At 42.0% G+C, this 70,765-nt stretch overlaps 3 protein-coding genes and 1 long non-coding RNA gene across 7 annotated transcripts in view; 1 reads left to right on the top strand and 3 right to left on the bottom strand.

Annotated features, from left to right (window-relative positions):
• Window positions 1-1,276: 1,276 nt before the first annotated feature.
• TMEM50B (transmembrane protein 50B) lies at window positions 1,277-15,864 on the top strand. 3 transcript variants are annotated; one of them, XM_052794090.1, is made up of 8 exons: window positions 1,277-1,373; window positions 8,431-8,606; window positions 9,216-9,328; window positions 10,378-10,445; window positions 11,507-11,599; window positions 11,806-11,863; window positions 14,266-14,359; window positions 15,410-15,864. In XM_052794090.1, exons 2-7 carry the CDS (start codon window positions 8,508-8,510, stop codon window positions 14,309-14,311), a joined length of 477 nt encoding a protein of 158 aa, XP_052650050.1. In that variant the 5' UTR covers window positions 1,277-1,373; window positions 8,431-8,507; the 3' UTR covers window positions 14,312-14,359; window positions 15,410-15,864. The 3 variants fall into 3 exon arrangements, with proteins under 3 accessions (XP_052650050.1, XP_052650048.1, XP_052650049.1); XM_052794088.1 differs by having other exon boundaries at window positions 14,266-15,864; XM_052794089.1 differs by lacking the exon at window positions 1,277-1,373 and adding an exon at window positions 8,249-8,269 and having other exon boundaries at window positions 14,266-15,864.
• On the bottom strand, window positions 12,753-14,242 carry LOC128144809 (uncharacterized). The gene is made up of 2 exons (XR_008236219.1): window positions 14,196-14,242; window positions 12,753-13,661 (listed from the first exon to the last, which is right to left on the bottom strand). It is a non-coding gene; the product is annotated as an uncharacterized LOC128144809 (long non-coding RNA).
• A 1,275-nt stretch (window positions 15,865-17,139) lies between the features above and the next one.
• On the bottom strand, window positions 17,140-30,968 carry IFNGR2 (interferon gamma receptor 2). The gene is made up of 7 exons (XM_052794087.1): window positions 30,717-30,968; window positions 26,314-26,440; window positions 25,672-25,847; window positions 23,575-23,720; window positions 22,011-22,164; window positions 20,764-20,918; window positions 17,140-18,268 (listed from the first exon to the last, which is right to left on the bottom strand). The coding sequence occupies exons 1-7, from the start codon at window positions 30,790-30,792 to the stop codon at window positions 18,095-18,097; spliced, it is 1,008 nt and encodes a 335-aa protein (XP_052650047.1). The 5' UTR covers window positions 30,793-30,968; the 3' UTR covers window positions 17,140-18,094.
• A 19,260-nt stretch (window positions 30,969-50,228) lies between these two features.
• The window catches only part of IFNAR1 (interferon alpha and beta receptor subunit 1), a 27,341-nt gene continuing 6,804 nt past the window's right edge, over window positions 50,229-70,765 (bottom strand). The window contains exons 1-11 of one of the 2 annotated variants that reach the window (XM_052794799.1): window positions 69,208-69,701; window positions 68,603-68,723; window positions 66,947-67,140; window positions 66,088-66,245; window positions 64,764-64,911; window positions 63,703-63,817; window positions 62,642-62,844; window positions 56,999-57,153; window positions 56,014-56,167; window positions 52,846-53,000; window positions 50,229-51,413 (exon numbers count right to left, since the gene is read on the bottom strand). In XM_052794799.1, coding sequence (XP_052650759.1) covers window positions 51,189-51,413; window positions 52,846-53,000; window positions 56,014-56,167; window positions 56,999-57,153; window positions 62,642-62,844; window positions 63,703-63,817; window positions 64,764-64,911; window positions 66,088-66,245; window positions 66,947-67,073 — 1,440 coding nt within the window. In that variant the 5' untranslated portion in view covers window positions 67,074-67,140; window positions 68,603-68,723; window positions 69,208-69,701 and the 3' untranslated portion in view covers window positions 50,229-51,188. Of the gene's footprint in view, window positions 51,414-52,845; window positions 53,001-56,013; window positions 56,168-56,998; window positions 57,154-62,641; window positions 62,845-63,702; window positions 63,818-64,763; window positions 64,912-66,087; window positions 66,246-66,946; window positions 67,141-68,602; window positions 68,724-69,207; window positions 69,702-70,765 lie in introns of those variants that run through there. The other variant, XM_052794798.1, reaches the window with a different exon arrangement.

A 70,765-nucleotide genomic window follows, 5' to 3' on the forward strand; every position in this document is an offset into this window, starting at 1 on the left:
TTTTAACAGGAAACTGAATATTCTGTTGCCATTCGGTTGCATCTTTATAGGCCTTTCTCACAGTGCTCCTTTTCTTGCTTAGTGCCCCATATTGCTCGTCATTGTTCTTGAGCAATATCCTTGAAATGCCTTCCTCTTTTCTTGTTTATGCTGTTCCACTCTTAAATTTCTACTTCTTGCTTTTCAGATTGATTCTGTGCCAGAGTGCAAATTTTCAAGACTAATCACTTCCCTAACTTCAGTACTTAAATTAATTCAATTGCAGTGTTCTCCCTTAGTATCTCTAAAATCTTGCTATCAAATCTTTTATAATAGGCATCAGTCTGTATTTTACGAGACGATTGTTCTTCCTTAAGGTACCTGTGGTGCTGGTATGGCTTTCTTCCCAATGCTTTGGCAAGAAACAGGCCAGAAAGCCAGAAAAAGAGAACTGAATCCTGTGTGTGGGAAGTATGAAGGGAATTCACCGAGAGTCAAAAATTGGGGGTCTGTTGGTACGTTTTGGGCACGTTCAACACCATGTTGCAAGCAGACAGCCATTCACGTCCGTTGTCCAACCGCAATGTGTAGAAACCCTCTCGGCTCTCTAGGGAGAGGTCCCGGGGCGAGTCGTGCCGGGCAGGGCTTGCCGTTGGCTCGGCCCCGGCCCCTGCTCGCTCACCGCGGCCGGGAAAGGGGGACGCGAGGAGCAAGAAGGCGAACGTCGGCAGGCTGCTGACGAGGGCGGCGGGCGGGCGGTGCAAGTGCTGCTTGGGGCACGTTGAAGCCGGCTGGGAAACGGGGTGAAGTCGGGAAGAAGCAGCGCGGATGCTTCTTCCTGGACAGCTGGAAGAGGAACGCGGAATGGCTTATGGGCTCTCTCTGGTTTCATCCAGCCAGGCGTAGGGCTGCGGGGGGACAGCGTCCTGTGGCGAGGCTCCTCCGCTGCGACAGGGAGCGGCTTGGCGGCCGTGGAGGCTCGCGCCTTGTGCTGGGCTCGCGGGACAGCGCCCGCCGGCATGCGTCACACGCGCTCTGGGAGGTGACGGCAGGCGTCTCACGCGGCGCCAGCTCCGCCGGCCGGGGGGGGGGGGTCGCTCCCCCGGCGGGGGCAAGGCGGGCGGCGGGGGCGGGGCGAGCCGGGCCCCCGCCGGCAGCGGCCTCCCCCGCCCAGGAAGAAAAGGGGCGGGGCTTGCGCCGGCAACCTCCTGCCGCCGGTCGCTGCTGTCGCTGGCGTGGGCCGCCGCGTCGGCCAATCGTGGCGCCCCGTCCTCACCCAGCCTCCGGTGACGTGCAGCGCTAGCTTCCGATTGGCGGGCGGCCGCGTCGCTCGCGGGTCTCTCTGCCCCCCACCCCCGCTCCCCGCAGGCGGAAGAGTCTCGCCCAGGACGAGGGTACGTGCGGCCGTTGTTTTCCTGCCGCCCCGCGGGCGCCGAGGGGCGGCGGGGCGCGTGAGCGACCGAGCCGGGGGCGGCGGCGGCGGCGGGGCGGGCGTTGGCGGGAGGGTAGCGCGGGACACCGTGTCCGGCCGCAAGCGCGCGCGGCCGCTTGCTTGCCTCCCCCCCCCCCCCGCCCCGGCCAGCGGCCGTCGCGCGCCCCGGTGCGCGGAGCCGCCCGCCTCTCCCCGCCCCGCCCCGCCGCCAGGGACCCTCCGCCGCCCACTCTGCCGCGGGGAGCAGCGCCTCTTCCCTCCGCCTGCGCTCGGAGCCCGGGGCGGCCCCGCCGGTCCCGGCCCGGTGCCCGGGGCTCCCGCGCGCCCCTCGGTGCTGCCCGGGGGCGGGCGGCGTCCGGCCGCGCTTCCCTGACCCCCACGCCGGAGCCCGTGACCTTTTGCCGTAGCGCGGCCTCAGCCGCGGGAGGTCACGAGCCTGTCCCCGGGGGCCGGGGTCGTCGCGGGGGGGGCAGCAGGGCCCGTCCCGTCCCGTCCCGTCCCCGTTCCCCCCTTGCCGCTGCAGGGCCACGGTCAGGTCTTCCTCCGGTCGCCATCGTCGGCATCTGGGAAAGGGAGCGGTGGTACTTTAGCAGAAAGTTTGAGGTCCGTAGATGAAATTTCAAAACAAGTGACTTATTTCTTCTATGTAGCGCTGCCCTCAGTGTAACAATTGCTGCCGGGACTTTGACTGCAGCTTTGGGGTTCTGCCTTGTATTGCCCTGTCATGGCTTCAGCCCATTAAATAAATATTGATGCACATAGGATACTCTTATGAGCAAAATTAGGCCTGTGGATAATTGCAGAATTGATCTTTTTTCTGCCTCTCTCCAGTCTTCAAACTTTAATAGCACTCTTAAAGAATACTTGCTGGAGACAGCAGTCACGTTGCTCTAGGTCTGAGCATCACACAGGCTCGTGTAAGGCGATTACCTGTTTAATAATTTTGCTACATTCATTTAAAAGTTCAATTAAAAGTTCCTTTGTTTCCTCCTTCTAGCATAGTGCTATGGTGTATGGGAAACTGAAAGTGAAACTGCATGTAATTACTGAAATGAGTGAGTGGTCTAAAGGTCCCCCTTTAAAAAAATTACAGTGGACTTAACAGAAATGTTCCCGTAAGCTCCTTACGGTGGCCATGCCAAAATATCTTTTCATAGGATACGCATATGAGAAAAGTATGTGGCTTAAAGCATATTCTGATTGGTTGCTTGTGGAGGACGCTGTCTTCTTTAAGGAAAACAGGGTTTTCTTTTTCACTTTATTCTCATCCTGCTCTCCATCTTTTACTTTCTTCTTTGGAAATAGGAGGTTCCATTCTTCACTAACCTGACAGTATTTCAGGGCCCTTGCACAGCTTAAGACAGTTTTCTTTTTGCAGACTTTTTGTATTTTCTTGCAACTGCTTTTAATATTTTGTTCAAGTGAAATCAATTCATTTTAAAAGAAGGAAACTGATTTTCAGATGAAAATTCCAATTCTTGTGTTTTCATTTCACTTCATTTGTCTAAATAGTATACCAGTTGTTTTAACCTGAGTGCTGATGTCTACCAAGTATTATTTTAACAGTGAGTGTAACTGTCTTCAGTCACCAGTTTGTTCTTGCAGGTGTTCTTGTGTTTCTGTTTATTGGACATGAGTGAGAAATGTTTCCAGAGAACAGTGGGAGAACCTGTCTGCCCTTGGAAAAGGGGAGGAGACAAATTGTAGGAAGGGCGTTGAAGGACAGCTAACGCAAGGGAGTTTTCCTGTTTCCTTGCTGTGAAGTATGTGGATGTAAAAGTTAAAACCAAGAGAGTGAGTTTTGTACTTTTATTCAGGTAAGAAAGTCCAGCTGAAAGCATCTTTGTCAGAGTTTTCTGTCCATGTAGAAGGATATAATTGGGCTAAAACCTATGTATGTGTCCATATTAACTCATATGAGGATAAACTGTAGCCTAGCTCTTGTGGTCTTGATGCAGTCTCAGCTTCACAATGTCACTGGTCTTTCACAGTTGAAATATAGCTTATTATTTTCTTCCTTTTTTGCTAGCGTGGTTGAGAACTACATACATATGGAACATTATTACAGAATCATAGAATGGTTTGGGTTGGAAGGGACCTTCAAAGATCATCTAGTCCAACCCCCTGCCATGGGCAGGGACACCTTCCACTAGACCAGGTTGCTCAAAGCCTCATCCAACCTGGCCTTGAACACTTCCAGGGAGGGGGCATCCACAACTTCTCTGGGCAACCTGTTCCAGTGCCTCACCACCCTCACAGTAAAGAAATTCTTCCTTACATCTAATCTAAATCTACCCTCTTTCAGTTTAAAACCATTGCCCCTTGTCCTGTCACTACAGGCCATGGTAAAAAGTCTCTCTCCATCTTTCTTATAAGCCCCTTTTATATATTGAAAGGCTGTAGTAAGGTCTCCCTGGAGCATTCTGTTCTCCAGGATGAACAACCCCAACTGTCTCTCACCTGTCTTTGCAGGAGAGGTGTTCCAGCCATCCCAAATGGGAGGCACCCATTTTTGTGGCCCTCCTCTGGACCACTCTAACAGGTCCATGTCTGTCTTGTGCTGGGGACTGCAGAGCTGGATGCAGTACTCCAGGTGGGGTCTCATGAGAGCAGAGCAGGAGAATTGCCTCCCTCAACCTGCTTCTTGTTATGCAGCCCAGGATACAATTGGCTTTCTGGACTGCAAGTGCGCATTGCCGGCTCCCATCCTTTTTTTCCACAGGGCTGCTCTCATTCCATTCATCCCCAAGTCTGTATTAATATTGAGGATTGTCCCAGCCCATGTGCAGGACCTTGCACTTGGCCTTGTTGAACTTCATGAGGTTTGCACAGGCCCATTCCTCAAGCTTGTCAAGGTTCCTCTGGATGACATCCCTTCCCTCCAGCGTATCAGTGTATCCCTTCTCTCTAGCATATTAAAACCTGTATTGTATAATAGCTGGGTGTTTATTTAACAGCTTGTGAGAGGGTGGCCAACCTGTTGCTTTTGGGTTGGCTCTGTACAGTCCATCCTTCTAGGAGATCTGATCGGCACCATGCTTACCTTTTAAATGAGAGCACAGGAAAGTGGTTGGTTGGACTTCAGGCTGGATGAATTGTTCTGGCATCCTACAGTCTGCTTCCTGCCGTCCTTTTTTATGGAAACCCCACAGCCCTTATTTGTCATGCCCTCCACATGTGGGTGCCCTCCATCAGATGTGCATTTGATCAGAGATGGCATTGTCCTCTCACAAAGAGAGGAATATCCACACGTTTGTGACAGAATGTAGGCACATTCAGTAATGCTGGAAGAAATGGTGCATCACCGCTTTTCAGTTGTGTATCTCTGAAGTCTGCACCCATATGGAGCTATGTCAGTAGTGAGAGAAATGTTTAATTATTTTTACTGTTAAGTGGAGCTCGCTTGAAATATCTCTATGAAAGACTCCTTTGCAGAATTCTGAATGGCATCAGTTAATGTTTAGATCATCTTAGAAAAAGGGCAGCTGCATTAGCACCTCTGTTTCCTTTTACTGCCGATCGTATTCTTGCATGCCTGCTCTAGCACTAAGCTTTCTTTGTGAAATCAAAGCTGGTTTCTGGCATTAGACACGTGTAGAAATAATTCTAGACTTCTTGTCTGTGTTCTGTTGCAAATTCTCTGCACCTTGTTTCTCCATGTTTTTCATCTTATTCCAGTGAAACAGAATTGTGTTGTCAGTTACTAGTCTGCTGTAGAAAGACTGCCAGCAGGCAGTGTTTATTTCACCTATTCGCATTATGTAGGGTGCTTCTCTCCTGAGCACAAAGATAAGGTTAAAGCAAAGTGCAGGTTTGTGAGCCAGTATCAAGCACCAAAAATACAATTTCTGATAAAATAATATGCTTTCGTGGAAGGTTGCCCTGTATCTTAGAAGATATTAAAAAAAAAAAAAAAAAGCAACTTTTTCTAGTCTCCCTAGCTTCACTCGTTTGTCACTAATGCAGTTGTGAAAACTCCATTTGACATCCAATACAATTAAGTATTGAGAGAGGTTTTGTCTCAGATTTCTGAAGGGAGCCAAATGCCTGTGGTTTGTCACCTGATGTTTAAAAAATGCTTAATAATTAAGACAGGGTTTTGTGCAATGTATGGTAGCCGTAACGTTTATCATTACTGACTTTGCAAAGTTGAAAGGGTTTTGCTGGGATAAATGCTAGTCAGTTTTTGGATTGGAAGTTGGCTTAATTATATTAGCTGACAAAACAAACTATATATCCCCTTTAAATCATAGAAGGGAATGAATTTTTTCATTTTGTTTCAGCCTTTTGAACTAGAGCAATTTTTGTAGAAGTAAGAAGATTTCTTTCATTAAGTCATCCAAGAATTTAACAGGCTATTTCTTAAGTACCACAGCATGGCTGAGGTTGGAAGGCACCTCTGGAGGGCATCTGGTCCAATGCCCCTGCTCAGGCAGGGCCACCCAGAGCCAGTTGCTCAGCACTGTGTCCAGACAGCTTTTGAATTATCTCCAAGGATGGAGACTCCGACAACCTCCCTGGGCAGCCTGTGCCAGTGCTCGGTCACCGTCACAGTGAAAAAGTGTTTCCTGATGTTCAGAGAGAACCTCCTGTGTTTCAGTGCGTGCCCATTGCCTCTGGTCCTGTCACTGGGCACCACTGAAAAGAGCCTGGCTGCGTCCTCTTTGCACCCTCCCTTCGGGTATTTATATACGTGGATGAGATCCCCCTGAGCCTTCTCTTCTCCAGGCTGAACAGTCCCAGCTCTCCCAGCCTTTCCTCACAGGACAGATGCTCCAGTCCCTTCACCATCTTCGTGGCCCTTCACTGGGCTCTCTGCAGTGTGTCCATGTCTCTCTTGTACTGGGGAGCCCAGAACTGGACACAGCACTCCAGGTGTGGCCTCACCAACACTGAGTAGAGGGGAAGGATCACCTCCCTCGACCTGCTGGCAACACTCCTCCTAATGCAGCCCAGGATACCATTCACCCTCTGCAGCAAGGGCACGTTGCTGGCTCATGTTCAACTTGGTGTCCACCAGGACCCCCAGGTCCTTTTCTGCCAAGCTGCTTTCCAGCTGGGTGGCCCCCAGCACATACTGGTGCATGGGGTTGTTCTAGGTGCAAGACTGGGCGCTTCCCCTTGCTGAACTTCATGAGGTTCTTGGCAGCACATTTCTCCAGCCTGTTGAGGTACCTCTGGATGGCATCCAAGTAGAGGGTGAAGAATAATTTCTGTTGTTGTTGTTGACATATCTGAAATAATTTTTTCCAGTGGCTTTTCTTGACCTGCTTTCTGAATTGCAGTAGAACTTTATGTTTGAAGGAGGTGGTTTTATTTAGATGTGTTAATACTATTTAAGTGGTCCATTGTAGGAAAAAAATTACAGAGGAAAATACAGCTTTGAAGAAATACAGCTTCAGTCATTCTGAAAATGACTGAAAGTGTATTTACAGGCAAGGTAATAACTTTGGTAGATTGGGTTCAGTGGGGAGAAGAAGTAGCACAGCACGTTTGTCTATTTACTCCTGCCTGTGGCCAGCTGCACCGCAGGGTGAGGAGAACAGTGCAGTCTGTAGTGGCAAAAGCAATGGGAACCATGAGCTGTGTTCCAGTGTGGGTGGGCAAGGAGCTGGGAGGGGAGGGATTACTGCGGGGTGAGGAAGAGACACATTCATGGTTTGAAGAGGAACAAATAAAGTACAGGTGGAGCCATTTTAAGGGTGGAAGAGAAGGAAGGGCTGTAGGAGCAGTCGTAAATCTAATAGCACAGTGCAGCAATTTTGTGTGAAAGTTGTAGAAAGAATAGGGATCTGAAAATTGCTAGGTAAAAGTGTAATCTAGGAAAATAACTATATGGTGTAGTCCAGATACTGTACAAAAGTAAAATAATTTTGGAATTGAGTGATTGATTTTAATGCTTTAAGTTAGCATCATAACTATGGATTGACTTCTGGAACTAGACTCAGGAGAACAAACTTTTTATCTTATTCGTAGGATGTGGCCTGTGTTTGTAGTGCAGGCAAACTCTATTTATTTTTATTTAATTTCTTAGCGTAGACTTCTAATTACCATTATTAAGCAGAAAAATGTTCTACATCAGTCTGCCCTGTAACATAATCACAACAGACATTTGTCTGTTGTTAGCCTTTAACTAGTATCTGGAAATTATTTATGGCAGGTTGGGAAAATAGAGAAGTTGACAATACTAAAACAAAATAGAATGGCATTAAGAGTGGTTGTGAGTCACTGCTAAACAGAAAACTGGTAAATATTCTAACTTCTGACACTCAAACTATATATGCTAATCATTTTAGTGTGAGAATAGATTGTCAGAATCCTTTATAGCTACTGTCTCACCAAATTGAGAACTGTGTTGTTTCAGTAGTTGCTTTGTAACACTAATTAACTTTACTTTCCTCTTCCTGTATTTAAAGTTCTGTGTGATCCTCTCTCTGTGAAGTGGGACATTCTTTACCCTTGGTATTAGTTGATTCATTGAGTTGATTCCTTTTCCCCTATATTAGAAGGGCACTATATTATCTAGCTTATTTGGAGACTGGAAATATGGGTATCTTATGCAAGATTCCTTGGCCTGACTCAAAGACCAAGTTCTGATCTGCGTATGAAGCCCTGTTGTATGTATCGTACTTTTTTTAACTGCTAATGTGAGGGAGAACATTATGGTTTGAAGATGAAACTTAGATTGAAATATTTGCTTTTTTGCTCCTGTTTTTTGCTTGCTTTTATTTTTGTGTTTCATACATTTGAACAAATAGTATATTCTATTTAATTTCTTTTCTGTTTCGGATGATTTATATATAATACATGAGGGGTTTGGGTTGTTTGATGATTTTATTTTGCAATTCTGTTTGTGAGGTAGGTTGTTTTTTCAAATATAGCTCAATATAGAATCCATAGAGTATCTGGAGTACTTAATTCTGTAAAAAACCCCATATTATAAAAATTGCTCATCAGAGTTGTCAAACGTCTCAAGATTTTGCTACTTTGTATAAAATGCATCTTTGACTGTGTTTCAGGTATTTAGGACACAGTTGTTAATGGAAAAATTAATGTATAAGTACCAAATAAGAAGGGCAATCTAATCTTTGAGAAGATGGCAGGATTCCTAGACAACTTCCGGTGGCCAGAATGTGAGTGTATTGACTGGAGTGAAAGAAGAAATGCCATCGCTTCAATAGTTGCGGGTGTATTGGTAAGTTTTGAGAGGATGTGAATCGTAACTCTCTTGAGAAATTTGGAAGTACGACAGTTACACTTTTGTGTCAAATTTGTGAAGTTTCACTCTTAACTGCACATCAGTCCAGTAGATTTCTTTAAAATTTTTTTAAGTGTAATTGTTAGACAGCTTTTTTACGAGTCACATAACTTTGCATTTTGTCTGATAATGATGTACCATTTCTGCTATCTCTTCTTTGAAAAAGATTGAAATTCCTAGTGGATTTTTTTCATAATTAGATATGTTAGAACACCTATGTTATACATAGTTTGTATCTCATGTGTTTAGAATCTGAATTCTTGTTCTTAAAGCTGTACAGGGAATTTAACCATACACTGGTACTTAATTTGAATAGAAAATGTGACCGATTCCCAAATACTCCTCTGAAAACATCAACATTAAGGTTTGTGCAGAACTTGCATATCAGACAGATTTAGAGTCCAACTTAAAGCTAATAACTTTCTAGAATAGTTTGTATGTGTTAAAAGACAATCAAACCAATGGTATGCATGAATATTTGCCATGTTTTGTCTGCCTGTCTCTGTACCCTTCCAGCCTCGTAATACTGGCCTATTTCATTTTTAGTTTTTCACAGGTTGGTGGATAATGATAGATGCTGCAGTAGTTTACCCTAAGCCAGAACAAATGAACCATGCGTTCCATACCTGTGGGGTGTTTTCAACACTAGCTTTTTTCATGTAAGTGTATATAAAGGGAGTTCTTATAAAATAAACATGAGCTGTTAAACACAGTTTTTACTAGACAATATGGTATATGATAAATCTTTGAATCACTTGGTTATAAATTACGTATGACTAATCTTGTACCTTTTTGCATGGCAATGTAAAGGCCTTTTTTCTTTTACCTGTGGCCTTTGTTTCTGATCATAGTCTGTTTATTCATTGTCCTGTTTAGGGTAAATTGCTTTTCCTATGCACTTTGGCTGAACGTAAGAAAGCAGACCTTCATTTATGCAAGTGGCTTTCTATAACAAGTGTTTAGATTCCTAGATCAAAATTCGTTTAATGCTGCCCAGTTGCTTACCTCAATATAAACCATTTGACGGCATTTTCCCCTGCATTTTTACAGCTGTCTGTGGCCCAAAACTTCCTCAAGTGGGAGAGGTAGTAGTATTATAGCTATTGTTATAAAGATGCAAATGTGGCAAGCTTGAAGGAGAAATAATAGCTTTTATTGAATCATACAATATTGGTGAGAAAAAAGGATTCATTTGGATATGCAAGACCTTCTTAACACTTGGTATCTGAAAGTTTCTGTTTTTTTCCTCAGCAGTGTAACTCATTTTAAGAAAATGTATTGTCCCTCCTTACAGGGTATCTCTCACTTGAATACTTACGGTATTCATTGTGAAGGAAAGCAACTTGTATCATAATCCTGAGAGCACTGTGTTACTGGCTGTTATTATTCCTGTGAAGTGGCTTTAGATATTTTAAAAACCTAAACAGCCAGAAAGTGACCAGGAATATTTTAATCACTAAAAAGGGCAATTCTTTCATCTTACAGATCTGTTAATGTAAAAATTTAAAACTTAGGAACAAATACGAGGTTTGCTTGAAATCCAGTTGGAATCCTTCCATTAAGGGGCATGTAATAATACGTGACTATACAGAATGCCAAGTAATTTTCCCAGAACTTGTTGCATCTTAAAAAAAAAAGCTAGGTTTTTACTTAAAACTTTAAATTGATTTTCTAATAATCTGAAGTGTATACACTTTTTTCTTCCTAGGATAAATGCTGTATCAAACGCACAGGTGAGAGGAGACAGCTACAGTGACGGATGTTTAGGAAGAACAGGTAAATTAACTCTAAAAATCATGTTCAGTTGAAAGACTGATTATTTAGGTGTTGGTTTTTTTTTTTCCTAAGTGGTGGTTAAACAAAAAATCAGAAGTCAAGGAGTAAGAGAGAACTTCTGTGAAGTTAATTTCTTTACAAAATTAACACTTGGAGATAAGTACTGTCTTTGCTAAAAAGGTGAACTTAGAAAAATTTGACTTCTGTATAACTTGAATACCTAAACTTTCCTCTGCAAATCCTGTATAGCTGCTGGGAGAAATAAATTTTTGCCTTGTGGTAGGCTATGGAGCAGACACTACTTAAGAATGTCTTATTTTAGAATGTATCACAAACATTCTGTTTCCTCTGTATGTCACCTACTGTGTGGTGTCTGTGGACCTGCTGTCCCCTCTCTGCTTTCATTCATAATTCCCTTACTATTTCCTATGTGGATCCCAGCATCTGTTTTCACGTGATCTGTAGAATGCCTCACTGGAAATCCAGTAGGGTTTACTGATTTTTGAACTAGCGTATGACGCTTTTTTGTGTGTCATTCATAAATCAGCTCGAGAGAATCTTTATGAGAAGTATTTTCCTTTCCTATGAGTGAGCAAGTTGATTATTTTCAATGGCATCATCTTCCTTTTTCAGCAGGTAATATCTGGTTATGGTAGATGTTGCCCATGTGAAAATATCTTTCTGAAGTAAACACAGCAAGCGTTTGTTTTACATACCCCATTGGAAGGCCATCTTTACCTCAGAAACACTATAGCTTTGACAAAGTACCTCATTATTAGTCCACTCCAAGTTGTGTTAAATGATGTTATAGGTGTTGCCTACAAGTGAGGGGAAATTTCTGGTAGTTGTGTCTGTTCACTAAAATAAGGGGAATCCAGACACTGTGCTTTACTGGAGAAGGCAAATTTTGGTTTATCTTGTCCTTGATACAAGGTTTAACACTTTCCCTTTGTGCCTTCAGCAAGATAAAATATTGTGTCATAATAGAGTAGTAGCTGGGATCATTTGTCACTATGGATAATAGTCTACATGGTTCTCAGAGGTTTTAATATTTCCTGCAGGTGCTCGTGTCTGGCTCTTCATTGGCTTTATGTTGATGTTTGGTTCCCTTATTGCTTCAATGTGGATTCTCTTTGGAGCGTATGTTACACAGAGTAAGTTTGTCTATTTTCACATATAGACAAGTACTTTTGCTGTCAGCCAGAAGGCAGAAAATCCAGAAGAATGGAAATGTGTGGTCTGTTCTTGTCAGAGCCATACCATCTAGTTTTGTAATCACAGAATGACACTATGGATAGTGTTTTAAATACACCTTCCAATACAAAAGAACTTAATATTTCCTTTGTTATTTGCTTTGCAGACACTAATGTTTACCCTGGATTAGCAGTGTTTTTCCAAAATGCATTGATATTTTTCAGGTAAGTTATCTGGGCAAATTTCCCTCCTTCCCAAGGGGTATCTGACTTGCCTGCTTCCATGCACATTGATACTCCTGGAAAATAAGTTCTGAAAGCTGGAGGCTGACTCCAGGCTTGGACCTTCCACAATATGGAGTTTGCTGCTGCCAATGCAGGACCCTCCGTATTTCAATTTATTACCCACCCTGACCTTTACTTGAGGAGGGTGGCATGTAAGCCAAAGGGACCTCTTGGGTCACTGAGTAAACTGACATTGTACAGAGAATTGATGTGATATTATTCAATGCATAAACTGATCAAACGATTTCTTAAAAACTTTTTTTTACTCTGCTACTTTTTTCTACTCCCTTTGCTCCCGTGCTTAGAAACAATGTTTTATTTGCCCCTTCTTAGCCCATGAGAGGCTCTTTGTTCCCCTCATGTTCCTGTTAGTCCAGCTCTTCCTGGTTTCACTGAATTTACAGCTCTAGAATGTGGATGACCAAGAACATAGACAGTATTCTGGGTGAGATATTGTCAGTGTCTTTGGATAATGGCAATAATGCTTTCATCTCTGAACTACAAATACCTTGGCATATATCCTAACAGCACTAGGTGGGAGATCCTATTGCCCTTTTCCTGACTGTTTCATACCAATGGCTTGATATCTGATAATTGATACACCTAGATTTGTTTCTACTGGATGAGCTTTCAGTTGAGAGTGATATTTTTTTTTTCCTAAGAGCATGATGGTATGTTTTGTAATATTACACTTAAATCAATTTCTTTTATTTCGCTTAATATCATGAAGTATATCATGACACTTTGAAACTATCTGTATCTGTAATAATTCTTTTTATATGTATAATGCATTCTGCAATCCATGAATTTTATTAATAAAAGACAATGAAAGCATTAAATAGTGTAATTTCTGAGATCAGTCACTGAAAAAGTTTACATAACCTCCTCTTTTGCAAGTTCTTACTCACTTAAATTACTGTGCTAACAATTTTCCTTCCAGTACCTTATCAAATGCTTTGCAGTGAGCTAGATCGACTGGCTCCACTGCACTTCCCTGTTCAGAAAATCAGTTATGTTCTTGCAGAAAATAGCAGTTCCTAAATCTCTCTGTAGTCTTGCACATGGTTGAAATGGGATGCTGATGAAGGCAGACTTTTGAGAATAGTTTCACTATGCCTGAAATCTTTATTCTCATTTCAGTAGTTTGATGAACTTACTTCTGAAGCTTTTTGTTTCTGAAAGTGTCTTTCCACAGTTTCTATTGTATTCTGTGTGTAGATATATTTTAGTTTATTTGTTTTCTTTTGTCTTTTAAAATTTGTTTTCTAGGTATGAACAACCTTTTTATTTAAAAAAAAAAAAGTCTTTGTTTTTTATCCCACCACACACTTTAGGCAGTAACGTTTGATAAGTCCATCCATTGCCATAGACTCCTTTCCTCAGACCAGACCTGGGTCAATCAGCGATGCCCTTCTCAATGTCCTTATCCAAAACTTTTGTTTTGATTGAATCAGGTTCTCTTCCATCAGTGTTGTTGCATAATGCCTGTATTCCCTGAACCATGTGTCTCCTTCAGGACTTGTGCTTCAGCCCTGGTTGTTACTCCACCAGTTTTTTTACTTAGTTTAACATGCTCTATTAGTGGTTCTCTTCTCTGGTTAATTGCCCAGGTGTCTAGCTTGTTTTACTTTCATTGCTTGTTACTGTTGTTCTTGGTGTGAGTATTTCTCATTTCCCTCCCTCTTCATTCTCTTACGATTTAGTATGACTGTGCCCTTCTTTACCACCTGTTTGTTGGCTATAAGAAAAAAATAATTTAAAATATAAGGAACAATAAGGAAATCATGCTTGGTTTTGTTCCCTCAACATTTTTTTTTTTTTTGATTCATGACAATATGTAAGTGCATCCAAAGTTATAAAAGGAATTTTGGAAATCAAATTGTAATTTGGATGTCACTTATCCACCACAGGATCAATATTCTTTCTGACTTGCTCATAAAAATTTAATTGCTTAGATTCTAGCTAGGACATGATGCATTACGTTCAGCTAATTGCCAGATGCCAGGATGAGACTTGCTGCTCTGTAACTCTGTGGATCAGTCCTAGAATCTCTTAAATACCAGAATTTTTTCCTTCCTGCTTTTACTGTGAGACTGGCTATTTTTTTATTTGAGCAGTTGTGTCAGCTGGATCTCATAGTTTTAGCAATGCATAGTAAATGAAATGTAAGTACAAAAACCAGATACTGACTTGAATAGAAGTTAAGGTTACTGGAGGGATGTTGATTTGCAGTGTAGATAGTGTAAGATTATAAGGATGCTATTAAAATTACCTTTTCCACCTTATGTATGGTCTGATTTTTTTTTTCCTTTTTTTTTTTTTTTTTTTTCTTTCCCCTTTAGTACTCTGATCTACAAGTTTGGAAGAACAGAAGAGTTATGGGGATGAGAGATCACATACAGCATTGTCTATTCCATAGTTGCTATGTCGTACTATGTATGTAGATATACTTACATTTATTTGTTCTTGTTTTGCTTTCTAAATTGTATGAACTGAGACAAATTACAGTTTCTGTAATAAGCTCCTTCTTTTCACAGGACAGATTTGTGAATATGTATATATGACTGTATATATCTTAAAAAGGGAATGTCAGGCTTTCTTTCTGAAATCTTCAGGCTTATTTCTTCAAATACATTGGTTTCTGTCAACTCCTAAGACTTGATCTTCCAAACCTTTACATGTGTGAGAGACTTCAGTGGAACTATTAGTGAAAAAGCAGGATAAAGCCCATACCCTGTAAAAGGGCTTATTACTTTTACACATAGGTGAGCTAGAGCCAATTTTGCAAGGGCTGACAGCAAGGGCTGCCTGTGTAACCTGGAGTAGTCGTCAGTGCATGGAAGTGACCCAGCTAAGCCTGTATTTAATGAGGGTAAATTCTATTGTATGCTGAGATAAGAGCTAATTTTAAGAATTTTATAACTGTTCAGAAAAATATAAAGTAGCTGTTTTTTTGTAAAAGGTTATGAATTTTTAAACAAGGCCCTATATTAAGCAGGTTCTGCATGGCAAATTTAACTGTTCCTGACTTCTGATTGCTATAGCACAAATGACATTTGGTAGCACTGCAGTCCTTAGAATTAATTTCATATTGTTCAGTGTAATAGATACCAATTAGTATTTAATGCATTTACTGATATTAGAATTTCAAAAAAATAGACAAACCAATGCCAGTTATACTTAAGGAATATAAAGAGTAAATGAGAGTCAGTCTAACATCTCTAAAATTAGGCTAGCATAATTTTCTTCAGGGGAAGCTTTTTGCTGATAAATGAACAGTTACCCTGTTACCTATTACCTTTTCTATTTAAAAAAGGCAAGCATTTCAAGTGGGGATATAGCAGATGTATTTATTGCTCACAACCTTGCCTTGGAATAATTGCCCGTTTTAGGACTGCCATTTGCCCCAGTTAAAATATATTTATCTCCTAAATTTCATGGGCACTTCATTGAATGCTTCTATTATTGAAATCCTGTTTCTTCTAGCTGAAGTATACAGAAGGGGAGAACAATGATGTTGTACAGCTTTGGACTGATCTGGTATATTCATTTTGCTGTTGGTGACTTCCTTATCTTACGAGTTCTATGTGGTTTTTAAAGCATTTGAATCCACGTTATGTCTACAAGCTTTTATAACTTTCTCTGTATCAAGATTGCTGACCAAATGGTATTAAACTGCAGAATGTAACTTCTGTGCATGGTTACTGTATACTGTTAGTCATCTAATTGCTCCCTTGTGGGAATCTCTCCAGTGGACAGAATATGAAGCAAATACTGCAGCTGAAATTGTGCTACTGGCTAGACTAACTTCATCCTGATTTCACCATCCTGCAGTGAGTTACAATATATTCACTGGTGTTAATCATAGCTTTGTACATAAGTTGTCTGTTTGGTTGTAACTTCAGAAAAACTGCAATAAACTTTATCGTACATTCTCAAAATAGTGAACTTCACAAGGTAATTAATTGTACAGTAGTACTCAATAGCTCAAGTGGTACTGACCTTTAACCAAGGCTTGTGTTTTCAGGTGTGTCGGCTTCTTGCTTAGGAGCTTTGGAATGTTTGTTGGCTTTTTTCCTAAGTGAGAAACAAGTGTGGCCTGTAACTAATCCCATTTACAGTATCTTGCACCTGACAGTTGAACAGCACAAGCTAAGTGTTTGACTCTGGAAGAACTCTTTAAGAGCGCTTTAATCTAAGTTCCTGGCTAAAAGAGTTTTCTTAAGAGCAGGGCAAGAGCTCTTTCTGAGGTTACCTGCATTTTCTACTAGAAGTTTGCTTTCTTGTAAGTACTTCTTGACTGTCCCTTCTGGTTTTAGAGAACTGGAACAGTCATGCTCTCCACACAGCTGGTAAGAGAAGAGACAGCTTTGAGCATGTGTCTCTTCCAGTAGCCTAAGCTAACAGGTGTGGTAAAAGAACCATGCAGCCTTCATTCAGGATAGCCTGAGGTCCACTTTTACAACACAGGTAGGTAGTTCCAGTGCAGGCCAAGGTGGACAGGGATGGCTCATTTCAGGTAATGCCTTGGCCTGCTACAGTTGGTAGTTGCGAAGATAACCCTTGAGTTACTCCTAACAAAAGGTTTTTAACTTTGGCCTATTTGTGTAACTAAAAATATTTAGTAACAACTCTTGCTAACAGAAGTCTAGTGTAGAGCTTATTCAGGAAGTTGTATGCTGTATTGCTGACTATTCACAGAGTATGTTTTTAAAGAAGGCAGCAGTTATGTCCTCTGTCATGCATTTAGGTTGTTCCTTTTGTGACCCTGTAGTGGTTCATTTGTTTACAGCACAGTACATAAAAAGAACATGGATGAACTTAAAAGCGGGTATTATGCAGCTTGTGGCTGACTTGAAAATTCTTACCAGACTTGAAGTATGACTAAGTAAGTCTTCAGATAGATAACTATGTTGTCTTGGTATGTTGCCTAATCACAAGTGATGAGATTAGTTTACAAGGAAACAACCTCATGAAGCTTTTGGAAAAAATATTACTGATTTTTCATTCTAGTCTGGTGTATTCCTGGAAGGTGTAGAACAGCATTACCTCAGATAACCCACAGCTCTGTCAGTGACCAGGGTTGTTAACAGACCTAAGTAACTTGAACAAGTCATTTGCAAATAAACAAGCATATTTCTTTTTTTTTTTAAACAACTTGTATCAAACCCAGGAAAAAAAGTCAAATAAAAACAATCTTTTTAGTACAGAAGTGGTTCATTTGTTCTTTGTGCTTTATTAGACACCTTCCAGACCCCACAGGATTGTGATGTGAGGCTTAACTTGTAGTCTTCTGCTTCTGCTTTAAAAGACTCACTCAAAACACAACCCTCAGTCAACTTTTCATTTGCAGGACTAATCTGATAGTCAACAAGAGATTTTAGTGTCTAATAATTACTGATACATGTTATATAAATTCTGAGCAAAATTATTTTAAAGTTTGTTTTGCTGTGACGAATGATTGTCTCACTGCAGGAGCAGAAGATTAATGCTTCTCACGAATGTGTTAGGAGGCAGATATTAGGAGACCTTTCTTGGAGCAGTTCTTTGCACAGGTTCATGCTGAGGAGGGTGAAGTACTATAAAATTTCTTTTTAGGCTGCCATTTTTATCCAGAGGGAAGAAGCTGCCATAGAAAACCACACATACTTAAAACGAGTCAGAAAAACATACTGGGGTAGATATAATAGATGTTGAGTGCTAACATGGACTTCACAAATAAGGCAACAAAATAAAAGCCACTATAAAAGTAAAGTAATTCATGGTGCAATTATTCACTTACTGAAAAATTCCAGATTGTACTACATCCTACCATAAAGTGCTATTATTTCTCAAAGCTTTATTTCAATGTGGGGTGGGAAATATGGTGATGTTAATATAACCATTTTATAACCATCTGTCTGTCTTCAGGCAATTTAGTGTTCATTTCCCTTTCACGTTCCACCTTTTAAGTCTCTTTGGCAGAACACAGTTGCTGTTGTAGCACAGCAGAAGCCATTTAAACAATGGCTCAGGGTCCACGCTATTCCCAGGAAGCAACATCTTGCTTAGGATTGTCAGTGGCTGCATTTTGCCCAGAGCTCGTCTGTCCTGCCAGCAGCCACAGGGCAGGTGCTCATGGGCAGGAGCCTCTGCAAGAACTTGGTACAGGCACCCTCACTAGGGTGCCGCTTAAGTTACTTCACTGTCACTGGAGATGCTGTGTGAATGAGCTTGACCATCCAAACTGCTGCCACAGGCTTGGCTTCCTTCTCCACAAAATACAACAGATAAGGAATCGTGGGGATCATCCTCGGCATAGTTGTCCAACATCTCTAAAACAGGCATGCTAGGGTCCTTCAAATACTGGAAAAAGGCATAAACAAGAGTTTAGATATCTATCCACAGAACAGATGTATTAGACATTACAGCAACAGAGCAGGTACCACCACCTATAGGCAAGTTGCTTCAGACTAGAATTCACAGTGAGAGCTGCTAAATGTATATTCTATTCTGGATTTCCTTGAAACTACATCAAACAAGGAAAAAGTTAGTTTTAAGGAAAAAGTTTCCCACCTTATTTCTGGGGGGGAGGGGCAGGAATATCAATCATGCAAACATCCATTTAAGTGAGTTAAAGCCATCTGCATTTCCTGATTTTTTTAAAATAAATTTTGGCCAATATTCTTTTCATGTCAGTTCAAGCAAATTCCTACTAGTTAGTTAAGAACAAACCACAGAAGAAAACACTTTATTACACTGCTGGGGACATATTCTCCAACTGCAGGAATCTAGCAACTGACAGCTTGTCTAAAGCACTGATGGCACAAACAGTATCTAAGATTCTGGTTTGATCAGTGTCAGGCAACTCGGATCTGCATCTTTTACCATTACCAGAAAACTCTAGTGGCATCCTTCTCTTGTAGTTACTTTTTGCTTTGACTTCCCCTCTGCTCCCCTTTCCTCCAAAATTAAGCCATCAGCTTTACAATGAGTGCATAAAATGTAGGCCAGAGAAAATGCTTTCTGTTCCTCCTGCCACCCCCGTATACTCTCCTTATCACTAAGCTGATCTTGTATTTCACAGAGGATTGGAGCCATCCATCACTTCATGTACTGAACCAAAAAATAAAATCTGCCATTAAACACTTTTATCCTGAGTAAAAAAAAAAAAAAAAAAAAAAAGTCCAGAACACAGACACCTTCACATTGTTAAAACATAGCTTGTCGTTTTACTCAAAAGCTTGTTCTGTACTGTAGGAGGTGTCATAATCTAGCTGAGATGGGACCACAGCTCAAGTCATGTCTGTTGTGGGACAAAATGAACCTTAGTTTCAGTTAAGGCACTGCTTTCTCTGTAATCATAGCAAGGCTAATGGGCAACAGGATTATTCTTTCAGGTGTATCAAAACCAAATGTTTCATATGGGAACCTCAAATACATCCACTTTAGCAGATTCAAGACATAAATGAACCTCAGTTTGACTTTGCTCTGTGAAGGCGTTTCTGCGGTAGAACTGTTCCCTACAACTCAAGACTCTGAAAGCTGAGATCTTTCTGTAAAAGAAGGAAATGTAATTTTTCTGAAAATGTAAAAGATTTTTAAAATAATTGGTACTCTGTACTCATGGGAAGTGTTTTACAGAGGAGAAGCCTCAGGCTGGTTGATCCCTGTTAGAAATACACATTTTCAAAATTCTGCATATATACTGATTTTCCTTCATTTCTTATCAGTGTTTTGCCCAAAACCAGGCTCACTATTGTTCAAGAGTATCTACTTTTGCCGCGTATTTTCCAGATTAATACAATTACTCCAGAACACGATGATAGACTCTATTCTTGCAAGTCCTTTGCGTGGAATGCTGCACTATTTTAGTATACTGTAAAAGGATTTTTTTTCTCCTACATGAGATACACTTCTTTTGATACGTGATACAGCTGTCTCCACTGAACCCCCATGAAACGGTAGCTGAGGCAGCATGAAGAGAGAAAATTATTTACTCGGGGCTCTGCAGAAAGTCTGGGTTCCTTCACCCATACGTCTATAAAAATCTGGAAAAACAGCTCCACAATCACAGAACTACCATAGTAAAATGGACTACTCTGACATGCAGATATATACAAAGAAATACACCTCAAAGCACTGCAAACAAATACAAGCTTTTAAAAATATAGAATGCATGCTGAACAAGAATTTTTAAATCAAGAACTTCACATAAAGACTACTTCCTGTTTCAATACTAAAAAGAGGAAGATGAACAGGACTGAAACAATATCGTTTAGTACAGAAATGTGTGTGAGCTACAAGGAGAAAAAAAAGTCCCAGGATGACTTTTTCATCTGAGTATTGCTAAACCTACAGGAAAAAAAGAAAAAGCCCAAGAGCATTCCCCTAGGTAGCCCTTAGTCTTCATGTCAGTCCTTGCTCTTAAAACTATCAGTGTTCGCTTTTCCATATTTGATTTCTAATCAGAGACCTAGGTCCCAAGTACATGTTCTGCAGCACACAAAAGCTTTTTGCTTAAAGTGAGCAACTGTTTCAGGCCTGGTGACTTAGATAAGCAAAGAAATGGGTGGACAAGGGGTAGTCAAGGAACAAAAAAAATCTTACTCAGGTTTTGTAACAGGATTATAGCAGCATTTGTATCTTAAGGCAGAGAAAAAAATAATTCAATTGAGTAAAAGAGAAATAAAGTGGGACATCACATATGAGAAAAGTAACAGTTTACACTAAGTCAACAGTTTTTTATATCTATTTCTGTTATGCAACAACTAGTTTTGTTCATATTCACTCCAAGATCATCACTGTCTTTTACAGGGGGAGGGGGACAAGGGGGAGAAATATAAAATGCCTATACATACCTCTTCAAAGTGTGATGGGATTTCTAAAGGTGGCCGAGACCAATATTTAATTGTTTTGTGGTGTCTCCACAGAAGAAAAAAACCAACTGCTACCAGATTTACAAAAAGTAACACCAACACAAATATTAGTATAATATATCCAGCTCTGGTTGCCTCTGAAAAAGAAAAAAACAAAAACCATATACATATGGCAGGTTCATATTTATACATCATCAAAGGTAAAACAATATACAGTAAGCTGAAATTTACTATACTTGGTAATCAAAGTATAATTTCCAAGGCTAAGTTCACAACCCTACTATAGATGCACTTGAAACACCTGTGTTGAGAAGTAGCTTGTTTTGTGATTCCTTGTGGAAGTCACCAACTCCCATGAGCTCCTGTCCCTTAATCACACAGCCTAAGGCAAGCTACTTGACACACTAGCAGGGCAAACGCAGAGCTGGAGGAATCCCTGCTGGTGGGCAGGGGGCAGGCGGGGAATGCAATCTGTCCTTCCACCCTGAAGTTGCCAGCCAGGGCCATTAATGCCAGGGGCTTCTCTTTCAGAACATGCACCTCTCCAGCGAAGGAGCATCACAGACTCCAACATTACAGCTCAGGGGCTTGCAATCAAATACTCGGTCAATACTACCCAGGAGGTCAGCTCCCCTGGGGCTTCAGAAACTGTGTAAGCAGGTTTCATCTACACGTCTTCCAGTGTAGCATGCTAAAGATCGGTTGTGCCTGTGTGTTGGTGGTCACACGGAGAGATTCAAGAGAGGGACAAACTCCATTATCTTGCACATGCTCTCTCCTCCCCTCACCCTCTCTTATCTCATACAAAACCATGCAGCTCAAAATGCAGAGAAGGAAGCAGGTCAAAGAGGAAAGAGATGTTCCTGTCCTGCAGGAGGCAGTGGCTGAGGGAGAAGATTTGCAAGAGTAACACCACCTCCTTCATCAATGACTTCCTCTAAAGACCAAGTATGTGTATTTTCTTTCTTTGCATATTTCTAGAAAGTAATACCCATAGTGGTATTTATGGAGGAAAAGGATGAGGGGAAAAGTACAACACAGGCCCTCAATTACTGACCGAAAAACTCCTTATTATTTTGCCATTAATGACAATTGTGAACTACTATAAGTGGTGCTCTCTTAGCACTCCTGACAGATACGCGTATGTAAGCGACCAGTTACACGATCTAAGACTCGTGTATTACGCTCGTCCCATTATATACAAAAAATAACAAAAATCAGGTTTATACCACTAATTTTAGTTCTGTAACACTCTGGGACGCTTTGCAGTCCAAATAAATGGAGATCTGAATGTGTCATCAATTCTACTTGAATTTCAAAACAATAAAGTGTCCATTCCTTTAGACTTTTGATTTTGAATAGTGTACTGCTCGTCTTTATCGCCTGTTTAAAAGACACACACAAAAAAAAAGTGTTACTGTAAAAAACAGACCTGTCTTCAACACAAATCCCCTCCCCATATTTACGTTTCTCATTCAAAAAGCACAGATTTTATTCTTCATAATTCAGCCTTCCCAAACAAGAGAAACAGTGAAATATATTTCAACTTTCCTACTTGAATGTATTTGAAATTTCATTATTTTTAAACGAAATTAAACCTACACCATTTAAAACCATCTGTAAGGGCATGAACAGCAGAGGCATGAAAACTGATGCAAGGTCTCATTTTATCCACAGTATGCTGCTGGAGGCTTTGACATAGCTCACTGTGACGGTGAGCACAATACAGGAAGGGGGAGGGAAAAACAAGCCATGGGAAGTGTCTCCACCATTAGAGGAAGCTGACGGAAGTGTAGTTCAGTGAAGAGCTTCCACCATCTCAGCTCCTTCTACTGAAGAGGAAAACAGCTGATAGGCAGTGCAAAACCTCCACAGTCTCCACACGGCCACCATAGTCTTTTGGGAATTTTTAACCTGTAAGGGGCTAGGATAAGGGCCTCAGTGAAGCCTACAGAAGCATACAAGAGTGACTTCTTGCCTGAATCTCAAACAAGAAGGTATTTTACATAAGTCAGAAAAATACACATTGGTGCAAGAGAGGAAGGAAGTGGAGGCATTTCAGATTTAGCAAGGTCTTTGAAACAAAAGGGTTTTTTTTAATATATTTTTTCTGCTTCTGATTTTTAAACATTTGACTTTAGAATGACGTTCTTTTGAATCTTCCTCCTCTTTTTTTTTTTTTTTTTTTTTAAATGTGATTTAATCTCTCCCTGCAATGCTGGCCTGTCCAGAACATAATTACCAGGGCCCCAGACAGCAGCATAAGCACATGTGACCAACACCTCTAAGTCTCAGTACGAACAGGGACAGCTTATCCCAGCTGTGTCCAGCATGTTTCTAATAACTGTGCCTTTCTCTGCCCTAGGAACAGGTGACATCAGGCCAAAGCAGCCTGTTACTGAAGCTGCCAGCACAGACAAGCCCAGCACAGGAAAGGAGGAAGGATATTTCAGAGTTTTCAAAATTGCCTAAGGAAACTTTGGAATCTAAATGTCATTTTAAAGCCACCTTTGACACTTTGTAGATTCTCTCCCTTGATCTGCAATGTGATTTAACCTTCGTTTCATATGAAGGAAAAAAAAGATGTTTTTGAAAGTTTCATAATACATGCAATACTTGTGCCAAGACTAAATTAACTTTTTTCAAGACACCAAATGGTGACCTTCACTGCTAGAGAAAAAAAAATTACATTAGTTTTCTTCCCCCACTTCTGCTGTTCTGCCAAGAGACACCGACTTATATCTCTTAGTCAGAAAGGCATTATGAACAAAATAAATTAGAGAGAATTCTTACTTTTTTAGTAGTACTTGTGTTCTCCCAGTAGGACACATGATACTGAAGAAAATCACCTGCTTCGGATCCAAAAGGGGGTGTGACACTAATGAGAAGCGAGTCAGAGCTTTCAGTCACGCTGTTCACTTTAGGGGGCCCTATAGTAGCTGAAAATAAACATAGAAAGATCAGTGAAACTCTGGGATGCAGAACAGCTCATCATACTGTCTTCAGCTTTACTTAGATACTCTCAGCAAACATGCTAAATATTGACAGCTTTTTCTCAAGAAAAGGAATACAACATTTTCTCATCTACTTACTGCATTTAAGATATCTACTTCATTACGAATCTAAGGAAAAAGACTTGAAAGCATAAGTGAAACTAGGTAATTAAAAAAAAAGTTTCCTGTTAACTTTCCCTGGAAATTCAGTAAATATTCACTAGAATGTATCTGCATTTATCTGCAGTTAATGGTGATACAATTTTTTTTTTTTTTTTCCTTCAAATAGCCTGCCACATATTCCATGTTCTCTAAAAAACACAGTTTGGGTCAATAGATTGGAAGAGGAATAACTAGTTTCCTCCTCTTGCTTTGATGTCTCCATCTGTCCTATAGGGTAAAGATGATGACTTCCTTTTGTGTCATGAAAAATACTACATAAAGTACTATCAGTCCTAATACAAGAGAGTTGTGTGATCACAGATCATATATGGTCATTAGTCATTTATCCTTTGTATCTTGACTTCTTTTACCAGTTAACTTTATCAGCATTTGTAAAGCACTTCAGGATCTCAAAAAACCCACTCATGCAAATATTAGAGTAGTTAACAGCTGCTTGCATACTGAAGTGGGGTAATTAGTAAAAATCAATCCTTGCATGCAATCATTGCTTATTGTACCTCAAAAATTCCAGCAGGACCTACTCCATCCACTGTTACTTTAGAGAAAACTGGCCCCCATGATCTTTATATTGATAGAGAAATTTCAGTTTCTTTCTACTTCCTGTTGCTGTACAGCTGCAAACACCTTGTTGTGTGTCCTCGCAAATTCCCGAAGCTCCCCTCTCAAGTGGGAGAGACCCAAACATTAAAGGAAGAGAACAGCCTGACTGAGTAGCCCATGGTCTTGCTGTCTAGGAACTGATCTTGAGGGCAGTCACACAAGAATGATCACATAATGTTCCTCTTTCTCCCCCAAGACACAGACACACAAACCTCTCTCTCCCACACCAAGCCTCTCCTTTGTCTTGTATTCCCATTAGCCAAGTGCTTTCCTAACCCCCAGAGGATCCCACTCCCAAACAATCCTGCATCACAAGCTATGGATACATCACTTGTAATCTTCAGCTAGGGATTTGGGTAGTTCCTCATCCCCACACTCTTTACCACTAGAGAAAATCCAAGATTTAGAACTGAAGTCACCAGGGAAAGTATCATACTCTTTGCAGCATGGACCCCCACTGCTCCTCACAAGGTATGGGAGAACTTGAACTAAAGAGTTAATATATCCATTCCTCTGCTTCGTTATCGTTTTAGAGGTATTTTTAAACTCACCATCTACTTTCTTCTAATCCTGAAACCAATCACAGCAAGGCAAAGAGCAGATCTCATAAATGTGTGAACAAGCACGTTGCTGTCCTTTAACAGGATTTAAAGTGTGCCTTGACCCTTCTACAATGCAGTCAGGACAGTTTATATTTATGAGAAAAGGGATCTGTTCAATAGAAACAGGTAGTTTGTACTCAGGCTACCACAAATCAAGGGGGGTGTATGGGTGCATGCGGCAGTGCTAAGTGGGGAAACAAGAAAATGGAAAACTCTCTAACATAATATATGTCATAGTTTTTATAAGACTTAACCACCCAAGGAAACTCCTCTGTTCCTCTTTCGATACCTGTTGAAAGAGCGCACTGCTAACCCTACTACAGAGGAGCTGAGTAGTATCAAATCCCTAGTGACACACAGAGACATTGTAGTCTTTGTTAACTAACACCTACAATTCTCTCACTTGGCTTTTGTACATAATAAAGTCAAAAAAGCCTAGAATGGACAACAAACATTTTTTTCAAAGAAATCTCCTTTGAGAGAGACACACTGAAATCATAAATAGCACTTACTGTTTCTCTCTGCCACAAATGGATCTGTTTCCACCCAGTCAGAAGTCACTTGCCCTAGCTCAGCCCTCACACGCAAAACAACAGTCCAGCGCCGCTCCTTAAGTGACCAGGGGAAACTGCATTCAGTCTGGGTGATACGGGTGCAGTTCATCTCATCCCACTGGTTAAAGGCACCTCTGCAATGCAAAACAAAGGACAAATATAGCATCAGCAGAACAGCACAACCAGCTAAAATAAAATCCCTCCCACCTAGACAATTTTTGTAACAACAGAATATGTTACAAAACTACCACTTTCATGTGGGTTTAACTCCACAGCCCTTTCAGCACCTGCGTCTCCTCAGTATCTGGGGAGAAATTAAAATTAGTGAGGGAGAATTCGGTAAGGCTAAAATTATTCAGGAAACTATGCAACCTTTCTGGGTGCTTTTCAGGTCTTCAATCTTTGCTCAGTGTAGTGGAAATATCACAGGCTGAAAGACTGTCAGTCTTCAGAAACCGCTTTCAGATAAAAGCATCTGTAATAGACAACTCTTTCTTTCATTTGCTTATTCATTTTTAGGTGTTTGGTTTTTTTCTTAACCAATTGTGTTACTGGATTAGAACAAAATCAGTTTGGTTGGTTTTAGATCTATTTACTTACGTTTTAAAATGGACTGTATATAACACCAAGCCTCTATCCACTTTAACAGGAGACCACCTCAGTGAACTACGAAAGTTATAGGAATAAACCATCACATCCTTTGGTGCCGGTAAATGGGGAGAAGATTCTAAAGTAAGAAGAGGAATAAAAATGACTACTAAAGCATTTAAGTATACAGTAACTAACTTTTGGTCTCCAAACTCCATCACCATATATTACATTTTCACTGCTTTGCACGCAAAACCATTCCTCCTCCTCATTCCGTTTCTAGGTGCACTAGTAGCAGTACATTTAAGTCCCTACTATCCACAAAGCACTGAACTGCAACTTATTGCTTTTATTTCTTCCACACAGAACACAGCACTGAAAGTACAAAACAGTAAACCCCACCCAGCTCCCCCACGAAGCTATAAATTAAGGTCCACTGCCACTTGTCATGACAAAAGCTCATCTATTTCAATTGTCTGCATCTCACATTTTACTGTGTTAACGACTCAGAACACCTTCTTCCTGCTAACTTGTTTGAAAACAGCGAGGTCACTTCACTGAAACTTTCCACGAACCAGATTAAAAAAAAAAAAAAAGCCTTCTCGTACATAAACACATACGTTCACAAACACATACGGCACCATTCCACTTGCAAGCCTGAAGTTTTGCCAATTTTGAAACCAATTTCACAATGTAGAGGAGGACAGAAACCTCTGTTAGAGGCGTGCCTTCTGCTAGGAGGAATGTCCACCCAAATTCAGTCATGCTATAAACTCCTGGGGGTGAAAAAAGGCTGCGAGCACTCTCGAGCAGCTTGTCAGGAGACGAGCAACACAGCAGTGGAGAGCAAACAGCTGTGTCTCTAGTACAGGAGAAGAACCACTTCCCTGCTACCCCAAGCAGAGCAGAGGAAGAAGCCATCTATTGGGACTGGAGCATGGCCAAAGGCCAGGCACTGAGCTGGGCACAGAGGGGTAGAAAAACCAGTGGAGGGAAGGAGGGCAGCCAAGCAAAAGGCAGAGAACCAAAGGCTGGGGAAACAGGGGTGAGTGAAGTAGAGAAAGCCCGATGAGAAGTTAAGTAGGGGAGCAGCTGGAGGGAAATGTTAGCTGGCAAACAGGACAAAACAGCAGGCTGGAGAACCAAAAACCACGGAAAGACAAGACGACCAATGGCAAGGAACTGAGATAGCCCAAAGAAACAGACTAAGATTACCACAAGTAAGCTGCGGCGAGGAAGACAGGAAAAGGCAGTTATCAAATGCCCTTAAAACCAGAAAAGCATCACACTTTTAACCACAGCACTGCAGTCACTCAGGAGGGAAGGGCCCTCGGGAGGTCTCCAGTCCAAGTCCCTGCCCTGAGAAGGGCCAGCTCTGGCATCAGAGCAGGCTGCTCAGGACTCTCTCCAGGCAGGTCCTGGAACCTCCAAGGACGGAGCCTGCACAGCCTTGCTGGGCAACGGCTTCACCACCTGCCTGTCTTAAGAGGGAGAAAGGTTTTCCTTCTACACTTGACTTGTATTTATTTGTCCGTGTAGTGATCCCCTTACACCATTAAACATACTGGGTCAACAGGTCCTAAGCTCAAAGACACCCATGACATGACACGATATGATATTCCACATGGTAAGATTTCAATTTTTTGTTCTTAAGACAATAGTCTCCTAAGATACGGTTTGTTTATTTTTACACAAATAAGATCAGAAGACCAAGCAACTTAAGCTAAATTCTGTCCCCAGCCTTCTTTGGCAATATGGGGATAACGTTAAAAAGTTTCTTCTTTTTGATTTCTACCTCTGATTTTGATACACAGCACTAGACAGCACACTGATGCTGACAGCACTATCTTTCAGAAGAGACATTATGCCAGGCTCTTAACATCCTCCATGTACAGGTACAAGACAACACAAATCTTCATAAAGTTGCATTAAACCCTAAGTCCAAAATACCAAAGAACTAGTTAAGCTCTCAAAGTTTTAATTAGGTATGTTAAAAGTTGAGGCTATAAACTAGTGAGTCACTACTCACTTTTAAGTAAACGCACATTGCCTTAGGCTACAGATCGATCATTCAGCATTGCATACCCGTCTGAGATTCCTTACAGTTAGAAACGATACCTAAACTATTAATCTCTCACATATTTTAAAGGCCACTAAGTAACCTTTTCTTCATTCGAGACAAGTTTTCACTTTCCAGTCACGCAGATTCTTTCTTGCACTCTCACTGCTGGTCTGGCATGTGGCAAGGTATCTCACACCATCAGTAATCTGTGCACTCAGACATCCGACACAAACTAATTTTACAAAATTCAAGAAAGCTGTCAGAACGAAACACAAGCGCTAGCATTTTTTTTTTCTTCTTCTCCCTCTTAACAAAAAGAAAAAAGGAAAAAGCAATGAAGGACAAGGGCTGGTACATCTTCTCCTCAATCGAGGCTGCACACTGATTATTTTGCCTTATATTAGCATTCATAAACAGATCATTTCCCCTACCAGCTTCAAAAACACTGAAAAAATTATCAAATCTATGGCTCTGTAGTTGATCATCAAGGTGCTATACTGCACTGAGGAGCCATTTCTGTAGCACACCGAAGGAACGCATTCGTATTTTGGTTAGATATCTCAACTTGACAAGGGAAGTTACTTAAATTTCTGAAATCACACACTGAACTCCATAATGATCATTAGTTTGTATACCCAAAGTAACAAAATGCCCACTTCAGAAAAAAAGCACCTATATATATATGCAAGTATCCTAGAAAAAAACAAACTACCTTAGCCAGGGAAAGGCAGAAACGCCCTGTCCTTTCTGTCTGGAAGGTGGTCTCGCTGAACCGGTTCTTTTAAAGCATCTGCCAAACAATGCTCAGATTGTTTTTTCCTGATGCAGAGACTTCCTGACTCTTCAAGCCACAAGTCAAAGCTTTCACATAGCAGAGTGTGAAGCCACAAGTTACAGTGAGTGAAAGCAGCTCAGCTTGGCCTAGCCATCTGTTTCACAGACTCCATTCCTGCTCCTGAATGATTTCTGATCCCTTACCCTGCATCAGCCTTAGACCACATCATTTTGCTAAACGGCAAAAAAGAAGTCTCGGGGGTTTTGGATGAACTTTTACTGTTTTAGTGTACCAAACTGGCTTCTCATATTGTCAGACAGGCACCAAAGCCTACAAAAGGTGAACAGCAGAAGCGCATGGCCAGGTGGGGACGGGTGATGACAGCTGGCTATTCTTTTGGCTCGGATTTTAACATGTAGCATCTCCATTTGCAACAGAAGAAACACAACACGCTGTGCCTACTAGAGAGAGAGAGCGCGCAGAGGGGGAGGAGGCCCTAGGTAGAAGCCAAACACCAGAACAGCTCCCAGGGAAATCCCACTGCTGCCGATGGCATGGGACTGGGCAACGCTGACCGCAGCAGGTCCCCCCGGCTCGCCTCAACCCACCCATGGGCATTTGGACTCCTAAGTCCAGCCACGGACTGCAGGCCTGGAACGGCAGCTGCCTCCAAACAGCCAGAGCGCCCCACGGGACTCACCAGTCACAGGCTGGCCAGCCAGGTCTTGACGAACGGGAGAAAACGTGACAGCGGACATGCTGAACTCATGGAGGTACCCGAGTGCCTGAATAAGGACCACGCTGTATGCATACCTCATTCAAGACATGTCACAGCAGCTCTTCCACACTTTCCGGGATACATACTGAAGCCAGCATTGTACCAGCTATAGCTCAGACCCGACCTGAAGAGCAAACCTCCCCTACCCCCGACAAAGCATTTACCTCGAAGTCTAAATCCAATCCTACCGAAACTGTCAATTCACAGTTGATGAACGCGTGCCACATCACAAACTACAGCCACATCAACGACTTATGCCGTACCAACCCCCCTCGAGGCTGAACCCGTGCAGGTTTCAGCCACTCTCTGACAGACGCGGCCGGCTTGGGGCCAGGCTGCCCGGCAGCTGGCCGCAGAGCCAGCCTCGGGCCGGGACGCGAGCCGGTGGCAGCCTAGACGACGGCAGATCTTCGAAGAGCAGCGACCCGGGGTTCGGCAGGAGAAACCTGGCCTTGTCCTTCAGAGGGGCTGGCACAGGCGGGGTGACGGAAGGGCGAAACCCGCTACGGCCTCGCTCTCCCCACTGCCGCCCCCCCCCCCCCCCCCCCCTCCCCGCTTGCGGCCCCGGCAGCCGCCGGGGCTCCTTCAGGGGACGGGCTAAGAGGCACGGCCCCGCTGTCCCCCGCCAGCCCTCTCCGGGGCCGCCCCAGCCCGGGCCCTCGCCCCACAGGCTTCCGCCGCCTCCCGGGCCGGAAGCCCGCCGGCGAGGAGGCGCCCAGAGAGGCGCAGGCCGGGCGGCAGCCTCCAGCCCCGCGCCGCGGGCCACCACCGCAGCGAGCCCCGCGCCGCGCCGCACCCACCTGCGCCCGAGGCCCGGAGGGAGCCGAGGAGGAGGAAGAGGAGGAGAAGGGAGAGGAGCGGCGCCTGACACGGCATGGCCCGGCTGGCAGCGCCCCGCCGCCCGGCCCCGCTCGCCGCCAGAGGCAGCTCGCCGGTCCCTGAGGAGCGGGGCCGGCGGCGAGCAGGCCTTAGCGGGGCCGCCTACACACCCGCGGCCCGGCACGGGCTGCGGCTGCTGGCGGGGAGCGGGGCGGCCGCTCCGGCCCGGCCCGGCCCGGCCCCGCTCCGCCCCCGCCTGCGGGGAGGCAGAGCCCGCCCTCGGCCCCGCCTGCAGCGCCGCGGGGGGCTGGGGGGGGGGGCCGGGCCGGGCCGCGGGCTCCAGCGGCCCCAGCGGGCGGCGGCCTCCCCCGGAGGCGCCGTCTGCTGCGGGCGGGGCCCGGCCCGGCCGGGCGTCAGGGCGGGCTGTGGGCCGGCCCCGCGGCCTGCGCCTGCCCGCCGCGGCGGAAGGGGCCGCAGCCACCAGCGCCGACGGTGCGGGCGCAGAGGGTCGCGCGTGCGTTCGTGGCGTGCGGTTGACGTGAGAAAATCTTGCCATGAAGTGGTTAAAGTTCCCCAGCTTTCTCTGGCTGCATCTAGCGTAACACCAGCCCGCGGTTAAGCCTAACCGCGTACCTTGAGCTGATGCTATCGATTACACAACATCGCCATTAAAAAACCTGGAGGTGATGCCGGGGGCCAGCAGTCCTCCCAGGTGATTACTATTTCAGTAGAACAGTTGTTCTTAAATAATTCACGAGGCAGGGACCTGTTGTTTTTAAGAGCTTGGACACGACTTTGGTTGAAAGCACCATAAAGCAGAGGAGTATTTCATACGTCTCCTGAACAAAGTCAAAATACTCTCTCTTAAATGCTTCAGAGAGAAAACACATTTTATTAGTACAAGATTGGGCAGTCGGCAGAATTATGACCGGCAGGACTGCCAGCAGAGGAAACCATGCAGAGCTAGGGTACTTAAAACGTCTTTAATTAATTTTAATAAAGGGGATCTTTGGCCGCCTGAAGGCTCCCTGAGCAAAGTTTACAACACTGCCATCAGATTTCTGACAAAAGGAAAGCAGGCAAGTACGGCAAGAGTATCTTGCATTCAGAGATCCAGGTAAGGGCTGGGCAGCTTTGATTTCCAACTAAGCTTGTATGAATCACTTGATTTCACTGCAGTTCAGCTCTTACTCAATCGAAAGAGAGATTCCTCCCTTTCTCTTAAGTCCTGCATGGCCTGCTCTTATCAATTGCAAGCTTTCAGAGCAAAGATCCCCCTTTTGCTGGGAGGTACAGTAATAAAACGGGCAAGAGTCTCAGTCAAAGCCTTTTAACACTGACAAAAATTATAAAAGCTAGAAAGGAGTATAAACAAAGGAGGGGGAAAAAAAGCAAATGCTGAAAAGCTGACTGGTTGCTTGGTTGGTTGATTGTCAAAAGAAGATGGGCTAGAAGGGGATGGTAGAGGTTAAAGTCATTCAGTTATAGACTGAGCCTGTTTTCTCTGCACTTAACATGTCTGACCTCTTTTTGAACCCTTCTGGGAAGAGTGACTCAACTCTCTCAGTCAAGCAGCACTGTTCTACCAAAAGCTTCCCACTCCACAAGCTTCACTTTGGGATTTCCCCAGTGCCAGGCCTGTGCTGAGACACAGATTCTTTAATAATGATGTCTGAAGCCAGTGGAGGTATTTCAGTCATGCGCTGTTAGCGTGACTTGTGGAGCATTTCTGGCAGCAGGTAGACAAGCATGTAGCTGGGAAAGCCATTGGCAATTTCTAACTATGAAACTTAAACAGCAAAAGGGCATATCCAGAAGCCATGTGAATTTTGATGGTATCTCTAATTCATGCATTAATGAGATTTTGATTCACAGAGGAAATTAGGTATGTTAAAGAACAACTCAAAACATGAATTCTGCAGTGGGGTTTCCCTCTACCCTTGCACTGAAAAACACATATTTACTGCATTTGTTAAAGAAATCCCATAACCGATCATGTGTGTTTTCCCTTTGCCAAACCAGACAGGAAACTTTTGCAGGCTTTTGGTTTTGCTGCAGCTGATATCTCTCTTACCTTGAGCTTCCTATTAAGTCAAAGCCCAAGAAATTACTCCCTTAGAGTCTAGCAGACTCTTAAGAGGAAAGTCAAAATGACTAGTTGTGCCTTCATGAAAAAAGGGTAATGAAAATACATGGTTTTCACCATCAGTGGATGAGGGATGACTTCTTAAAACTGCTAGCTTAAGGAGAGCTGAAGAGAGAGAGGACAGAACTGAGAATAAATAATGATTTAATGAAGACAGAGAGAATAGAGAACTGGAGTCAATGCAACATCTGATCCTATCAATCATCTCCAAAAGAAAAAAAAAATTAATTAACCCAGGAAATCTGTAGAACCTACAGGAGTTCAGAGAGAATTATGTATATTGCTTTCTTTTCTTTTGAGCTTAGGAAGCAAAAAGCAAAGTTAATGTCAAATCAGAAAGTAAGGGATAAATTATTTTTTCTTGCTGGTCCCCTTCCCTCACTTAAAGCTATCAACATGAGAAAGTGAAAGGTAGCAAATGAAGGTAGAAAGAAATACATTTCAGAGGAGAAATACCTCCATCTAACACTGCAAGTTACAGGCTTTTAAAATCATTGAGAAGTCTTATGTGTAGAAAAAAAGAAAACTCGTGATGGCACATAACTGCAATAGAATGACATAGTAAATAGTTTTGGGTGTATTTCACCAATGCAAACTATTTACTACTCTAAAATCCCAGCCTCGCCAGTTATTATATGTGGATCCCTGGGTTCACCCTTGTAAAACTGAAACCAACTCATCCATAAGAAGATAGTTAATCAATATCAAGGCAATCATTTTTCTGCAGCCAAATTTCTGGCACAGAATCTTGAAAAAAACTTGAATCCACAAAAGATAAGGAATTTTTCCAAAAATGACACATAGACAGAGGTGAAATGCATTCATTGTAAGACTCGGGGATACCTCATACATCAGGTAGTGATCGGTAGGTGAACAATTTTGGGACCACAGTGGTCTAAGAGGGAAATCAACCACGTTCCTTGTGTTCCTCCATTACCCCTCTTCTAGGCATCTCATGTAAAGAATCATGGCTAACTCAGTTATGAAACCAAAAAAAGGAAGGAGATAAAAAGAAGAATACCCCTCCCCCCCTCAATTTGTAAATGACCAAAAATTTTTAACAGGCACTGGAATTCATCTGTGGTATTTACTCTGCTGATGTTTCAAGTAGTATGAACTTACAGATGCTTGCAAAATATGTCATTAATGTGCAAGAAACAACACAAATGTACTAAGAACAGGAAACAAAAGTAAACACACACAAGAAAGCCCACTCCTGTTCAAACTATACTTCAGCAAGCCTTAAACAAATTAAAGACTTATTTTGACAAAAGCTAGCTCTTCAAACTCTGACCTCTTTGCTTCCAACTCATGGTGCTTGCTGCTATGATTTTTAATCTTCTTCCTGGAAGACAAATGTAATTCAGTTGTTTGATACTGGCCTAACATGGGGGGAAAAAAAAAAAAAAAAGAAATCTTGTAGGAAAACCATACTGGTCTGTTCAGACACAAAGCCTCTCCCTGCAAAATTTGCTTTGGTAGCTCTAGAAGCTTCCCCTATGTCCAACAGAGCCAATGCCAGCTGGCTCCAAGACGGACTTGCTGCTGGCCAAGGCTGAGTCCATCAACGACGGTGGTAGCGCCTCTGTGATAACATATTTAAGAAGGAAAAAAGTTGCAGGATACACGGAAACGGCAGCCGGAGAGAGGAGTGAGAACATGTAAAAGAAACAACCCTGCAGACCTCCAGGTCAGTGAAGAAGGAGAGGGAGGAGATGCTCCAGGCACCGGAGCAGAGATTCCCCTACAGCCCGTGGGGAAGACCATGGTGAGGAAGGCTGTCCCCCTGCAGTCCATGGAGGTCCACGGTGGAGCAGATATCCACCTGCAGCCCGTGGAGGACCCCACGCTGGAGCAGGTGGGTGCCCGAAGGAGGCTGTGACCCCGTGGGAAGCCTGCGCTGGAGCAGGCTCCTGGCAGGACGTGTAGCTCTGTGGAGAGAGGAGCCCATGCTGGAGCAGGTTTTCTGGCAGGACTTGTGACCCCATGGGGGACCCACGCTGGAGCAGTCTGTGCCTGAAGGACTGCAGCCCATGGAAGAGACCCACGCTGGAGCAGTTTGTGAAGAACTGCAGCCCCTTGGGAAGGACCCATGTTGGAGAAGTTCTTGGAGGACTGTCTCCCATGGGAGGGACCCCACGCTGGAGCAGGGGAAGAGTGTGATGAGTCCTCCCCCTGAAGAGGATGAAGCGGCAGAGATAACGTGTGGTGAACTGACTGTAACCCCCATTCCCCATCCCCCTGCACCGCTGGGGGGGGTAGGTAGAGAATCTGGGAGTGAAGCTGTGCCCGGGAAGAAGGGAGGGGTGGAGGGAAGGTGTTTTGAGATTTGGTTTTATTTCTCATTACCATACTCTGGTTGATTGGTAATAAATTGAGTTAATTTTCCCCAAGCTGAGTCTGTTTTGCCCATGACAGTAATTGGCAAGTGATCTCTCTCTGTCCTTCTCTCGACCCATGAGCCCTTTGTTATATTTTCTCTCCCCTGTCCAGCTGAGGCAGGGGGAGTGATAGAACAGCTTTGGTGGGCACCTGGTGTCCAGCCAGGGTCAACCCACCACACATATATACCACCCTCTGTCTTTGAATGTACAAGAGAGTGAACAAGTATTTTATCTACTCACAAATGCATGGAAAGAGGTGATTTGGGGTGGTGCTAAAGAACTGATAAACATCTGTTTATTCTCTTTCTATTGTCCCTTGACACAGCCACCTAAGTCTTGGTCCCCTGTGGGTGGGACAACTCTCTTCTCTGTCAGTCGTTCTTTAGCACCCATATCTGTTCTGCTCTCCCAGCTGCGTTTATGCTCCTCCAGCTGCTGTAGGATCCATTTCCAATGCTTCCTCTTGAAAAAGTTGAGGGAGAGCAAAGGAGAAGAGAATCCAAAACTGTGAAAGAGGAGCCAGGAAAGCAACTGGGAGAATAAGCATGTGCAAACTGCTGCACAGCCAGCCAGCATCATGGAGGTCGGGCTGCAGCGATGCCTGCGCTCAGAAGGAAATCCTGGGTAAAACAGACTTCACCCTGCAAGCTGACATGAGCACCCACAGCTACCAGCAGTGCCTGCACCCTGCTCTGGCCCCAGGGAGTGTCAGAAGTGCTTGAGTTTGCATGTGATGCTGCACACTTGGTATTCTGGTGACTCTGGCAGCACGGGGGCCTGATGAGGTAGGCACCAGGGCACAGGTTTTCCAGGTCAGCACCTTGAGGAGTCTGACTTCTCACCAGCTTGTTGCTGAGCCTCATAGTCTTCATCGTCTCTCAGAAATCAGCAACTCCGGTAGTAAGATTGGTGTGTGCTAGTTTGGGAATTCATTAGTTCAGTGCCCACTATGGAGAAAGGCTCTGCTGCTGACTACAGGGGATTCCCACAGCCTTACACAACCAGAAAACGCCTGAGTCATGTGAAGTGAGGTTTTAAAGATCAGCCCTCTCCTCAGGGGAAAAACATTACCTTATTTCTCTGTTCTGAGTTAAGTTTATAAAGTGAAAAAGAGAGTTAAGGAAGCTATGTCACGCTAGTAGAGAGATTTGCTTTGTGTTTTAGCTAGTTTTTGAGTTTTAATTGGAAAGTTGGTGCTGTCATGCTTTGCAATTCAATCTTGTAGCACAGGGAAGTGTTGTCTTTAATCGCAGGGCATAATAGTTAGCAGTTAATATCCAGGCAAAAGTTAAGTAGGAAATATTTTTATTTTTTAGTATTTAATACATTTGTATTACAGCGGGAGCTTGGCCCCACTAAACTCTCTGCAGGTTGTCTTATCCCACTCACAGGCCCAGCAGCAAGCTGTACTCATATGAGGCTCAGGTTATACTGTTTGTGCCTGTCAAAAGGAAAGAAGACAGAGCGATCAGGAAGAAAAAAAGAAACACCTCTCTCCCTTGATCTTGTTTGCATATTCTGAATTAGAGCATTATTTAGGATGTCTACTGGTGAATTGAGCAACTAGAATAGGCTTACCTAGAGGCCAATGGATTTGAGCTCATTGGATTTGAGCCCATTGTGGTGTTTGCATTTCAGCATGCTGTGGTGCTTAAATAAAAAAAAAAAAGAAAAAAGAAGAAGTTTTAGCAGTTCATTTACAGTAACTGTCTGATGAAATAAAGTCTCCTAGAAACGGAGAGGAAGTATAATCAGTTAGTCATGGCATGCCTACTTAGAGCAGTTTACATAAGCAGCAGAAACAGAGAAGCGCTTTTGTGGATAGATAAACACCCCGTATCTGCTATAGATAAACTTGTCTTCCAGATCATTATTTCTAAGACATTTCTAAGACAAGGCATGTCTTGATGTCTGAAATTAATCATTAATTTAAGATGCCTGGGCGTCTTGTTGATAGTTGTAAATAGCTTTATTAACAAAAAGATTACAGTGACAGAAAAAAGTAAGTTCCTCAAATATTGACATTTAGATGCAGAATTGTTTGGAAGATACAATTTTTAGTGTGGGAATTTTCAAGGGGACAGGGTAGGAAGTTAAAACCTAAGTGCCCTAAGGCACATTACCTGATCAAATATAATTTCTGGTAATGGAAGGCTTGTGGCACTGGGAGATGACTTACAAAAGCACCTCTAGAAAACATGAGTGTCCCAAAACAGCTGCATGTAAATAATTCACCTTTCTCCTTTGAGTTCTTGTCTACATATACATTTCTACTGTGGCCAAATACAGGCAGTGAACACCTCACAATGCCTGTGAAAGAATCCCTGGCTTCCTACCTGACCAAAAGCCAAGCTAGTGGCTTTTGGTGACCAAACCGCACAGTCAATCGCACTGTAAAGAGGAGGCTGTGTCCCCTCTCTGGCTTGTGGCACCGGTCTAGCCCGCTGGCCTGGCTGATTTGCCACAACTCTTCTCAGGGTTAGTTGAACCGATGCATCCCAGCACCATGTAGTTGCTAGATCCAACACAAGGGAGTGAGGAAGGAGTTGGGAGATGAAGGCTTGAGGCTGGGGTAGAAGAGAAGCAACACTCATCCAGTCCGACAGCTGTAAAATCAGCTCTTCTATAAGGTCAAATCTCAACCTGCAGGACTGCCTTACCCTTAGCAACATCTCTCTTTGATGCGTGAACTGGACCATAATGCTTACTGAAAAGCACAAGTGGAGATCTATAACACGACCTTCTGAATCTCACCTGTTACTGGAATTTCAAATGGATGTTGCCAACACCACTCAGGCTATTGACGAACAAAATCCTAGTCAGACTTTGAGGCCCTGTCTCAGCTCCCTCAAAAGTTTTCAAAAGCAGCTTTCCACTGGGACATCCTCCTCTGGGCACAGACTAGGATGGTTAAATCACCTTGTCTTCAGGCTATGACAAAGCATGCCTAAAGTAAGAGAAGGCTCAAAAGTAGAGCTTTGAATTTTGTAAGACTTTGGAAGAAAACATATGGATTCACTCAAACCAGATGATTAAATTCTGGCACCACCTTAGGTTCTGTTTGAAATTTATCTCAGATAATTAGTTCTAAAAAAAAAAAAAAAAAAAAAGAAAGGAAGGGGGGCAGGGGGGAAGACCAACAAGGTTTATCTTTAGGGCCTGAATCTCTCCCACCTATCTAATGGCAATAACTGCTACCAAAAAGTCAGACATAATGAACAACAGTGGAAAACAAACTGCTCAAAGCGTGTTCTCTTGCAACAAGACTAAGGCCGTGCAGCTGCTGGCTGCTATTGCATTGCTTCTCCTTCCTTATATATTTTGATCATTTTTAGCCTTGTATTGAGTAACAGGAAACTATTTGCTTTTGTCAGGGTTTTTTGTTCGGGTTTTTTTGGTTTTTTTTCCCCCTGCCAGTTTACTGAGCTCTGGTGAAACTAGCTCTGGCACAAGACAAAGGGTGGAACTACTGTCTGGGGAAGTGTGAAGGCAGCAGGTAGGTTGGCTTAGGGTGCCGTGAAATGACAGCCTGTGTTTAAATCCTGTTAAGAAACTGGGTCCTTCACAGGAAGAGTCTAGATAGGCCTTGCAAAAACCACCATGTAGTTGAATAGAGATAAACAGAATGGGGAATGAAAAGTCAAAGCAGCTGTCAAAGGACTTCTGTTTACTTCATACAGAAAAATGAGAATTTTTCCAGATTCCAAATTGCAACCCGAAGGGAAGAGAAACAAGCATTACAGATAAGGACATAATTGAACCTCAGCCTGTGAATGCCAGCTATTTTGCTTTATAGGCTTTTCTGGAGGACAGCCGCTTGGTGTTATTGCTCTATTTTTTTTGGAGAAAGAGGAGGAAAATTGCATGATTATATTTGTCTCAGTCTTCCAGCATCCAAGTGATGAGGTATGTGCTAAGAGTCAAGTGAAGAATTTGGCCTGGCAAATTGACAGAAGATCTGGAAGCAAAGACAGAGACCCAGTTTTTCACAAGAAGAGCCTTATGAGACCCTGATACTAAAACTATGTGGGCCCCGTGGGTGCCCACAGAGCCCACTCCTGTCCTGGCATAACCTCATTTGGTGACAAAAGATCTGGGGAGAATTCACATCTCAGCTTTTCCAAATCAGAATGGCTTAACACAGGGAGAGACCAGTTTGCAATTTTTATTGACCTCTGAGGCAAAGATCTTCATCTTTAGTTGTCCATAGCTGTGAAATATGCTTTAAAACAAACATTTTCTGAATGGCCAGTTTGGCAGGGAAAAACTCTCACAAAGTCTATCAATGAAACTCAGTCTCTGGGTGCTAAATAGATCTAAAAGTTGACTCTTGCTATACTACTTTGCATGGTTAAGAGGATCACACTCCACTTTGCCGTCTGTGTAACATGGTGATATTACGTACCATACCCTGAATATGATGTCCTGTGATACCGGGAAGAAATATTTGGCAGGCTTTAACTGCAGGCACTCTGGTTGCAGCATAAGTGTCTTCTAAAGCTTAAGAGGGCTCAAGCACTCAGTCTTACAAGGCATATTCCCAAGCAAACAAGGTAGCTATGCAGCTGGCAAACCGAGGAGTGGGAGGGGAGTGAAACAGAGACCAGGACTTTCAAGATAAAATTGAGTTTATCATTTTCTGAGGTGCAGAATCTCTGTAAGCCAGTCATGCCGTTTGGGTGGTCCCCTTTTGCCTGAACTGACCACTTAGCGTTCAGTCCTCCCAAAGTCTCTGTGCATTCGTCGAAAGACAAAGAGAGGGATGTGACTCTAAATTAGGAAAGGTTTGGGATCACTATGAAGCCAAAATACTTCTGATACAGGACTTAGATGTGATGTCAAAATACGCAGCTTGCAGAGTGGGAGATGTGAATTAGTCCCTTTATTGAAAGGGATTACAGATGCTAGAATAACTGTACCAAATTTTAAAATATGTAGATAAAAGCACTTAGGTTTCTGAGATCTAAAATGAGCCTCGAACCACCACTCTTTCAGGAAGTAACCAGGAAATAGTGACTGTTACACCTCTTTCTCTGAAGGTGAATAGGAACTGAATCCATCACTCTCAGACTGAACAACATTATGAGAATCTCCTCCAACAGGAGATTGAGTAAGGTCCCTGAAAAAGAACTAGGCAAGATGGGTTTGGAAATGGTAATGCTTTAAGTTAGTTCTAGACATCATAACCAAATGCCGTCTACTTGTCCAACATTATAGTCTGCCAAGCGTGATTAGACATTTACTGCAACACCCTTTGCGGACGGTAATTTTGGGCACTCTAAAGGGGAACTGGTGACTAAAGCTGGGAAAACTGTATTGATTTGTGTCCTTTAGGTTACTCTCAAAAGTTCTTTAGAGTCAAGGGCTGCAGTGCAAATATGGCTGAACTAATTTGATGCATTAATGAAAACTGCTTACATCTCAGAGGCTTCTGTATGAGAAAGGTTTCGCAAAAGAGCAGATATATAGTATGGGCAGAAAGTAGTTTTCCTCCTAGGGGTAGGATCTGAGATCTTAAAAGTTTTCTGGAAAAACCTTGGTTGAACAAAGCACGTAATTCCAATTGCTAGATACTATTTTCTGCAAATACTAAGCCCTCAGCACTTCAAAATGGAAATTTGTGGCTGAGACTGCCTCTGAAGGACAACTGATATGGCAGTGGATCTAGCAGGGAAGATGAAGGCACTGGGAGAACCCAACTTTCTGCCAAAGATGCATCCAGACCTCTAGTATCTGATACAGACTTTGTAGAGTTTCTCTGCAATGTAAACAGATTGATCCTGCGACTAGAGAAAAGACACTGCTTTATGTACAGGCAATGGCATTCCTTTATGGTCTCTGACACAGGGACAAGGAGTGTTACTTGCCTTTGATCATGCATGAGCAGGTAGGAAATCACAGCTGGAGATGTAATACAAAAGGACCTGGAGCTCTGATGACTGTCTCCTGTAGTCACTGTAGGTAGAGAGACAATGGAGCAAAGGTGAGGGAACTATCAAAGATCTGATGCTGCTTCTGGGGTAAGTGAGATCTGGTTTTCTGATGAAGAATACTCTGAGACCACCCCAGAGAACAAGGAGAGTCTCCTTGCTGTTTTCTGGAGACAGCACCATAGAAGCCTTAGTCTTGACTGTTAGTTGCTACCATCATCGCTTGCACGCTCAGCCTTTAGTTGAAAAGCGAGGCTGGTTATACCAACACATGCTCTATTTTCTTTGTCAAAGCAGTAAAGGTAATGACAGTGGCTCTTGCAGGAGAGGAGACCCTTCCACTACAAGAAACTTGTCTATGGGCAGCCAGAGTTTCAGAGTGGTATACAGAACCTGTGCAGAAGAATCAGTATGAAGAGAAAGTGGGGGATGAAGGAAAACTGGTCATACCAGCGAAGTGAATAAGCTTTTAGGAGGTCAACAAGGGCCTTACAAAAAAATAAGGCAGTTTGCTAGGAAGGCGTGAAAGGAAATTTGCTATGACTCAGTCAAGAAATTCAGAAGAACTGAGAGGAGGTGCATGCTGCTCCTTTTATAAATATATAGGGCATGTACGGACAGGAATGACTGATGCAGCCAGGGTAAAGAATAGTCTAGCCAGTACACCATGTACATGTAGGCTTCTTATTGTGGCTACAAATCTAGGTTTGTATTTGAAGGAGAATTTAGACTGTATCCCATTTATACATTTACAACCTTAATGCCAGCACAAGTTAAAAAAGAAAGAGCAGGGCCCCAGTCCTGCAGACTGAGCTACAGCAAAAAAACATACATGTTTTCTGGGGCTTCATTTGTGGGAATAGGGCCTGTAAACTCAAAGGAGGAAACAAACTCCTAAAAACTTTCAGTGGAAAACATGCTCAAGAGGAAGGCAGATACAACAGTGTATCTAGGCACGTACATACGCCACACATGTTTATTGAGAAATGATTTAAGAAAAATCTTTTTAAGCCTCTCATGGAAAGATTTAAAGTTTTTGAGGTATCATCATTCCCATAGGGGAAAGACACAAAACTGCTAACATCTTTTAGATTTTTCAGCTTTCTAATTATGAACTTTCTTGTGTGTTTAACACAAAAAGATAAGAAACTGTGTGCTATGATTTTTATCATATGTGGGAAGGAAGAGACATGCTATCATACAGAGCTACAAAATCCCCCTTCTGGCCTTTCAAAAAAAAACTCTCAAGTTGCATAAGAACACAGGGCCAGGGACACAGAGGTTTGACAGTGGGGATGACTGGAGGGTAGCACCTTAGATCCTACCAGGCCACAAACAAAAGTAGTTCACCTAGCAGGAATTTTTCTGGCAAGTCTGTGCATACATTTTACATGCACTGTAAAAGACCTTTTGGCTCAAAATGCCAACAGGCACCTTTCTTGGGATATCACGCAGGGTCTTATGGCTAGACCTTTTCTAGGATTGCTTATATGACAACCTCCCTCAAATGTCTAGACCTTTGGGAGCTCAGTATATGTTTGTTTTGTATATTATGAAATTAATCTTCTCAGTGTAAGGTTATATGGAAGGAGAGTGTCTACTCCTTTAAAGGCATCTGGTCCAGAAGCTATTCCAGCAAGGTTATCTGATCAGGGACCTTGTCAATTAGGAAACTAGGGGGGAAAAAGGGAAACCAGAAAAAAGTATACAGAGACACAGACCTGTCAAAACAAACCTCACCACTCACACTAATAGATGGACTCTCCAGAAACTACAGGAACCCCTCCCAGGCCTGGGAAGTCCCAGTTTGGAATTTGTGACTGATTAAGATTGTGAACGAGGGGGATCCCAGGCACCTGGCTGGGAGGTGTTCAGGAATCAAGAGAGCTGTACAAACTGATGAGAGAACGTGCAGAGGGAAGGGGAAGCAGAAAGGAACAAAGAGGGGTGTAGACAGAAAAGGGTATAAAAGGGGCTGGTTGCATGTAAAACAGGGCCAGTCTGTACACTTGTCTGGCTGAGCCCTGTGCCTAATCACTGCAGTCTGTCCTATCTTCTTGTATCTTATTGTTAAATCTTAACTATTTATTTCTCCATGCAACCTCATTCTCTATCCTGAGCGTATGTGTACAGCAAGGACTAAGTGCCAGCTACTGGCGAGAGCTGCATGTGCGAGAGTGGATTTGACGCCAGCTCCTGGAGTCAGACTGGGGGTGTGGTGTCAGCTACTGGAGTAGGGGTCTTTAACCTCCAGCCATTGGGGCAGGAATGGTGTGTGTCCTGAAAACCAGGTCCTTCGGGGGACTAGCAAGAGCGAGGCGAGTGAGGGGCTCAGCACCGGCAGCTGGAGCAGGACTGCGGGTCACAGCCTGCGTGCCTGGCTGCTGGCAGGCGCGGGGAAACGACATGTGTCTGTATCTTCCCCAGTCCTGGTGTGCATGGAGCATACGTGTGTATTCGCTAGCAGACTCCAAGCTGGACTAGCCAGCAAGCAGGCAGGCAAGGGTTTGTGCTGGTATCCAGGGGAACTTGCGAATGTGGAGTGCCAGTGGGACAAATGGGTGAGTGCATGTCTTTGCTAGCAAACATCAAGCTGGACTAGCCAGGGAGCAGGGGACCATGAAGCAGGGAAGAGGGTCTGGGACCGGGGCAGGGGTATACTGAGAAGGTAGAGGGGCCGTGCTGGTACTTAGGGGATCAATAAATGTGTGCGTGCTTTCGCTAGCAAGCTTCCGTCTGTACCAGCTGAAAAGGAGTAAGAGGACTTGGCTGTTTGTGTTTTACCTTGTCTGTGGCAGTCTGCATAACCAGCCATGTCAGTGTCCCCTGTGTGTGTGCCCCTGGGACATGTGCTCAGCTTTGCTACTGCTTGAACCTGCAAACGGGATAGTAGCCACATCCTTCAGCCTGGTCAGAGACCCCAGGTCCTTGGGCTGGGCTCCAGTGGCCAGGCAGGACAGGGTCCTGAGGCAGAACAGCTGGAGAAGGGTGAAAAAAGACAGAAATTGGCAAAGCTAACAGTGAACTATACACATGAAACCTGTTACAGTATTAATGAACACAGAAATTTCGTTTCCTTTGTCATACACCTTGTGGCACACTAAGAATAATTTCACAAACAGTACCTGAAAGCTTTTTTGGAAAGGGACCTCTTTCTGAAGTTTTACTGTGTTACTAGAATATGCTTACCCCAGGGTTTCTGTAGAAATGCTAATTAGAACACTCCTCACCACCCCCCCACCCCCCCAAAAAAAAACCCCAAGCAAAAATCCCAAGGAAGTGACAATGCTGAAACAAAAGGGCTGAGAAGTGCTTATAAGTATCAGCTAATATGGATATACATATATATCAGTCTAACCTAGTTTACATGTGCAAGACTCAGGGAATCTGTGCTAGAGGGAACGGATTTTGGACATTTATTTCAAGAGGAGTTAATATCGGAGTCCTCAGTGGATATCCTCAAAGAAACAATGCTGGAGGATCCATTAATGAGTCAAAAGTCTTATGAGTCAGTATACAAACTGGCAGCACATGCCTAAGCAGCCACATGATGTCCAAATAATTGACAAACAGCTGTGGCCTTCCATTTGGTATTATAGAATAATAACGTTTTTGTTGTTGATACTTACGATACTCACATGCAAAACACAGAGACAATTGCCATACATAAAGTACAGGTTTCTTTCAGAAGTCTTTAGCTAATAAGAAGTGGTTTTAAACAAAATTATACATTTATACACTGACCTTGAATCTCATTTGAAAATAGAGGAGAGAAAAAATTTACAAAACAGTATTCTGATATGCTTTAAATCAACAGCTTTGCATTACTAGATAGCTGGTCAGTTACAAATATATATATATATATGGATTATGGGCAAGGATCTAAGGATAAGGTCTTTGTGGTAGAAAATTACTGGATAAATAGTTTGGATATTTTAATTTGAAATCAGTCTCCTTTTAGGAGACTGTTTAATGAATCTGGGGAAAAAAAAAAAAGTATTTTTACAAGGCTGCTTGAATATTGCCCCCTCCTTCTCCCATCTTAACTCTTGGGTGAGGATTGTTAATTTCCTGTTACAGGACCAGCAGAGGGAGCTCAAAACTTAGGTACCAACACTGCTTCTAGAAAGGTGTGCCAGGGAAAAAAGCCTCACTTCTCCTGTGATTGGGTAACAGTAACTGGCAGGTTTAGTAAATAACTGACACTCAGTGAAAGAAAGGGAATATAGTTACTGGAAGCTAAGCAAAGCTGCCATTGACACCAGTTTCTTTTTGAATATGCTTTGCCTTTGCTGTCTTAGGAAAAAGGCACCAGCAAGGCAACGGAATTGGATCTGGTACTAATTAGAAGATTATTTCCGGGATGCTAGAAACTGCATAAAAAAAGAAAACTAGTTAAAAGTATAGGATTTTTCAAGTTTGGTGTCTCCATGACAAAACGTTGGTACACGGTCAACCAGAAGTTTCTCTGATTCTGTTGATTCCCTGTCAGATTAACTAGATCATCTGTTGCTTATATGGTGGTAGCTTCCACTAATTACAGTAATTTTGCACTTACTAACAGATGCTTAGATGGTCATTCTGGAACCATCAATTCAACATCACTGAATAAATCCCCACAGTCTGTACCTATCTATATTAAAAATAGGATTTCCTGGTATTACGGTTGTTTCCTGTGCAAAGAAAACAAGACAACAGTTGCTGTTCAGTGATTCCAAGATTTTTTTTGATTGTGTTGTGAAAGCAAGAAACTTTGACAATACAAATTTTGCTAGTGTAAAGTTTGTCAAAATATTTTCCAAGAAGCAAAATAAAATAGTTTGTCCTGACTGCTCACAATGTCGTGTTGTTTTTTTAAATGGGATATTAGATACCTAGGAAATATCATCTGTGATGAAAACAAGAATTTACCAAGACCACCACTACTCCAATGTAATTGGAAAGCCTTCCTCATTGAGATCTGTGTGGAAATCACTTGCCAGTTGGCTGCAGTATCTGACATGCAGGCAACATCAAGAGGAAGAAGTTCTACAAAGACCAACTATGTTTTCTGTCGGTTTGCTCTGCATTTAATATATACTGCACATGTATCCCCAGTTCTGTAATCCAAGTGCCTGGACTAAATGAAGGGTTGATGGTCTAGGAAAAGATCTCTTGCTAGAAAACTTGCAGGCAGTCTTGCTTACATTTCTAGAAATTTACTTAAAATACCCAGTACGTGATCAATCACTTAAGCAAGTCTTTGAAAGTTCAGATCATCTATCACAGACAGCAACAGCAAATAAGCCATTTGTCAAAAAGTGGCACTTGCTATGATGCCTTGGGATTCTTAAAATGTATTATTGCACTTCTTTTAGCTGGGTGCTACAGATAGGGAGATTTGGGGGATGGATAAGTGGACAGTTAAGAAATGCAAGTTAAGTGTCATAGAAATTTCATTTTATACTGATGACTATCAGCCTGCAACAAGGGTATCCTTTTCCTTAAGAATTTACCGGATGACTTCTCTTCTAGTGCCACAAGCCTATCTGTCAGAAATTTTCCAGGCTTGCCTGCAACCCTAACAAACTGTGATTTGTCAGGAGGACTATGCCATGTCTGGTATTCCTCTAGCTTAGTTTAACTGCTCAGCACTGAGACCGATTATTTGCATGTGACTGTTTATCAGCTACCTCATGGTCTGAAGTCTGCCACAATTATACTTTTAATGGGGCCTTGACAGAACATCTGAAAAAAAAAAAAAAAAAAAAAAGAACAGAACAAAAAGTGGCTTAGTTCACATCTTAGATGTTTTGCAATACTGTCCAAAAAGAGAGAAGAATCACAGTACCACAGCATGGCTGAGGTTGGAAGGCACCTCTGGAGGGCATCTGGTCCAACCCCCTTGCTCAAGCAGGGCCACCCAGAGCCAGTTGCCCAGCTCTGTGTCCAGACACAGGCTTTTGAATTATCTCCAAGGATGGAGACTCCGACAACCTCCCTGGGCAGCCCGTGCCAGTGCTCGGTCACCGTCACAGTGAAAAAGTGTTTCCTGATGTTCAGAGAGAACCTCCTGTGTTTCAGTGCGTGCCCATTGCCTCTGGTCCTGTCACTGGGCACCACTGAAAAGAGCCTGGCTGCGTCCTCTTTGCACCCTCCCTTCAGGTATTTATATACGTGGATGAGATCCCCTGAGCCTTCTCTTCTCCAGGCTGAACAGTCCCAGCTCTCCCAGCCCTTCCTCACAGGACAGATGCTCCAGTCCCTTCACCATCTTCGTGGCCCTTCACTGGGCTCTCTGCAGTGTGTCCATGTCTCTCTTGTACTGGGGAGCCCAGAACTGGACACAGCACTCCAGGTGTGGCCTCACCAGCGCTGAGTAAAAGTAGCTCATTAAAGTCATCAATCCCTAAGAAAGGCATACACGCCCCAAGACTCTACCTACATTTCTTCATTTACATCAAATACTGCCTTTCCAGGTACTACTGTACTTATGAATCTCACCTTAACTGAAAATCATCACTGGCATGCATTCAAAAAATACTTGTACTAATAGGAAGAATAGAACATAGCCATCTACCACAGTTCCTCCTGTGCAGATTCTCCTCTGCTTCTCCCTACCCAAAAGACACTGAATTACTAGTAAAGTCAGAAATAATCCTACCATCATGCAGCTTCAGATTTTTTTCTTTGAAATAAAGTCCCAATGCCAAACAGCAGTACATAACACTAATAAACATGCCAAATACCTCAGTACAAAGTACAGTCAAGTACTAATGTCATTGCACAAATACCATTCAGTAAAGCATCCCTACAAAAATGACCCAATATCCCATAAAGATTTATCACCGGTGTTCTCTACTAACTATATTTTTATCTGTACATTCTTAACCATCAGCATCAAGCATATTATTCTGAAATTATATTTATAAAACCAATCCTAATAACAAAATCCATTCCAAAAGCAGAAGTCATGGGAAAGTCACAGCATGTGTGACCCAACATGCAAAATCATTACCAGATGCTGGTTTCCTTTCAACTAACAATCCCATGACAGGAAACTTCTGCTTCATCACGCCTCCTCACACTGAGTCTTAAAGCTGATTATATTACATGTATTCCACAATATCAGCACTGGTTAAGTGCTTCTAGTTTCAGAAACATTGGGTTTAACGTGCTTGTTATTTTTACCATTAGTACTGACAAATCCAACTCTACATTGTCCAGCTGAAAGTACTCAATTATTAATAGGGCTGTATCTTATCCCACTGAATAATTTCAGTGAAGAGTCAAATATAGTTCCTCCTCAGACTTCTTCCATACCACATAATAAAATTAGGTTTCTATTGTTAGAAATATTTTGAACAAGGAAAGAGAAAAACATTTCAAGGGTCTTATTCTTTAGAAAGACTTTGGAAATTTAAAAAAGACATTTAAACAAAGTTCCTTTATGCACTGTAATAAACTGCTCTTAGAATGTGAACTGTAAAAGCTCTGTCACATTATTTTTCTAGCATTTCTGGATACATCTGAAATGTATCAGGATGAGATTGCGTCAGGTATTTAGCAACTTTATTTTCCAGTTTAAGTATTAGGTATTGTATAAATAGAATGAGTATTTCCATTTTACAGTTCTCATTTTGCTCCTCCTGGCAACAATGAAAAGAACTGATAGAAGATTTTCTGTAATCCATCTTATAACCAAACTTCAAGTTTATATATATATTCATTATCACTTATTTGGTTCTACATTCTGAAGAAAAATGTGGATTGCCTGCAAATTATGAATTCTGCCTATTTCAGAAACATTCACTGTACACTGCTTTGCCATAATTTGAAATCTTGACAGTGAAATCCAACAGTGAAATCCTTCACATTAAATAGCTTTCTTCCAGAGTGCTGAAACTCCAGGAGGCAAATAAAATCTTGTGTCACAGAAAACAGTTATCAAAACAATAGCCCACAGTTAGCTGCTGAAATAGCAGATGAAACCTTTTCCCTAGATGAGCAAAGAAAAAACAAAACACAAAACCCACCACACCTTACTTCAGAAAATGTGTTTAGAATAGCTTCACTTTTGAAAATCCCCCAAATGAAAACATGTCCCCAAACTCTACTGTAGAAGTAGGTCACAAATAAGAAAAATAGACTGAAATTGAAGCTGTCCAGGAGAAAAAACACCCAGGAAGGCCAGCTACAGCATAAATCACTAAGAGGAACAGCTGCATAAATAAGTTGCATCCTCACAGCAAACTTAGATTATACTGAAGAGATCACACAAATACAGACAACTTCATACCATCCTCCGTTTAAGTATCTCGCAAGAATTTGGAGATGGAAGCTATTTACCAAAGACCACAATGACTGGAATGCTCACATTCAGTGTTCTCATTTTAAGCCCTGATTCAGCAACTGAATTAGCACTTTCTTTCTGATTTGTCCAAATCATGCAACACTCTCAAAGTAAGCCCTAATTAAATTTATATATGATGTTCTTCACATTGTTTTTTTTAGGGAGGTCAGTAACTGAAGACTCATGGGAGCTTCCTAAGTATCCATGGTGTAGCTTCAATGTCACTACATCAAAAATATATGGAACCAAGAAAAGCATAAAGAAGTAAATATGCAAAATTTATTATGTTCTTCAATGAACATAGGGATATAAAATTTATAAAATTAGTTCACATCTTCAAAATTAAAAAAAAATTATAAACACCAACAGTTGCTTGTGAAAATAAACAATGAAGCTCAAAACCAGTTTACTTTAAATCAATTTCTTCATAAAAAATAAGCTACTTTTAAAAATTACTTCAGAAGAAAGTGGCATGCAAATTGAAACATTATTGCAGCATATCCTTTTAATTTGTACAAAGAAAAATCTGTTGGCAAAATGAGACTAAGCTGAAAAAGCTCTGAATGACAAGCATCCTCACCATTCTGTTAAAAGGCATTTTTTAAATTCAACTTGGGTCCTTCTAATTACAGAAATAAGTTTCCTCCTTGTTAAGAGACTCACATTTCTAAATACAATTCAATTAGAAATAAATATTTTACACGCTTTTGGTTATGTAGCCATGGGGAAAAAAATAATCAAGAATATGCCTCTTAACGTGCCTTGTCATTTAAAGTAACAGTATTCTTTAGTTTCTTCTTGCAGCGTACATCTTGCTTGGATGTTCATTTCTTTTTTTATCCTAAATGCAGTGCAAAACAATTTGATCCAACCTCATTTACAAAGAGCTTCCAGTTAGAAATTTTTCTTTATAGTAAAGTGAAGTGAATTTCCTTCCTGCCTTTTGCCCTCCCCATACTTGCCCAGATTACTGAGTGCTGTGAGAGAAGAGCACCCTGATGCAGGGACACAGATATAGAAACAAGCAAGTGGGCACTGGGAGCATCCCACAGCCATGGCTGCAAGCAATTCTACAAGGATGCTCAGAGGAGCTACCTCATTGACTGTTGGTCTCTTTGCATCTTTTGCTCTGGACCTGCTGAGCCAAAAAGCACTGCCCCTCAGGGGGCTGGAAGAGAATGTCAAAAAAGTTATTAAAAGTTGTATCCAGCATCAATTTCCTTCTGGCTGTGTAAACATCTTACGATTCAATACTGGAATTTAAGGCTTCTGTCACAGTACACACTGGCATTCAAAACAAACTTCTAAGACAAAGAGAAATTCTTCCTGTGGAACAGAGTAGGCTTCCACCGAGGTTATCAGGTTCAAGTATATAAAGTGTACAGATCTGCTCCTCTTTACACAGATGGTATTCTCTTCATCATATGATGAAAAGTCAGTCAAAATGGCGTAAGGTACAAGGAGTCAATTGTGTTTTAACTTTAATCAGCTTGCAGCAGAGAGGGTATGTAACTTTCCACTAACGAAGTGCAGATTTGGAAACCTGAAGACAAAGATCCCAAAGTCATACTGCCTTCCTTAGGCTGTGACTTTCATAATAAAAAAGTTTTAAGTGTTTATTACACTGCCAGTCCCATATATGAATTTTATTTTCTTAAAAGTTATACTATTTCATTTTCTAGTGTTTCTTCTGATACTTTGCTCCCTGAAGTATCGTCGTTAGAGTAATTTCCTGAATCTCGACTGCTCTGTTTAGAATGTATGTAGTCTTTAAAATCAGTTTGATTTACTTCTTCTGTGATGATAGTCTCAATTATAGAACAATTTTCTATTGGTTCTTCTGTAGTTGACAGATAAGGACTGCTTAAGAGCTGTCCTCCAAAACCCTGCAAAAGGAGAAGCAGAATAGATGAACATTTGTACATAATACCTACATAATGATTCTGCTTAACACCACAGCTGTACAAAACTGGTTTATCGTATTCAGTAGAATCACGAGGTTTTCTACCTATAATATGCCATTTGTTTCCCCAAGTTCACAAACTCAAAGTTAGGATGAAGTTTAGTTGCATGTGTATAATCAAACACTAAAGAATAAGTCTAGCATTAATCTTAACTCTGTTACTATGCTCGTAGATATCAATCATCTATATAATTGCAATATGTCGTTGATTATAGCCTTATGAGGCGACCCAAGAACTAAATGAAAATCCTAATTTACAACACTTTCAAAAATCATGTGGTAGCATGGGAACGACAGGTGTGTGTTTACAAAGTCTACAAACCATTATCAGTTATAAAGCAAAGTTTGAAAGAAGGAGAAAGTGAGCTGCTGCAGCAGGATACCAGACCTTATACAGCTCTCAACAGTGCACTGCTGTCTATCCTACATGCTTTAAATCTATTCTCTGAAGTTGTCATTTATATCAAATCCATCACAAAAGGTTCTAAATATGCATTGCATTAATTATGTTACCTGTATTCTACTGAAGAAACCAGCTAAAATGCTGCCTTCCTTACAAATTAAATTCAGATTAGCCCTTGTAAACTACGAGACTGGTTTTAAATTACAACTTTGTTCAGAAAGCTTTGTATACTACATGTCCTAGGAGCTTCAGTGAGAAGATGACACGTTAGGAAGGCCATACACTGCTCAACATCAATGTTCTGAGAGACACAGAAGAAAGCACAGCGAAAAGCAGTTCTTGCTACATTTCAAAATATACCTACACTTAATGTGCTGCCCTGTTCATGCCAGAACAGGATCCCTACTAAGTACTACCTGTGCCAAGCTGAGCTGGAAATTGGACATCATCTGCCTTTTTAGAGACCATCCAGGCCACTAGGTCAGGAAATGATACAAGCATTTGCTGCCTGCTACACTGGAATTTCATCTAAAGACCGGGCTTGCATTTTTGCCTCCTCTGCGTTTTAAAGGATGGCAAAAAGGCTAGAGCATGCTCTTTCAGATAACACAATGGAAAAACATTTCTGGTCTCATATAGCAGGGCAAAAGTACATTATCACATTGGGTAGACATGCACACTCTCTGGAATAAAGGATTGTTAGCAACACTTTTGCACAGACAGAAGAAAAAACATAAAAAGTTAAAATACTTGCTAATCACAGAATTCTAGAAATTGATACTACCCAGTTTTTCCATAGGAATTCCTGCACTTTGTTAAAACCTATACAGTTAATCCTGGCATACCCATAAGACCACAGGATAACAGATAAACACTTTTTCATAATATTTTCTGTTCATTTTTTCTAAAAATACATCTGCTTAATGAATGAGAAAAATACATCTCATCTTACCTCTATGTTCAAAGGAGGCTGGCATGATGGAAAGAACACATATTTGATTTTGTTGTAGGCTTGGTACAGGGCAAAACCAAGTGGTGTAGCCACGAGAAAGACAGCAATCAGGGCAGTTACAAATGTTGCTAAAATGACCAGATGTAAAATTTTATCTAAAAAAAGTGAATAAACCCCATTCAGTCTAGGTATTCATAAACTACAAAGATCAAGGAGCAAATTACCTCCAAATCTGCTACAGTATTTATCACAAAATTTCACACTTCTATAGTACTATAAGCAGCCATGATGATCATTACAAAAATTATGCCATTCCAGTATCTTAAATAATCTTATTAAAAACACAGAACAAAATATTTATCAAATATAAGAACACAGGCATTTGCAAACAGGATCAGAACCAAGATCTAGTTATATTCCAGTTATATGTCACTATTTGACAGGAGGACAAAAAGGCTGCACATAGACAGCTACCACGAAGCACTTGATGCATGTAAATCTATTGCGCTATTGCTTGTGTACAGGGTCTAACCCCAAGGAACATAATACATCATTGACAAAGTTCTCTGCTTTAAAAAGGCAGAGATACAGGAGTAAGAATTCCCATGGGCTATGGAGTAAAAATGGGCAATTACTGCAGTGAAGTTGGCCATGGTTATTTAGCCAGGGAATTATTACAGTGCCTAGACTTGCAGGGTCTTTAGGGGCCCAAAAGCATCCAAATGGTTTCTTGGACAGGAGAGGAACTCCAGTTGTAAGCTTCAGATGACAACACAGCCAACAGAGAATAACGATCTTCCAGTGAGCATCTATTCCTTTCAGATGCTTATCTAAGAAGAAATCAATCCTAAAGCTATTCCACTTATTTTCTACACTAGTAGGCTAGACACAAGCTCAGCACAAAATTTTACTTTGTCAGTATAGAAAGACAAGATGAATTTCACTTCAATGCTCAAACATGGTGTCGTCAGCTTGATGACGCCAAGCTGAGTGGTGCAGTTGATTAGCTTGAGAGAAGGGACACCATCCCTTCCTTGCTGAACCTCATGAAGTTCAACAAGGCCAAATGCAAGGTCCTGGACCTGGGTTGGGGCAATCCTCAGTATCAATACAGATTGGGGGATGAAGGGATTGAGAGCAGTCCTGCCGAGAAGGACTTGGGGGTACTCGTGGATGAAAAATTGCATGTGAGCCGGCAATGTGTGCTTACAGCCCAGAAAGACAACTGTATCCTGGCCTGCATCAAAAGAAGTGGCCAGCAGGTTGAGGGAGGTGATTCTGCCCCTCTACTCTGCTCTGCGACCCCACTTGGAGTACTGCATCTGGTTCTGGGGCCTCCAGCACAAGACAGACAGGTCCAGAGGAGGGACACAAAAATGGTCAGAGGGTTGGAACACCTCTCCTAGGAAGAAAGGCTGAGAGAGTTGGGGTTGTTCAGCCTGGAGAAGAAAAAGCTCTGGGGAGACCTTATTGCGGCCTTTCAATACGTAAAAGGGGCTTATAAGACAGAAACACTTTTTACCAAAGCCTGTAGTGACAGGACAAGGGGCAAGAGTTTTAAACTGAAAGAGGGTAGGTTTAGATTGGACATAAGGAAGAAATTTTTTACAATGAGGGTGGTAAGACACTGGAACAGGTTGCCCAGAGAAATTGTGGATGCCCCATCACTGAAAACGTTCAAGGTCAGGTTGGCCAGGGCTTTGAGCAACCTGATAGAGTGGAAGGTGTCCCTGCCCATGGGATCTTCAAAGATGATCTTCCAAGGCCCCTTCCAACCCAAACCATTCTATGATTCTATGGTCCTGCATTCCTGTATTAACCCAGGAACTGTGGAAAATCTAACAGGCTAAGCTCAGTTCCAGGACTTAAGGTTGGGACCTTATGGCAGAAGGAGTTTACATTACAGAATCCAGTTTTTGATAGTAAGATAGTGTAGTCAAAGAAGCCTTTTATCTGTATAGTCATAAGCTATTCAGTGCTTAAGTTCAAGAGTCATGCAAGCTTCCTTCTCCCCTCCACTCTTCTGCTTTGTAACATATTCTCTGGCACTATGTCAAACAAATGAACTGAAAGGAGTTTGAACATACTAAAATTAATACATACCAAGAGACACTTCAGAAATAATCAAGATGAAACAAGCAGGTCTTTTTATCTCTATTTCCAGTTAGTACGAATGATCAAAGAATGAAAGATTTCCACACCAGGATATAAGAACATATGGGAAGTACAGGGCAGGATCTGCATGACTGCATCTCTCAATATAGAGTCTTGAATGTGCTGCTTGGTCTTAAATAGGCTCATTGTAATAGAAGGATATGGGGAAGACTAATAACTAACTAGTAAAATAGATTAAAGACTTTCTCTTATTAAGGTAAAAATAGTAACATTTGTTCCTTTTTAGGCTTGATAAAGACAAAGCAGTGAGGACTACAATATAAATGAATCCTAAGAACTTAAAGATGTGAGAAAGTAGCATTACTATTATTACATTTTCTTAGCTTTAAGTCAGTTTGAATACTTAGTAATTCTTCTAGTGTTACAGCCTGTTAATAGAAGATAATTGGCCAAATTAAATTCAACAGATAACTTGCTCTTGTGTTCTGAGTGTAATCCATCTACAAATGTATTCTCATTTTGCACAAAGGAGAGCTTTTTAGCTATGAGTCCAATGATTTGTCTCCTCACACTTTAGTGCAGGATTTTTTAAAAATTTAATTCATTCACAGAAGAATTAAGACAATTTCAAGAATAAAATATTCTTGAAAACATAGCATTTAGTGATTCCTTGCACCCTCCTAAAAATATCTTAAGAGTACTGGAAATTAAAGCTTGCCTGTGAACAAGTCGTTGTACAGAACTAAGTTCAATTCACAATCATTACAGTTATTAATCTGAGATAATTTCTAAACTGAGCTGTGTGGTGGAATAACCAGAATGTAATTTTTATCACGTCAGAACAGAAGCAGTTTATTAGTTTAGCTATAGGAGAGAACACAGAGCAGCTAAGTGACAGACTGCTGATAGGGATCTCTGCCTAACTAGGTGCAAAGTCTGTGAGGCCAAAAAGTCACGCTGCAAATATTTTTTAAACTAGTGAGACCTGCAAAGGCCTATGAAGGGTTAACTGTTTTACTTCCAGAAGTGTAACAATTCCCAAGCTCTTCCTACCTCCAGGTGTTTTGATGCATTCCTCTTTGCTGTAATGACTGCTTTTGTTGTAAACTTCTGAGAAGGCTTGTACTTTTACACAGTACAAAGTCAAGGGTGTTAGATCAGAGATTGTCCCTATTGTCTGTTTTATCTCTTTCATTTTGATTTCCTCCTGAAAAAGAAAAGTTGGAAGAATAAGATGCACATAAATAGTACAAGAGTCACTCAGATTAGAATTTTGGCCTCTGCTGAAGTAATTCTGTAAGAAGTTAGACACCCTTCTCTACTTGGATTAAATAAAATAAAAGAAACCACAGAACTCTCTCCTAAACAAACACATTCAGGAAACACTTATCAGCAAGAACCAACTGCTTTTGCCATACTGAAATTTTACAGTTCAAAGCTGTGTGCAGAATGAAACTTCTTGTTGTAGTTTGTTTTCTTCTCTTCTTCCATGCATTTACACATACACATTTACCAATTACTGTAAAATATTTTACTGTAACAAGCATTTAAAGAATATGGAAAGATCCATTAAAATGTGAGCTAAAAGCATGCAAGACTTCATTATTTTATGATACATATAGCTATAAAGCCACAAATACAAAAAGGAACAGAATTTGAGGGGCCAGAAGCTACATTAAGACAGTGCACAGAGTCATACTGCAAGAAAGACGGCATCACAAGAGCCCTACAACTTCTATTCAGAAGTGAGCCATTTAGCAGCTCGTACAAAACTTAGTGCAATTCTGCAAATCATTACAGACAGACACATAAATGGAAAAAGATTAAAATCTCAATTACTTTGTGATAAAGGTCGTCTTGACCAGATTTTTAAAAGACTCTTCCAGGGGAAAAAAAAAACCAAACCAAAAACGATTGCATGATTGATACACCATATACGTGCCTCTTTTGAAAATAAGCTTCTTGAGGAGAACTCAAACTCAGTATTTAAGTCACAACAAATTTTATACACTGGTTTAAGTATTTAACTAGTTCATACCTCATTATTCGATGAATTCTTCCAATACAGAATCCGGTAAGACAAGTCATAATGGTCCCTCATGACTTCACTCTCAGATCCTCCTGGAGGAGAAATCTGGATATGGAGCAAAACATCACTGATGTCCACCTTTACACCAGGAGGGCCAATTTCATCTTAAGACATTAAAAAAAAAAGTTAAAAATAAGACTGAAAGAATACAAATAAACATACTGCATGAAATACTATAATTTAAATCTATGACAATTTTTAAGAAACATACACTTAAAAGTCTAACTTCACTAATAGCTTTATTCAGAATCTCAAGTCCCAAGAAGGATTTCAATTATTTTCTCTTTCCACATTCATATGTTGCTTCTGCAAGTTTCAGTGAAATACACAGACAGTGGGATTAACTCTATGCAAGTCAAACTACCGAACACTTCTTAACTCATCAGGATGTGGGCCCTCCTTTTCACGTATAGCCCCTTTCACAGTTACAGTATAGTTGAAAAGTGAGAAGTATTACAGTTTTTGTTGCCTTTTGTTGAATTTTTTACCTAGGTCACTGTTATTGTATTAAAGAACTATCTAATTACCAAGAGCTTGGACAAGGGAAAACTGACATATAGAATCATAGAATCATAGAATCATTTCGGTTGGAAAAGACCTTCAAGATCATCGAGTCCAACCATTAACCATGCCCCCTAAACCATGCCCTGGAGTACCCTGTCCACTCGCTTTTTGAATACCTCCAGGGATGGTGAATCAACCACTTCCCTGGGCAGCCCATTCCAATGTTTGACAACCCTCTCAGTAAAAAAATTTTTCCTAATATCTAACCTAAATCTCCCTTGCCTCAACTTGAGGCCATTTCCTCTTGTCCTATCTCCAGACACCTGACAGAAGAGACCAACACCCACCTCACTACAACCCCCTTTCAGGTAGTTGTAGAGAGCGATAAGGTCTCCCCTCAGCCTCCTCTTTTCTAGACTGAACAGCCCCAGATCCCTCAGCCACTCCTCATAAGACTTGTGCTCAAGGCCCCTCACCAACTTGGTTGCCCTTCTCTGGACACGCTCAAGCAGCTCAATGTCTTTCCTGTAGTGAGGGGCCCAAAACTGAACACAGCACTCGAGGTGCGGCCTCACCAGTGCCGAGTACAGGGGAACAACCACCTCCCTGCTCCTGCTGGCCACGCTGTTCCTGATACAGGCCAGGATGCGATTGGCCTTCTTGGCCACCTGGGCACACTGCTGGCTCATATTCAGCTGGCTGTCAACCAGCATGCCCAGGTCTTTCTCTGCCGGGCAGCTTTCCAGCCACTCTTCCCCAAGCCTGTAGCGCTGCATGGGGTTGCCGTGACCGAAGTGCAGGACCCGGCACTTGGCCGTGTTAAACTTCATACAATTGGCCTCAGCCCATCGATCCAGCCTGTCCAGATCTCTCTGTAGAGCCTCCCTACCCTCAAGCAGATCGACCCTGCCTCCCAACTTGGTGTCATCTGCAAACTTGCTGAGGGTGCACTCGATCCCCTCATCCAAATCATCCATAAAGATATTAAACAGAACAGGGCCCAACACCGAGCCCTGGGGAACACCACTCGTGACCCGCCGCCAACTGGATTTCACCCCATTCACCACTACCCTCTGGGCTCGGCCATCCAGCCAGTTTTTCACCCAGTGAATAGTGCACTTATCCAGGCTACAAGACGCCAGCTTCTCAAGGAGTATGCCATGAGAGACAGTGTCAAAGGCCTTGCTGAAGTCTAGGAAAATAACATCGACAGCCTTTCCCTCATCCACTAGGCAGGTCACCCGGTCATAGAAGGAGATCAGGTTGGTCAAGCAGGACCTGCCTTTCGTAAACCCATGCTGACTGGGCCTGATCCCCCTCTTATCCTGGACTTGCCATGTGAGTGCTTTCAAAACAAACCGTTCCATAGTCTTTCCCGGTACCGAGGTCAGGCTGACAGGCCTGTAGTTCCCCAGATCCTCCCTCCGACCCTTCTTATAAATGGGAGTCACATTGGCAAGCCTCCAGTCCTCTGGGACCTCCCCTGTTGACCAGGAACGCTGACAGATGATAGAGAGTGGCTTGGCAAGGACCTCAGCCAGTTCCCTCAGTACTCTTGGATGGATCCCATCAGGTCCCATAGATTTGTCAGTGTCCAGATGGCGTAGCAGGTCCCTAACTAATTCCTCCTGGATTAAGGGGGGTATGTTATGCTCTTCATCCTTACCTTCCAGCTCATGGGGTGGAGTACCCTGAGGATGACTGGACTCACTATTAAAGACTGAGGCAAAGAAGGCATTAAGTACCTCGGCCTTTTCCTCATCACTGGTTGCTACGTTCCCTTCTGTATCCATTAAAGGATAGATATTCTCCTTGGGATTCTTTTTACTGTTAACACATTTGTAAAAACATTTTTTGTTGTCCCTTACAATAGTGGCCAGATTTAGTTCTAGCTGAGCTTTCGCCTTTCTAATTTTCTCTCTGTATGATCTAACAAGATCCCTGTACTCCTCCCAAGTTGCCCGCCCTTTCCTCCAGAGATGATAAACTCTCCTTTTTTTCTTAAGTCCTAGCAAAAGCTCCCCATTCAGCCAGGCCGGTCGTTTTCCTCGGCGGTTTGACTTGCGGCACATGGGAATAGCCTGGTCCTGAGCCATTAAGATTTCCTTTTTAAAGAATGTCCATCCCTCCTGGACCCCTTTGCCCTTCAGGACCGTCTCCCAAGGGACTCTCTCAACCAGTGCCTTGAAGAGGCCAAAGTTAGCCCTCCGGAAGTCCATAGTGGTGGTTTTGCTGACCACCTTCTTTGCCTCACCAAGAATTGAAAATTCTACCATTTCATGGTCACTAAGCCCAAGACGGCCTCCAACCATCACACCTCCCACCAGTCCTTCCCTGTTCGTAAACAACAGGTCTAGCAAGGCTCCTCCCCTGGTTGGCTCACCCACCAGCTGTGTCAAGAAGTTATCTTCCACACACTCCAGGAACCTCCTAGATTGTTTACTCACTGCTGTGTTGTATTTCCAGCAGATGTCTGGAAAGTTAAAGTCCCCCACAAGGACAAGGGCACACGATTCTGAGACTACTGCCAGCCGCTTGTAGAACGATTCATCCGTCTCTTCAACCTGGTCAGGCGGTCTATAACAGACTCCCAGCACAATATCTGTCTTATTGGCTTTCCCTCTCACCCTCACCCATAAGCACTCCACCTTGTCATCAGAATCGTGTAGCTCTGAACAGTCAAAACATTCCCTAACATAAAGAGCCACCCCACTACCTCTTCTACCTTGCCTGTCCCTTCTGAAGAGCTTGTAGCCATCCATTGCAGCACTCCAGTCATGGGAGTCATCTCACCATGTTTCCGTGATGGCGACTAAGTCATATCTATCCTGCTGCACAATGGCTTCCAGCTCCTCCTGTTTATTGCCCATGCTGCATGCGTTGGCATAGATGCATTTGAGCTGGGTCATCGAATCCACCCCTAACATCGGCACGCTGCCCCCAGGCTCATCTCTGGTGCACCTAGTTTTATCCCTTGCCCCCTTCGAACCTAGTTTAAAGCCCTTTCTATGAGCCCTGCCATCTCATGAGCAAGGATTCTCTTACCCCTTTGAGACAGCTGGACACCATCTGTCGCTAGCAAGCCCGGTGCTGTGTAAGTCTCCCCATGATCAAAAAACCCAAAATTCCACCTATGGCACCAGCCTCTGAGCCACTTATTGACCAGGTGTGTTTTCCTGTTCCTTTCAGTGTATTTCCCTGCCACTGAAGGGATTGAGGAAAACACTACCTGTGCTCCCGATCTTTCTACTAATCGTCCCGGTGCCCTGAAATCCCTTTTGATTGCCTTTGGATTCCTCTCTGCAATCTCATCACTGCCAACCTGCACAACTAGCAACGGGTAATAATCAGAGGTCCGAACCAGACCAGGGAGTTTCCTGGTAATGTCTTTTACCCGGGCCCCAGGGAGGCAGCAGACTTCCCGGTGGGATGGGTCAGGTCTGCATATCGGGCCCTCTGTCCCCCTTAAGAGGGAGTCGCCTACAACAATTACCCTCCTTTTTCTTTTTTCAGAGGATGTGAGAATGCGTGGGGATGCCCGACTGGGCTTAGGCACCTCCCTAGATAGGGCTTCATCTACACCCTGATCTTCACTGGCCTGGTCCTCAAGTTCCAGAGCCCCATACCTGTTGAGTAGGGGCAACTGGGAAGGTGAGGGAGACCGGGAGCGGATTCGCCTGCCTCCCCGAGCAGGGACCTGTATCCATTCCCCTCCATCTCTTAGGTCCCCTCCTGCCTGATGGCAGGAGGGCAGGGGAACCTCCGATTCTTGCGGAGCCTCCATCTGCTGCCCCTGCCTCAGGGATGGTAGGGTGTGGGCCCACCAATCTATCTCCCTCTCACACTCCCTGATACTCCTCAACCTTTCCACTTCCTCCTTCAGCTCTGCCACCAGGCTGAGCAAATCACTCACCTGGTCACACCTCACACAAGAGGTGTCCCCGCTGACCTCCATCATTTCTGATAGACTCAGGCACTCCCTGCAGCCAGAGACCTGGACAGCTGCATGTTTACATGGGACCTCTGTCTGCGTTGCCATATTTTTCCTAACAATGGCTTTCCCCCAAGTGGCAACCATACCTGGGTCTCCCTCTGGGCCGACACCCACCATTTAAGCAGCCTGCTCGAGCTGGGAACAGGGGGGGCTGCGCCCTACCTGCACGCCCTGACTGCGCGAACTGCCGCGCAAACTGCCACGCCACGCCCTTTCTGACGCGCCACGCCCTGTTTGCCCGTCCTGTTCGCCACACTCCTGGTCGCTGGCGCTCCTCAGGGGCGTTCAAATCTCCCGCGGTTGCCCCTGGCAACGCCCACGCCGCGTCAGCCTCTCCCGCGAGAGCTATTGATTCCATCTTCAGTATGGAAGGCAATGGAATATTACCCTACATACTAGATATAAACATTTCTTGACGTTTATGAATGATAACTTTTTTGAAGTCAAACATTTTAGTAAGGTCCCCTTTCTCACAAAATCAAAGAGTGCACCAAAGATAAAAATTATTATCCTTTCACTCTGGAAAGTGTTATGTATTTTTGACTTAGATGTCACTATCGTTTAAGATTGTTTTTTCATGAAGCTCTTCAGGGTTGTATGTCCATGTAATACTGCTTCAACACAAAATTCAGGGGTGCACTGTGCAGGGGTAGAGAGAAGGAGATGAGAGTAGATGCACAAGAAAAGAGAGGCAGTGGATTCCAAAATTATTTTACTTTGGCATTGTTTTTCTAAGATATCAAGAAGTGCTCCCTGTCAATGGCAAAAGTCAGACTAGAGATATTTCTAGTACAATCTCACACAGTGATTAACATAGTATACAGTGAGATTATAAAATGCCATACAATGCTTTGTGGTTTAATTTTGTAAAGCAAACGATATGATTCTAAATATAGTGAAATACTGGCTGTGCTGAATAGAGAAGACCATGGAGAAACTCCTTTTTAATTTGATGAGGCCAGGATTCCCAACACAGTTTCTGTAGGGGAACTATGTATTCTGTTTCATTAATCTAGCAAGTTTCTTTTGGCAAATAACAGCATTAGACACAAGTTTGTTGAGAAATGAAAAGTTAAGAAAACATGTTTGCTTACTTGTTATCAGAGGATCTACTTTTACTTCATTAGACACACATGATTTATTATATTCGCTCATGGCCTGCACACGGAGATAATAAATTCCAGAAGTAGTAGAGATGATATATGAGAAATTGCATTGTGTATCAGTGATGTTTTCACATCCAGGTACACTGAGCCACTTCATTGAGTAATCATCATGAAGTTTCTTTAGATACCCACTGCAAGAGATATTTTAATGATTTTTGATGTGAGGTCCTTGAACTCAAAAAACAAAAAAAAAAAAAAAAAAAAAAGCACGTTCACTTGTGCTACATAGGTTTTTTTTATTTTTGGAAGAATGGGCCTCTTAGATAATTTTTCTGTTGAGGCTTGATTAAAGCACTAATTTGTATTTCCTTAACTAGTTAACTTAATTGTTTCAGTTATAAATGAAAAATCAGTATTCTAAATACCAGACATTTCTATCAGGTTTAGAAATTTTTAAAATCCAAATTAAGATTTTTCATATAGTTCTATTAAGTCGATTATTTTTTTGTCATGCCAAAGGAATTCCAAAAGAATGCTCGAGGTATCTATCCTCTTCATTTAGATGCTGGCCACAATACTTGTGCGACAACTGGATATTAATATACGGGTTTAGAGACATGATGGGTTTTTTCCATGTCAGGATCCAACCAGAAGTAGTCAACATATGTGATAATTGAAACCTTGAACACCTGCATTTTTGCTGACTTTTAGTCATCCAATTTCTTCATATTCAAAAAGATATGAAGCAATGCAAACTTTACATCTTTTAAAAATGTTACTTAGCATATATTTAGTAGTCCATTCCATCAAGTGTTTAACACTCTTAAAAGAAGCCTACTACCCTGAAATTCCAGGATATGATGCTATATGCAACCCTTTTAAAAGCCACACTGTGTCCAGATGGGGTACCTAATGTTTCAATGAATACGTTAAGCCACTTTTGCTAAATATTTCACTTTAACTTCTAGGAACTATTTGCAAAATACAATGGATAGCCTTTAAAATGACATAACCTGTTTAAACAGAGATATGGAAATTGTTTAACTCACATGAGATACTGTACATTGTAGCTCACACGTTGTTTATACCGATTATTCCAATGCAGATGAAATTTCATATTCAAAGCAAGAACACTCACATCTGTTGCACAGAGTAGGTCATTCACTGCTCAAAATGAAAAGGAAACGCACAGTTACTGAAAAGCTCTATATTATGTACAGCAATTTCTCACTGAATGGGTATTTCTCATGTAAATGGTCATGGTACGCTTTCAACAATTAAAAAAAAAAAGTTGTCTGTTTTCATTATAAAGATGGCAAGTCAAGGTCTCCGATACATACAGCATATTAAACCTTTAGTAAAAAAAAAGTTAAAAATCAATTCAGAAAAAATTAAGTACAGAAATGTTGAGATTAGTAGAAATAAACTGGTTCTGCAACAACTTGAGAAAAATGTGTAAAATACACATAAACATAAAGTAATTTTGACATACCACCCGTTCAGTCTAATGTTTGACCTTCTACATTCCCACACTGTTATTTTTTTCCTGAAATAAACATTTAGAAGTACTTAAACTGACACCTGAACAGCACACAAAAGAACTTAAATTTAGACATGCAAAACAAGCAACTGGTGGCAAACTGCCACTAAGCCATTCTTCAGAATCTGTAATAATAAATTCACCAAGGCTTCCATAAAAACAATATTTTTTTTAAGCTTAAGTCAACTTTATATGCATTCATTTAGTGCCAAGTATACAAAAGGCTTTTGTTTTACCTATGTACACATCCCTTTCCTCCTGATTCAAAGTCACAAATTCAAAAATATCCAGTTTTCCAAAATACAGAAAGTAGTTTTTGCGATCCAAATTAATGGACAAAATTTACCTCGGAGCAAAAACCTTTTTGTACTATTAAAACTCTAATATTGATATGTGACATATTTTATATTGATTTAAAATAGAAAATGTACGTAACTGTCAAGATTGCTGTTATACCAAAATGAGTAGGAACTTGGCACTTCTGCATATTTCTATTGCTTTAGAACAATTTAGTTTCCAACAGTTTAAACAGGAGTAATCATTTTAAGATAAAACGATTTTACTCTGTACCTTTATGGGTAGTTTTTACACAATGAATAGGACTGAATAAGCCTTCTTGGAAGTCCAAAGGAAGGGTTGCCTGAACTTTCAAACAATAGGTAGTGTCTGGTGCAAGATCATCAATTGTGTCAGTAGGAAAAATACTTTGACTTCTGAACTGTAAGAAACAATTGCAAACAGCATATGAAGAGAACTGTTCTTCCTGATGAGCTGATTTTTTTAAAGTATCTTTTTCTTTCCCCAGGTTTTAGCCCATTTATATAATATGCCATCAAAAATGCTAAAATAGGGAATGAAGGACAATATATGAGCTGAACAAATGCTAAATGGAAGTTTCCAACTTAGCCACGTGATTGAGAGGAAGGAACACGTCGTGCTCCTTTAACACATGAAAGTAGGGAGGGATTGCGGCACTGCTCTACATGATGCATAACTCACCACACAAATATTCAGGCACAAACTCAGAAGCGAATAGTACACTTCTGTCCCTCAATTCATTCAGCAAACACTCCCATTTCCTCCTCCAGCTACTTCCCTGCTTTTGGTTTACCAGACTTCAGTGAATGACCTTTGTACACAGCTTGTACTTATTTTTTCTCCTTTGATCTGTAATGATTATGGCTATGTCTTCCAAGTGAACACAGATACCTCTTCAATTCCTACCCTAATCTAGCTGGAACCCATTCCCTTAAAAGGATAAAAAAAGAAAGACTTTTTCTACTTTGGTCTTTACAGAATAGCTACATGTGCTGTGTGAGATGCACGTTATGGCTTGGAAACTAGTTCACAATTACAAGACCTCAAAAGAATCCCTAAAAAACCCCAACCTACAGTATAAAACCAAAGAACTTAGTTAATGACACAGGACAGTGTACTGAGAGCTGTAGTCAAGCTATGTGGTCTCAGCAAGACCAAATTAGCCTCTTACCTCTCCCCTCCCCTATATCTGTGCCTTACTGTAAATGCTTCTTCCCACTGCCTTGAACTCTTTCCCCTCCCTGTTCCTGCTGGCTGAGGGTGGCACCTGCTCCAACACACCTGAGATGGTTTTACCTTCTTCCTCATTCATTGGAAAGTGGCTCCAGCATTTAACAGAAATACGAACTCTTATCACAAATCTAATAAAATCCTCTAGTGAAAACAAAACCAAAAACCCCAAGAAAACACCCCCTCCTAACTTTTAAACTGCACAGCAACAGTTTACACAGCTACATAATTAAACAATTCCATTTTGTAGCATGACACAATTAAAGTACATCTCTGACAGTTGTGCTAAGGTTAAAAAGTAAAAAAAAAAAAAACAAAACAAACCCCAAAAAAGTAGTGATCATACCTCTGCATTTGATGAATTTTCCCAGATAACGAGATTATATTTAAAACGTAGATGAGCTATCCACATTTTTCGGACCTGATTTGCTTCTGGAGGAGAAATCTTAATTTTTATGACTCCATTTGTGGACTGCAACTCTACTCCTGGGGGACCGATCAGAGCTGCAAATATTGGAAGAAAAAAAAAGTCAAGCATGACTATTTAAAGAAAAAAACACCAAAAAAGTAATTTACATTAGTAAAACCACAGTAACTGCCTATAGTGTCTTATTTTTAATTCTTTTGAGGCAGTAACAAGATCACAGTAATTGCCTATAGGATGTTAGATTTCATGAATCTCAGGCAGTATCTAATAGAAGCCTAACCTAACAAACAACCACCGTTACCTGGTTCTAAAAGCAGTAGAGTTAAAATGCAATATTACTAATGAATGTTTTCCAGAATCTGCAGTGAAAATCAGTATAAGTTATTCTAAAACATGCAAGGCAAGAAACCTAGCTCAAACAAATCAATCCAACATTGAGGGAAGGCTTCAGTACCACACTATACTGTAACTACTGAAAACTCACAAGGTCAGAAGAAAACTTCCAGAAAAGACCACTGTCAAAAAGGATTTTTCTGAAATCTAGAAAAATACAGTGTGACAGAAAATTCTGTCAGAAAAACAGCATCACTTGCAATACTTTCCCCTTTCCAGAAAAGGGAGAATCATAACATTCCATGACCTGCAAATACCTTATATTAAGGTTGAGAAAACTACTAGTTCATGTTGTTTTGAGCCATAGAAACCACATGCATTTTTCCACAATAACATCCAGAAGGACATTTAACTAGAAATGTCACAGTATATATGGAGCTCATACCTATAAGATACGGATTCATTTCAAAAGTGCTAGACCATGGAGACACTTCTTCCCTTCTTTCAGCCCTTATACGCACATGATGTGTATCATAGTATTTGGTTATTGCTGAGGAAAAGTCACATTCCATGTGAGTAACATTTTGACACCCAGGCAACTCCTTCCATTCTGTTTCATTTGTCACAAAGTCTTCAAACCTGCAAGAAACACACCCCAAAAATAAAACCAATACACAATTTAAACTTGAGATTCTTTTTCCTTTTCTTCTTAATGCTAATAAATATCACACCATTTAATGCTGTTTTATCACCAGCAGCAGTGTAATCAGTGTTATCTACTTAGTTACCCCAGAATTCATATCACCTTTTAATTCATTAATTTAATCTATTAATTTATTAGTTCAGCCTTATTACCAAAGGTTAACTATCAGTCTGCAAAGTCTGATACCAGTTTGCTTTATTCACCATCTAAACACATGGTGTCAGAAAACAGCTCAAAAGTACTGTCAAAACCCAGAATTATATCCTTAGTACACGATCATAGTCTGGCAATGATTCTATAATTCATTGGAAGAAATTTAAAAGTCTTGATGGCAAGAAGTGCTTAAAAGAGCATAAAAGCAGCAAATGCCAATTCTAACATTAGCAAGGAACGTAGATTAGAGGAAAATTAAAACACAAAGGAGAAAACTGGAGTTCAGCAGTAAGTGTTGGAATAATCAGCTTTACAGAAGCTATTTTTCTTGTGAGTTAACAGACATCCACACCTTATTTAAGAAAGAAACATTTCATATAGAGATTAAAAATGTCCTGACAAAAAAAAAAAAAAAAAAAAGGCACAGACTTGAAGTAGTAATTGTATATCCTCAGCTCCTATCTTATCTTTCAGACCAGTATTACGTTTTTAAAATAAAAGTATTTTCAAAGCAGTTGTTTCTTATCTACACATTGAAGAAGGCAAGCTATTTTTTTTTTTTAAATCCAAAATCATACACTAGGAAATACTAGAATCAGGAACTTCTTAAGTGATTTGATGTTAGAAATGTTTTTTTAATATTTACTTGTCAGGGAAATGCTACAAAATACCAAACGTATACATATATGCATGCGTAAGTATTGGTATATGAAACAATTGAAGAAAACGAAGCAAACATTTAATTACAATAAATAAAAATTAAATTGTTTCATCTGGTGATTAAAAGTTGCAGATGAGAAACCTGGATTCATAAACACTGACAAATTATTCAAAAGCCACACTGAAAATTCTCTCAAATTGTCTGTGTGTGGCCACAATGTAGCTTAATTAAAAAAAAACAAAAAGAGAATAACTAAACCTAAATACTACATTTCTAAGTGTACTGGTTAATCTTCTCAAAGAACCACTCTAGTATTAAGCATTACTGCCAAGTGTGTTCTCCATTTAAAACATGTCGCTATCAGTGACCAATCTAATTTTACATATGAATTAGACAAACGAAGGACAATACCAGGATTCCACTTCATTTCAAGACTTAATCTTCCTGGCCTCTACTTTCTGGATTTCAAAAAGTCTCTAGAAGTTTTACATGGCAGTATCAAGAAGCATAGTAATTAATTAATATGCTCTTCTACACAAATAAGTGTCAGACATTCCTGGCTCAGAATGTAAGTTTCTACTTACCATCGGTATTCTGCTGAAAATGTCACATTGGTATCACTCCCAGTGTAGTTCCACCTTAGAGTGAAATTTGTATTTACAACATAGACCTGAATATCCTGCGGACTCTTCAGATTAGTATGGCCTACAAGAAAGTAACATAAAGGTATATAAAGACTGGGATAAATAATTTGTATATAACTTAAGAATAACTTACTTTTGTTAAAAAAGTAGAGATTTATAGTGAAATGAAATAACAAACATAAGAGTTAAGAAAACCCCATGCTACTCAAACAGCACTTCAATACATAGCTCAGGAGCTGTGCATGAGGCAGCTTCTTTGCCTATTTGACTACGCAGCTCTTTGTGCTTAATGTCTTTCTCCCCACACCCCTTTAAAAAGAGTATATACAGTTGCAACATTCAAGGACTGTGTTCACTATCATGCATTGATTATAAGCAGTCTGAATGCATTTAAACCAGTATGTTATTGGTTGGATCCAACATCTGGATCTCAGCTGCAAAGTGCTAGGGATTGACCTAATGCTGTCATTTCACAGTTGCAGAACAGATTGAGCATAGCAGACTTGTTTTATGTCACGTGTTACTGCCATAAATTCAACATAAACCCCTTTCAGTGAGGCTTCATCACATAGCAGATCTTGTATCTTGCTCGTGGTAATCCTGTGTTTTCTTTTACACAAAGAACAATACATAAAATTACTTATGGAGGGTGAGGGCTAAGTCTCAGGACACATGAGAATGCCCCTAACATCAAGGAAAGGACCAGACCATGAGAAGAGAAAGCCTAACAGGCAGATTGCCAACAGGAGGGAAGCATGCACGCTAGAATCATCTGCAGGATAGCTCTCTCCCCTCTTTATCTTCCACCTTTCAAAAATAATCATTAAAAAACCCCAAATGCCTCATAATTACCTTATATTCCACTTCCTAAAGAAGACTTCCTCACCATTAATTTTGAGATATACAGAATCCTAAGTGTCCTATTTGGTATACAATTCAGGTATCAGAGGACAGATGAGAGTAACAATGCTATGGGAGAAGGAATTATTCCGATACTTACGAAAACTGAAATTTATCTAGCTGTTTATAAGGTACATTTTGCTTTGAATTATTGCACATCAGTCTATGGCACTATGTGGTGGTTTGACCCTGGCTGGACGCCAGGTGCTCACCAAAGCTGTTCTATCACTCCCCCTCCTCAACTAGACAGGGGAGAGAAAATATAACAAAGAGCTTGTGGATTGAAATAAGGACAGGAGAGATCACTCACCAATTACCGTCATGGGCAAAACAGACTCAGCTTGGGGAAAATTAACTCAATTTATTACAAATCAACCAGAGTAGGGTAATGAGAAATAAAACCAAATCTCAAAACACCTTCCCTCCACCCCTCCCCTCTTTCCAGGCACAACTTCACTCCTGGATTCTCTACCAACTCCCCCCAGTGGCACAGGGGGACAGGTAATGGGGTTTACGGTCAGTTCATCACACGTTATTTTCTGCCGCTTCATCCTCCTCAGGGGGAGGACTCATCACATTCTTCCCCTGCTCCAGCGTGGGGTCCCTCCCATGGGAGACAGTCCTCCACGAACTTCTCCAACGTGGGTCCTTCCCACGGGCTGCAGTTCTTCACAAACTGCTCCAGCGTGGGTCCTTTCCACGGTGTGCAGTCCTTCAGGCACAGACTGCTCCAGCGTGGGTCCCCCACGGGGTCACAAGTCCTGCCAGAAAACCTGCTCCAGCATGGGCTCCTCTCTCCACAGATCCGTAGGTCCTGCCAGGAGCCTGCTCCAGCGTGGGGTTCCCACGGGGTCACAGCCTCCTTCGGGCACCCACCTGCTCCGGCGTGGGGTCCTCCACGGGCTGCAGGTGGATATCTGCTCCACCGTGGACCTCCCTGGGCTGCAGGGGGACAGCCTGCCTCACCATGGTCTTCCCCACGGGCTGCAGGGGAATCTCTGCTCCGGTGCCTGGAGCACCTCGTCCCCCTCCTTCTTCACTGACCTTGGTGTCTGCAGGGTTGTTTTCTCTTACATGTTCTCACTCCTCTCTCCGGCTGCTGTTTCTGCCTGTCCCAACTTTTTTTTTTTCCCTTCTTAAAAATGTTATCACAGAGGCATTACCACTATTGCTGATTGGCTTGGCCTTGGCCGGCGGCGGGTC

Source organism: Harpia harpyja, chromosome 8 (genome assembly GCF_026419915.1).
Source record: "Harpia harpyja isolate bHarHar1 chromosome 8, bHarHar1 primary haplotype, whole genome shotgun sequence".
Classification (NCBI taxonomy): Eukaryota; Metazoa; Chordata; class Aves; order Accipitriformes; family Accipitridae; genus Harpia; species Harpia harpyja.

Bases quoted from the DNA above. Each gene is read 5' to 3' on its own strand.
- TMEM50B (XM_052794088.1), top strand. From the start codon at position 8,508: ATGGCAGGATTCCTAGACAACTTCCGGTGGCCAGAATGTGAGTGTATT. The intron at 10,446-11,506 runs GTAAATTAACTC...TATTTCCTGCAG, and splicing joins CGGATGTTTAGGAAGAACAG to GTGCTCGTGTCTGGCTCTTC. The intron at 11,600-11,805 runs GTAAGTTTGTCT...TTTGCTTTGCAG, and splicing joins TGGAGCGTATGTTACACAGA to ACACTAATGTTTACCCTGGA.
- IFNGR2 (XM_052794087.1), bottom strand. From the start codon at position 30,792: ATGCCGTGTCAGGCGCCGCTCCTCTCCCTTCTCCTCCTCTTCCTCCTC. The intron at 26,441-30,716 runs GTGGGTGCGGCG...TTCTTACTTTAG, and splicing joins CCTCCGGGCCTCGGGCGCAG to AATCTTCTCCCCATTTACCG. The intron at 25,848-26,313 runs GTAAGTAAATAG...TTTGCATTGCAG, and splicing joins TATACAGTCCATTTTAAAAC to AGGTGCCTTTAACCAGTGGG.